Source organism: Lissotriton vulgaris, chromosome 5 (assembly GCF_964263255.1).
Source record: "Lissotriton vulgaris chromosome 5, aLisVul1.2, whole genome shotgun sequence".
Lineage (NCBI taxonomy): Eukaryota > Metazoa > Chordata > Amphibia > Caudata > Salamandridae > Lissotriton > Lissotriton vulgaris.
The window spans coordinates 1381587172-1381659260 of NC_141693.1; positions in this window are offsets into that span (position 1 = coordinate 1381587172).

Below are 72089 nucleotides of genomic sequence, written 5' to 3' on the forward strand. Positions count from 1 at the left end.
GGCATGAATACCACTCCTTTGATGACCCCTCACCCCGTGTCCAACTGTCCACACAGGTCCGAGGCCATCGCCTAAGCCGGGAGATATCATTTACTGCCCCTTATTGTATGAGGTCGCTCTCCTTCAAAGGACCCTCTATTGATCCAAGGCCTCCCCACCCCCTGTGATATGATCAGGCGCACACATCCTAAGACTCGGCAGAACACTCAGCTGCGTGATGACCCCCCCTCCTCTTATCAGTAGGTTGAGGGCTTCTATTGTGAAGGTATATGGGGGTGGGATTGACACGAGGATTGCGGGGATGTCTTTTTCCGGGCCTCACAATGTTCTGATTATAATAAAGAAAGGTCACATGCCATAAACCAGTGTATAAGAGGCCAGGCCTCCGAGAGGCTGTTAGAGCACCTCGAGATGATACCTTGTTGTCTGATCTGATGTGTTTTGCTCCGTCGGAATAAAACTTCTGTTTCCTGCCTTCTGGTCTCCGGCGCCTGCCTCATTGCTTGGTAAATTTGAATGGTACAAGGGCGGTTAGCGCCGGGCAAATCTTGAGAAAGGTCCAAGCCCTACCTACCTTTTTCTACATGGGACCCACGTCTGAGTATCCCCAGCGCACTTATGGCGGTATTGCAAACAAAACAGGTGATGGACCGAATGTGTCCAAGCCCTACCTTTTTCTACAATTGGCGTCCCAAAGCGTGGGGCCCATCAGCGACACGTGGATCCAGTGGGAGAGGTCCCGATGACAGAGTGAACGACTGCAACGATCGGGAAGAGCTCGTGTCCGATAGACCCTCGTCTGACAGCCGATCATCCGACCTTCACTAGTTCTGAACAGACCTCTCTCGAGTGATCTACGGTCCTGACTGGGAACCATCAGGAGTGCCACGGGCATCACGAAGGAGAGAGGACGATTGGGCGCTGGATCCAGAAGACAGGAAACCGTCCATGCGGTCCGGGTAAGGTCGTGTAAACACGACAAATTGAAAAAAAAAATATTGTTTTGTTTGGATAATACTAGTATTACGCTTTGTTGAAACCCTCTGGAGATTCACTGTCTGCAAACGGGGAAAAACAAACAGGCTCTCTCTTTGCAAGCAGTGAAGGATAGGTAACGCAGACTTTTGTCCCCGTTGTAATCCGTCGTGCCTATCTTCCTCCCCCACTGTTTCCCGAACTATCGTTCGTGGATTATTGTCTGGAGATTCTTTGTCTGCAAACAGGGAAGAACAAGGTCTCTCTTTGCAGGTAGAGAAAGAGTGGGTAACGATAACTTTTCGTGCCCACTTATTCTCCCCACTGGATTGTTTGATTGACCGATTATTCGGTATTGGTTCTTTTTGAGGTATTCACGGCCTCCAAACAACGTAGAATAGAAATATTCTGTCTAGTCTTTGTCCGCCGTGATAAGATAGGTAGTGCAGACTTTTGTCCCCGTTGTAATCCGTCATGCCTGTCTTCTCCCCACTGGTTGGTAGCCTGTTTAGCCCGGACCGCTTATTAGAGATGAACCATCCAGCTCCACTGGAGGGCACCCCTAATAAGGACATGTTCACTAAGTATGGACTAGTCGCTATAGCTTACACTAAACTATTATAAGAAGGAAGAAGACCCGGTCACTCGTTTGCTGGTTCTGCTCAATTTTTATTTAGGGCAGAATCTTGCACTCAGGTATTTAATCCTTCTGTGCAATCTATATGTTTTTTTTGCATATTCAAGAAAAGTAAATGCAGTGATTTTTACAAATACTGTGACTGTCCGAAGAGTTACTTGCGGTCCTGCACAAAGACACATATATTTACATGTATTTACAAGCACAATTTACACATCACTTAGAAAAACACAAAAAAGAATTTGTACATTTAAATAATATATACAAGACAAACATTTGAAAGAATATGACTCATTGAAATTGACAGTACCCTGTCCATATACTTTCTGTCAGGCCACTAAAAGCTGAATATTTTTTCCTTTTTCTAATGGCCTGATAGCGCAAGAGGCTGTTAGTGCAATCAATGTTCTATGTATTTATCAAAACACAAAAAGAGCCTTATGCGCCAAAACACATTCGGACTTAAGACGAATGAAGGTCAAGAGCCTGTAAGCCGACGCGTTTCTGAGCCTGTCTGTGTACTTGGCAGGCTCGTCTTCAGGGCTTTGGGGCTGGGTACCTATGTGAGTACAAATATAGGGCATAATGAGTTTTTGACCCTCTTTTGTGCATCATCAAAAACTGTTCAACTGATGTTATTGTTACCTTTTTGTTGTACAGTTTCTATTATCTGATCTTCTGATCGATTTCTTTTAGGGGACTCCTTAACTTCTGTAATGGAAACAATAACATGGTATGTTTCCCAAGGTCTTATTTTTCTACTAGTGATTTATACTCAACCTTTTTTAGCACTCACGTGTTTAACAGCCAGGACGTTTTCAAGCAGGTTGTTGGTCTCCGATATGAGCAGTAATTAACGCTGGCGCTACAAAGTCAACAGGGACGTTTTTAGTAATAAATCACTATTCTGTTTATCGCTACAAGCATTTTAGCGCTGTGACACTGACAGCCGATCATTGGGCACTTACTTTTAGCGGGCGCGAGGCGCCGTATTTCTTTGTGTGGGGACGCCACCTCTTGTTGCTCTTTAACACTCGGCGCTGTAAGTTTAAGCGAATGCAGTGTTTTAGTACTGGATTTTCACTGTTATGGGCATTTAATTTCCACGATACAAAAATAAAACACCTACTTGCGCGATGTGGACGTCGAGTCTATATTGGAGGGGGCGTTGCTCAACTTCTAGTTAGTTTACGGTGGATACAGTTAGCGCTGTAAACAATTGATAAAGCGGAGATTTAGGATTGCGTTTTAACGAGTGTTAATCCATTTAATATTTAGCGCGTATGCTCGTTTACCTGTGGATGAGTCGCTAGGCACTGCTGTTTACTCCATAGTTCCTCAGATGGGAGAAAGGCTGAAAAAAACGCGAGGGTTTGGAGTTTTTTATATCACCCAGTGCTTCTGGGACATGTAGTCCTGAAGTTTCAAGATTGATTGTTTGAGGGGTGGTCTGTACCGCCTGCGGCCCAGTTATTGATTTTGGCTTTCTGTGTGTTCATTCAGTCTATCATTCACGTAGTCGTATTTCAGAATCAGATATGCCTCCCTTTTTGCTAACATTGCTTCTACACTACCTCCTCTTGCAGGGACTTGGATCTTTGATAATACTGACCACTTTAATTCTTTCTCAGTGTGGCCTGAATCGATACAATGTTGGACCATTGGGGCATTTAGAACTTTTTGTTTAATCCTAGACCTGTGTTGGGTCAGTCTTTGTGACACTGTTTGTGTAGTTTTCCCTATGTAGAGTTTGTCGCAAGGACAGATGATTACATAAACCACATTTTTGCTCTTGTAGTTTGTGAATTCCACGTGGGTCCATTTCACATTGTGATGTTCAAATGTGGTGCCTTCAATGGTATTTGTGCACGAGATGCAGTTACCACACTTGTGGTGTCCTTTGACCGGATCCAATTTCCACAATGTGGGTAAATCGCTTTTTGGTCTCTGGGTACCCAAATCTGCTCGAATTATTTGTTCCCCTATGCTTTTACTCTTTTTCAGGGCAAATAAGGGTTTTGGAAATGGTATGTTCAGGTTTGATAACAAGTGCCAATTTTTCAGTACTATGGCCTTGAATTTGTTGGTTAGTGGTCCATACGTGGTTACACAAACTAGCTGTTCGGCTTTTAGTGGCCTGACAGAAAGTATATGGACAGGGTACTGTCAATTTCAATGAGTCATATTCTTTCAAATGTTTGTCTTGTATATATTATTTAAATGTACAAATTCTTTTTTGTGTTTTTCTAAGTGATGTGTAAATTGTGCTTGTAAATACATGTAAATATATGTGTCTTTGTGCAGGACCGCAAGTAACTCTTCGGACAGTCACAGTATTTGTAAAAATCACTGCATTTACTTTTCTTGAATATCCAAAAAAAACATATAGATTGCACAGAAGGATTAAATACCTGAGTGCAAGATTCTGCCCTAAATAAAAATTGAGCAGAACCAGCAAACGAGTGACCGGGTCTTCTTCCTTCTTATAATTATAATTGTCCTACCCGGCCACACCCTTTGGACAGAACCCCCCTTGATTACACTAAACTATGGCATAAATATACGAAAAAGAACCCTGAAAGTCAGTGGCCACTGATAGGTTCCTTTGACGAAAATAAAATAAAAACATTAGAAATAGCGCTCCAGAAGAATAAGACCACGCCCACTATGCTCGACAGTATCGGCATGTGGCGCAAAGAAACGGAACAACGAAAGAAAAGAGAAGAAGCAAAAATAGGGAAAGAATTACGAAAGGCAGCCCACCTAGCCGCAAAGCAACTAGAAGAAGAAATAAAAGAAAGAAAAGATACTATGCGAAACCAAGAATCAGGGTCGACAGGCCAATGTCCTGTTAGGACCCCCTCTGCGCTCTACCCTGAATTGCCCTCCAAACAACGGGCGAACGATGAGTTACTGCTAGGTCCCCCAATTATCTACATGCCCCCTCCATATGCCCCCTGCCGACAAAGCTTTCACGCTCCGAGTGTGAGCGAAAGCGATCTCAGTGCTAGTGCACCAGCCCTCACGGCCTTTGCACCAGCCACATTAACAACCTCATCAGACGACCCCGAGTCTAGCAAACAATCACCAGCCAGACTAAATAGGTTGAGCAAAGATGAGCGGGATGGGATCGACAAAATAGCAAAGACATTAGTAGAACGAAGGGAGAGCGAAGATTATACAATGAGCGTATATAATTCACATGCCGACAGCCACAGACGGCATTTCATCTTGCGATTCAGCTACTACACCCTGAACGCGTATGAAGATAGGTATCAAAGTAAGGGTCCCGCTAAACTAACAACACTGTATAGGAAAATTGATGTTGGAGATGGGACTGAACGTGAGGCGACGGAGCTCTTCATGCAGATGCTTGAGGTCTTCCGCCACCTCACGGAACAGAAACCAGAAGCCAAGGCTACAGTCCCTGAAACGACCTCGGTAGAAGTAGCCAATACTATGATGCCTATCAGAGAAGCGGCCCCTTACTGGATCCCGCCACGGGGCCAGGGAACGAGCGATGATATTAATAATGAAAATGCAAAGGGAAGGGTTGTGTACAATTGGGTTTACCAACCATGGGACCGACAAGATATCCTAACCTTTAAGCAAACCCTGCCCGATTTAAGAAAGAACCCGACAGCATTTTATACCGAATTAGGCACAGCCTTGGGTTCGACGATAATGACTTTAGCAGACATTGACTTGTTCTTCGGGTTATGCCTGCCAGCTGACGTGTGGAAGCAAATCCGGAAGGCTGACCACGCGGATCTGTTTGGGCATACCTGGGACCAACTCGGTAAATTAGATAGACAACGAGAACCTGGAAGGAAACCAGTGAAAGACATACTAGAACTCCCAGACAAAATAGTTCAAAAATTAAAGACACTGATCCCAGAAAGAAAGGTAGACTGGTCGATAGTCACGGCCTGTCAACAGAAACCGCAGGAAGATGTGTCAGAATACTTCTCCCGATTCGAGACAGTGTTCTCCGACTACAGTGGCCAAGACATGACCACCGCAACCGGACAGCACCTGTTTGTACAAAATTACGTAAAGGGTCTAACGCAAGAGGTCTCCCAAAAGCTGCAGACAAGTGAGAGTAGTTGGGGGGCCTCCAAACCTGCAGCTATCCTTCAGATGGCTCAGTATTACGAGCACCAAAAGAATGAGAATGATAGGGCGTCCGAGAAAAAGAAGAACGATTTAAAGGAAAGGGTAATGATAGCCCAGATACAAGGTATAACGATAGGACGGGAACATCAAAGAGGGAACTACCAACCAGCCGCCCCTAGAGATCCACCTCCTAAAGATCACACTCCCACACCCCACCCTGGACGTAGAGACATTAGCAACGACCAATGTGCCTTCTGCAAAGGGTTCGGCCATTGGAAATACCAGTGTCCGGTTATGCTAGAGATGAATAGAAATAGGGATTCCAGGGATATGGCAAGTGGTCCAAGAAATGGGGTACAAGGACGAGGGCACGCCAACGGCACCAACAATGACAGATCAGGGAAACTGAACACATTTGGCCGTCCCCGGCAGAACCAATATCAGCTGTCCGAAGGTGAACATGCCCCCGACTTTGCATAGGACTGCCAGGGGCAAGGGAGGGATCCAGTCGAGCTCTGTGTTGACCAGCAAGGTCCTTATGTCACCGCTAAGGTCCTGGGTACAGAGTCTCCATTCTTGGTAGACACTGGGGCGACACGTAGTGTGTTATCAAAATGACTGATTCCAAGGGCACCCTTGTCTGGCTCACACATAACGTCGATAGGTTTCGATGGAACGCCCTCCACTAACCCCCTGTCCGTACCTATTTTCTTTGATCTAGAAAACAACACCACTGACGCGACATTCCTGCTTTCCTCCAACTCCCCTGACGCCATTATGGGCATTGACTTACTGAAACATTTTCGAGCTACCATTAGGTGTTCCCCAGATGGAATACGAGTCATCCTATACGACAACCCAGACATGCCCAGATCCCGTCCCCCACGACACATGTGCCCCATAACTGACGCTGACATGTCCTTGCTTGACACCCTGCCCCCGTACCTGTGGGCCAAAAACGACTCTGATGTGGGGCGAATGATGATTGATCCTATCCACATAACTGTACGACAGGACGCTATGCTCCCGAAACTCCCGCAATATCGGATATCCCCAGAGGGTGAGAAGGCACTGGTAGCGATCATTCAGTCTCTGGTAGATGCAGGAGTGGTTGAAGAGGTGGTTAGCAACGTCTGCAACAGCCCAATCCTACCTATTGTTAAGAAGCAAGGTGAAGGAGATGAGAAAGCGTACCGCTTCATCATCGACTTACGAGAGATTAACAAAGTGGTTGTACCCCAATATCCCGTAGTCTCTGATATCACCACCATTTTGACCCTCATCCCGTCCACCGCCACCACCTTCACTGTTATCGACCTTAAGAACGCGTTTTTCTCTATCCCCATCCATCCAGACAGCCGTTATCTCTTCGGCTTCACTTTAAAATCCCGCTCGTACCGATTTTGTAGAGCTCCCCAGGGGTACACTGAAAGTCCCAGCATTTACAGCCAGGCCCTCAAAAGACAGCTGGATGCCTTCCAGCTACCAGAGGGAGTGGTGTTGATCCAATATGTCGATGATATCCTTTTGGCGGCCGACACCACTCCGCTTGCAACAACAGCCACCGTTCAACTCCTACACTTTCTTGCAGAAAATGGCCATAAAGTCTCCAAAAAGAAGTTACAGTTCTGCCAGCCACAAGTGACTTACCTAGGCCATCTTCTGTCCAAAGAAGGGAGGAAACTTACCCCTGACCGAATCCAAACCATCCTAGACACCCCCATCCCAAAAACACAAAAACAGGTCCGCTCTTTGGTTGGCCTAACCTCTTTTTGCAGACAGTGGTTGCCTAATTACAAGCCTCATTGTGAAACCATTACTTGCCCTGCTGACCAAAGATGTCCCCTCCCCGCTTCCTTGGACCACTGAGTGTCAAGCCTCCTTTAAGGAATTACGGGATGCACTCTGCTCAGCACCCGTCCTCGGAACGCCGGATTACTCCAAACCCTTCTCCCTCTTCACCCACGAAAGGGAGGGATGCGCATTGTCTGTCCTGACTCAATCGATTGGTCCTAAGCAGCGCCCTTGTGCCTACTTCTCCGCCACTCTTGATCCTGTAGCCAGAGCTTTACCTGCCTGCCTTCGAGCAGTAGCTGCCGCTGCTGTCTCTATCCGTCAGAGCGAGGGAATCGTACTTTCCAACTCCCTCACTGTATTAGTGCCCCATGCAGTTGACACCCTTTTGAACCAGACAAAGACCCAACACCTGATTAGCGCACGACTGACAGGGTACGAGTTGACTCTGCTTGCACCCCACATCACACTAAAGAGATGCACGACTTTGAATCCTGCCACATTGTTACCCCTGCCTGAAAACGACCCCGACGTTCCTCCCCTACATGACTGTGTGACCCTCACAGACGAACAGACTAGGAGTAGGGTTGACCTCCGAGACACTGCTTTTCCTGACCCCGATGGAGAGCTATGGGTAGACGGCTCATGCATCAAACTCCCAGATGGCACCACTTCAGCTGCCTATGCAGTAACGACAGCCCGAACAGTAGTTGAGACAGCCTGCATCACACAACGATCTGCCCAGGCAGCAGAGCTGATAGCCCTCACCCGAGCATGCATCATAGCCGCAGGGACCACCGCGAACGTATATACGGACAGCCAGTATGCCTTCGGAGTGGTCCACCATTTTGGGCTCCTGTGGAGGGAGAGGGGATTCCTGACGTCCCACGGCACCCCAATCCTCCACGGAGATTTAGTGTCCGCTCTGATTGAGGCAGTTCTCCTCCCCAAACGATTAGCGGTGATCAAATGTCAGGCACACAAAAGGGTGACAGACTTAGTCGGACAAGGGAATGCATTAGCCGACATCACTGCACGAACCACAGCTGAGAATAGGACGGTGACACGCATATATGTGACCAGGTCACAAGCAGAAAAATGGAGTGACACAAGGGAAATGATCAGAGACATACAGTCGGCCAGCACCCCTCACGAACTGACTAAGTGGGCAAGGGTGGGTTTGAAGGACGAAGAGGGTTGCTGGCGAACGAAGGATGCAAACAAGTGGTTGCTGCCCGACTCATATCTGATCCCCATACTGACAATGGCACATTCCCCCGCACACATAGGATCTGCACCCATGATCGAACTCATTTCCAAAGTCTGGCACAATGACAAAATCCCCGACTCAGCCAGACGCCTAGTTCAGCAGTGCCTTATCTGTCTGCAATACAACCCCGGGAAAGGAACTGTAGTACCCCGGGGAGGGTTTGGGACCCCCAATCACCCCTTTGAGGTCCTTCAGATGGACTACATCCAACTAGAGAGATGCCAAAACCTGAAGTATGTACTAGTCATCGTATGTGCCTTCAGCAAATGGGTGGAGGCCTATCCAACCCGTGACAACACTGCCATGACTACTGCCAAAGTACTACTGAAGGAATTCTTCCCTCGCTATGGCCTTTGTCGAATTTTATGGAGCGACAATGGCCCCCACTTCATAGCTGAGGTTATCCAACTAATCCTAAAGGGGTTTTGGGTGAAGCAACGGTTTCATGCGGTCTTCCACCCTCAATCCGCCGGTCTAGTGGAACGCCATAATGCCACACTGAAGCTGAAACTGGCAAAAATAGTGGCCACCACTGGACTTAACTGGCCGGATGCCCTCCCACTGGCTTTGTTATCGATGCGCTCCACTCCCACCAAGCACCATTTGACCCCCTACGAGGTCGTGTTTGGGCGACCGATGAATCTCTGGACTGCTCCCAAACCGACCTCCATTCATGACGTCCCAGACGTCCTGCTATCTGATTATTTGTGCAAGTTAACCAAAACGTTGTCTGTCATTCATCAACAGGTGCAGCAAGCCATCCCCGATGCTTCCAGGGGCCCCGGCCATGACATCCAACCGGGAGATTTCGTGTTGATACGAAATTTCCAGCGAACCAAGAGTCTGGAACCTCGGTGGACGGGCCCCTGGCAAGTGCTGATCACCACCCGAACGGCGCTCCGAGTGGAGGGGAAGAAGCACTGGCTGCACGCGCATCATTGCCGGAAGGTCTCTGCGAACCTGGCCACGACAGAAAAGGTCAGCACCCAAGAAGAGCTCCTGAGCAAAGACAGACCGATATTGGATTGTTATCCCGATACTGAGGCACTCGAACTTGCAAAATTCTCTGATCCCACTGTGCCATCCAGAGAAGGGTATTTCCTGCGTCGAAAGGAGGGAGTTTCGGCTAAGTAGGCCACGGACTAAGTTAAAATCTCAGAACGGTGACCTAAACACAATCGAGGGTTACCGGGAGAGAAGCTAAACGAAGTCTGTGGTTCTGCCCACTACCGAGCCCCTTGAAGGTGATGGAAGCGCCAGATAAGAAGATGATGGAAGTAACAGGAAATACCCAGTATAGAAATCCAAAGACTGACAACTTGCACAAATCAAAGACAATTGCACTCTTCATTGTCTTCCTCTTCTGCCTCCTCCTCATGACCTCCTTCTGGATTCTGGAGGAAAGTACACCGGCTCATGAGGCATTGCTCCCTACTGCACAGCCAACACCCCTGAAAGAGCATCACCTAATCTCTCTGTCGCCTCAGCTCCGAGAAAGGCGCAGGGAATTTTGGAACAATTCCTTCGTGCAACTGTTGCACCAACACAACCTTGCTGCAAATGCTACGAACTGCTGGATCTGCGGGTTGCTCCCGCATGCTACAGGACACTCCATCCCCTTCATCCCTTCTCCTTTCTCAGTTCACGGCTCCTGCCTCGCCTGGCTGATCCTCATGCAAGAGAGCCACAAGGACAACACCACCTCCAGCCGGACAGTGTCGCACTTCTACTCTGGGTTCTGGCTAAACAAAACCGAAAAGACCTCTGTTGCTCTGTGTCCTGCGCTCACGGGCGCCACCTTCCTTAAAGACATTCCTGCCAAAGAACGAGTCGAAGTACAGGTGCTCCACAATCCAGCCAGGACCACCTTCTCTCATCTGCAAAAACAAACTACCGCTACTCTGACTGTGGCCCTGTCTGTTATCAATGTCACAGGTCTTGTGTGTCTCGAAGGCCATGGAACGCAGCTGGTGGGTCACAGTGCCTGCCGAATCACCAGAACATTGGACTCAGTTGACCCACCTTCCTTTGTTGCTTCTCCGAATATGTACTTTGTGTGTGGCACCAAAGCTTACACCTGGCTCCCGAGAGGTTGGAAGGGCGCATGTTACATTGCCTTCGTTTTTCCACCCACATATGTAGCCCCTGCCAACCATCACCGACAGAGGCGTGCAGATGACGTTGGACAAGCCAACTCCACCGGAGCACAGTTCCTAGATGCAGCAAAGGGACTTGTTCCTCTGTGGGGCCCAATGGCAAACAGCCGCGCTATCCGACACCTGACCCAGGCAGTAGAAACAACGATCAACATCACGGCTGGCATCCTCGCCAACAACACTGGGGAGCTTCAGGCGGTCCGCCTTGTGACCCTTCAAAATCGCCTTGTCCTGGATGTGGTCCTAGCCGACCGAGGAGGAGCATGCCGCATCATCGGATCTAGCTGCTGCACCTACGTGCCAGACAACTCGCCTTCAGTCTACAAAGCCATTGAACACCTCCACAGACTCTCCTCGGAGGTTCACCAGGAGCAGGAAGGATGGTCGCTTGGGAGCTGGTTTTGGGACACTTTGAGGAACTGGGGTTGGAGGTTGTTTTCCTTCGTGCTGATACCTGTTGTGATCTTATGTGGGTGTTGCTTAGGTATCCAATGTCTACCATCTTTGTGCGGCCTTGTTTCCAACTGTATGTGCCCAAAGACTTTGGACTTCCGAAATGAGCACATGAGTCCCCTCTATGAAGTAGAAATACATGGCCTTATGGGGATAAATCCAAACTGACAAGTTGGCGAGATATGTTAAAAGGGAGGACTGTGGAATTCTAGTTTGTGAGCTAAACATTATCTGCGCCAGCTTGTCACCCACGTACAACGTGCACAATCACCATTTTAGGCATCATGGTCTCCCTGTCCACGATCGATCGCCAGCGCGCCCCTCTGACCCAGCAAGCATCCTCCGCGCACCCTGGCTCCCCCTCCCTCCCCTCATGAACATAACCCTTCTGCATGACCCTGTCCTTGGGAGTCACGCCAGCGCCTGACCAACACCTCCTCTCCTCCGATGAATGCCCCTCTGTTGATCAACCTTCCCTCCGCACTGGATTGTCCACGAGGCATGAATACCACTCCTTTGATGACCCCTCACCCCGTGTCCAACTGTCCACACAGGTCCGAGGCCATCGCCTAAGCCGGGAGATATCATTTACTGCCCCTTATTGTATGAGGTCGCTCTCCTTCAAAGGACCCTCTATTGATCCAAGGCCTCCCCACCCCCTGTGATATGATCAGGCGCACACATCCTAAGACTCGGCAGAACACTCAGCTGCGTGATGACCCCCCCCTCCTCTTATCAGTAGGTTGAGGGCTTCTATTGTGAAGGTATATGGGGGTGGGATTGACACGAGGATTGCGGGGATGTCTTTTTCCGGGCCTCACAATGTTCTGATTATAATAAAGAAAGGTCACATGCCATAAACCAGTGTATAAGAGGCCAGGCCTCCGAGAGGCTGTTAGAGCACCTCGAGATGATACCTTGTTGTCTGATCTGATGTGTTCTGCTCCGTCGGAATAAAACTTCTGTTTCCTGCCTTCTGGTCTCCGGCGCCTGCCTCATTGCTTGGTAAATTTGAATGGTACAAGGGCGGTTAGCGCCGGGCAAATCTTGAGAAAGGTCCAAGCCCTACCTTTTTCTACATGGGACCCACGTCTGAGTATCCCCAGCGCACTTATGGCGGTATTGCAAACAAAACAGGTGATGGACCGAATGTGGATCAATGTCACACATTCATCCCAGTCAAAAGATCTGGGCCCAAATCCATCGTTTTTTTGCACTCCACACCACCCTGGGTTAGACAATGGCGATATGCAAATCAGCTCTGACCCTGTGCCCCATGGGAACAGTCCAGTCCGAACTACAAAAGCCATGTCCTTCCCAGAACGGAATCAAGCATCCGAGGACCGGACCGGTTTCGAGGTAACACCTCTCATCAGCCCGGCTAGCTTGACTCCAGTGGTGTGGAGTGCCTGGGACCCACGTCTGAGTATCCCCAGCGCACTTATGGCGGTATTGCAAACAAAACAGGTGATGGACCGAATGTGGATCAATGTCACACATTCATCCCAGTCAAAAGATCTGGGCCCAAATCCATCGTTTTTTTGCACTCCACACCACCCTGGGTTAGACAATGGCGATATGCAAATCAGCTCTGACCCTGTGCCCCATGGGAACAGTCCAGTCCGAACTACAAAAGCCATGTCCTTCCCAGAACGGAATCAAGCATCCGAGGACCGGACCGGTTTCGAGGTAACACCTCTCATCAGCCCGGCTAGCTTGACTCCAGTGGTGTGGAGTGCCTGGGACCCACGTCTGAGTATCCCCAGCGCACTTATGGCGGTATTGCAAACAAAACAGGTGATGGACCGAATGTGGATCAATGTCACACATTCATCCCAGTCAAAAGATCTGGGCCCAAATCCATCGTTTTTTTGCACTCCACACCACCCTGGGTTAGACAATGGCGATATGCAAATCAGCTCTGACCCTGTGCCCCATGGGAACAGTCCAGTCCGAACTACAAAAGCCATGTCCTTCCCAGAACGGAATCAAGCATCCGAGGACCGGACCGGTTTCGAGGTAACACCTCTCATCAGCCCGGCTAGCTTGACTCCAGTGGTGTGGAGTGCCTGGGACCCACGTCTGAGTATCCCCAGCGCACTTATGGCGGTATTGCAAACAAAACAGGTGATGGACCGAATGTGGATCAATGTCACACATTCATCCCAGTCAAAAGATCTGGGCCCAAATCCATCGTTTTTTAAGCTCGGCTTTTGTAGTTCGGACTGGACTGTTCCCATGGGGCACAGGGTCAGAGCTGATTTGCATATCACCATTGTCTAACCCAGGGTGGTGTGGAGTGCAAAAAAACGATGGATTTGGGCCCAGATCTTTGGACTGGGGTGAATGTGTGACATTGATCCACATTCGGTCCATCACCTGTTGTTTTTGCATATTCCGCCCTAAGTGCGCTGGGGATGCCCAGACGTGGGTCCCAGGCACTCCACACCACTGGAGTCAAGCTAGCCGGGCTGATGAGAGGTGTTACCTCGAAACCGGTCCGGTCCTCGGATGCTTGATTCCGTTCTGGGAAGGACATGGCTTTTGTAGTTCGGACTGGACTGTTCCCATGGGGCACAGGGTCAGAGCTGATTTGCATATCGCCATTGTCTAACCCAGGGTGGTGTGGAGTGCAAAAAAACGATGGATTTGGGCCCAGATCTTTGGACTGGGGTGAATGTGTGACATTGATCCACATTCGGTCCATCACCTGTTGTTTTTGCATATTCCGCCCTAAGTGCGCTGGGGATGCCCAGACGTGGGTCCCAGGCACTCCACACCACTGGAGTCAAGCTAGCCGGGCTGATGAGAGGTGTTACCTCGAAACCGGTCCGGTCCTCGGATGCTTGATTCCGTTCTGGGAAGGACATGGCTTTTGTAGTTCGGACTGGACTGTTCCCATGGGGCACAGGGTCAGAGCTGATTTGCATATCGCCATTGTCTAACCCAGGGTGGTGTGGAGTGCAAAAAAACGATGGATTTGGGCCCAGATCTTTGGACTGGGGTGAATGTGTGACATTGATCCACATTCGGTCCATCACCTGTTGTTTTTGCATATTCCGCCCTAAGTGCGCTGGGGATGCCCAGACGTGGGTCCCAGGCACTCCACACCACTGGAGTCAAGCTAGCCGGGCTGATGAGAGGTGTTACCTCGAAACCGGTCCGGTCCTCGGATGCTTGATTCCGTTCTGGGAAGGACATGGCTTTTGTAGTTCGGACTGGACTGTTCCCATGGGGCATAGGGTCAGAGCTGATTTGCATATCGCCATTGTCTAACCCAGGGTGGTGTGGAGTGCAAAAAAACGATGGATTTGGGCCCAGATCTTTGGACTGGGGTGAATGTGTGACATTGATCCACATTCGGTCCATCACCTGTTGTTTTTGCATATTCCGCCCTAAGTGCGCTGGGGATGCCCAGACGTGGGTCCCAGGCACTCCACACCACTGGAGTCAAGCTAGCCGGGCTGATGAGAGGTGTTACCCCGAAACCGGTCCGGTCCTCGGATGCTTGATTCCGTTCTGGGAAGGACATGGCTTTTGTAGTTCGGACTGGACTGTTCCCATGGGGCACAGGGTCAGAGCTGATTTGCATATCGCCATTGTCTAACCCAGGGTGGTGTGGAGTGCAAAAAAACGATGGATTTGGGCCCAGATCTTTGGACTGGGGTGAATGTGTGACATTGATCCACATTCGGTCCATCACCTGTTGTTTTTGCATATTCCGCCCTAAGTGCGCTGGGGATGCCCAGACGTGGGTCCCAGGCACTCCACACCACTGGAGTCAAGCTAGCCGGGCTGATGCGAGGTGTTACCTCGAAACCGGTCCGGTCCTCGGATGCTTGATTCCGTTCTGGGAAGGACATGGCTTTTGTAGTTCGGACTGGACTGTTCCCATGGGGCACAGGGTCAGAGCTGATTTGCATATCGCCATTGTCTAACCCAGGGTGGTGTGGAGTGCAAAAAAACGATGGATTTGGGCCCAGATCTTTGGACTGGGGTGAATGTGTGACATTGATCCACATTCGGTCCATCACCTGTTGTTTTTGCATATTCCGCCCTAAGTGCGCTGGGGATGCCCAGACGTGGGTCCCAGGCACTCCACACCACTGGAGTCAAGCTAGCCGGGCTGATGAGAGGTGTTACCTCGAAACCGGTCCGGTCCTCGGATGCTTGATTCCGTTCTGGGAAGGACATGGCTTTTGTAGTTCGGACTGGACTGTTCCCATGGGGCACAGGGTCAGAGCTGATTTGCATATCGCCATTGTCTAACCCAGGGTGGTGTGGAGTGCAAAAAAACGATGGATTTGGGCCCAGATCTTTGGACTGGGGTGAATGTGTGACATTGATCCACATTCGGTCCATCACCTGTTGTTTTTGCATATTCCGCCCTAAGTGCGCTGGGGATGCCCAGACGTGGGTCCCAGGCACTCCACACCACTGGAGTCAAGCTAGCCGGGCTGATGAGAGGTGTTACCTCGAAACCGGTCCGGTCCTCGGATGCTTGATTCCGTTCTGGGAAGGACATGGCTTTTGTAGTTCGGACTGGACTGTTCCCATGGGGCACAGGGTCAGAGCTGATTTGCATATCGCCATTGTCTAACCCAGGGTGGTGTGGAGTGCAAAAAAACGATGGATTTGGGCCCAGATCTTTGGACTGGGGTGAATGTGTGACATTGATCCACATTCGGTCCATCACCTGTTGTTTTTGCATATTCCGCCCTAAGTGCGCTGGGGATGCCCAGACGTGGGTCCCAGGCACTCCACACCACTGGAGTCAAGCTAGCCGGGCTGATGAGAGGTGTTACCTCGAAACCGGTCCGGTCCTCGGATGCTTGATTCCGTTCTGGGAAGGACATGGCTTTTGTAGTTCGGACTGGACTGTTCCCATGGGGCACAGGGTCAGAGCTGATTTGCATATCGCCATTGTCTAACCCAGGGTGGTGTGGAGTGCAAAAAAACGATGGATTTGGGCCCAGATCTTTGGACTGGGGTGAATGTGTGACATTGATCCACATTCGGTCCATCACCTGTTGTTTTTGCATATTCCGCCCTAAGTGCGCTGGGGATGCCCAGACGTGGGTCCCAGGCACTCCACACCACTGGAGTCAAGCTAGCCGGGCTGATGAGAGGTGTTACCTCGAAACCGGTCCGGTCCTCGGATGCTTGATTCCGTTCTGGGAAGGACATGGCTTTTGTAGTTCGGACTGGACTGTTCCCATGGGGCATAGGGTCAGAGCTGATTTGCATATCGCCATTGTCTAACCCAGGGTGGTGTGGAGTGCAAAAAAACGATGGATTTGGGCCCAGATCTTTGGACTGGGGTGAATGTGTGACATTGATCCACATTCGGTCCATCACCTGTTGTTTTTGCATATTCCGCCCTAAGTGCGCTGGGGATGCCCAGACGTGGGTCCCAGGCACTCCACACCACTGGAGTCAAGCTAGCCGGGCTGATGAGAGGTGTTACCCCGAAACCGGTCCGGTCCTCGGATGCTTGATTCCGTTCTGGGAAGGACATGGCTTTTGTAGTTCGGACTGGACTGTTCCCATGGGGCACAGGGTCAGAGCTGATTTGCATATCGCCATTGTCTAACCCAGGGTGGTGTGGAGTGCAAAAAAACGATGGATTTGGGCCCAGATCTTTGGACTGGGGTGAATGTGTGACATTGATCCACATTCGGTCCATCACCTGTTGTTTTTGCATATTCCGCCCTAAGTGCGCTGGGGATGCCCAGACGTGGGTCCCAGGCACTCCACACCACTGGAGTCAAGCTAGCCGGGCTGATGCGAGGTGTTACCTCGAAACCGGTCCGGTCCTCGGATGCTTGATTCCGTTCTGGGAAGGACATGGCTTTTGTAGTTCGGACTGGACTGTTCCCATGGGGCACAGGGTCAGAGCTGATTTGCATATCGCCATTGTCTAACCCAGGGTGGTGTGGAGTGCAAAAAAACGATGGATTTGGGCCCAGATCTTTGGACTGGGGTGAATGTGTGACATTGATCCACATTCGGTCCATCACCTGTTGTTTTTGCATATTCCGCCCTAAGTGCGCTGGGGATGCCCAGACGTGGGTCCCAGGCACTCCACACCACTGGAGTCAAGCTAGCCGGGCTGATGAGAGGTGTTACCTCGAAACCGGTCCGGTCCTCGGATGCTTGATTCCGTTCTGGGAAGGACATGGCTTTTGTAGTTCGGACTGGACTGTTCCCATGGGGCACAGGGTCAGAGCTGATTTGCATATCGCCATTGTCTAACCCAGGGTGGTGTGGAGTGCAAAAAAACGATGGATTTGGGCCCAGATCTTTGGACTGGGGTGAATGTGTGACATTGATCCACATTCGGTCCATCACCTGTTGTTTTTGCATATTCCGCCCTAAGTGCGCTGGGGATGCCCAGACGTGGGTCCCAGGCACTCCACACCACTGGAGTCAAGCTAGCCGGGCTGATGAGAGGTGTTACCTCGAAACCGGTCCGGTCCTCGGATGCTTGATTCCGTTCTGGGAAGGACATGGCTTTTGTAGTTCGGACTGGACTGTTCCCATGGGGCACAGGGTCAGAGCTGATTTGCATATCGCCATTGTCTAACCCAGGGTGGTGTGGAGTGCAAAAAAACGATGGATTTGGGCCCAGATCTTTGGACTGGGGTGAATGTGTGACATTGATCCACATTCGGTCCATCACCTGTTGTTTTTGCATATTCCGCCCTAAGTGCGCTGGGGATGCCCAGACGTGGGTCCCAGGCACTCCACACCACTGGAGTCAAGCTAGCCGGGCTGATGAGAGGTGTTACCTCGAAACCGGTCCGGTCCTCGGATGCTTGATTCCGTTCTGGGAAGGACATGGCTTTTGTAGTTCGGACTGGACTGTTCCCATGGGGCACAGGGTCAGAGCTGATTTGCATATCGCCATTGTCTAACCCAGGGTGGTGTGGAGTGCAAAAAAACGATGGATTTGGGCCCAGATCTTTGGACTGGGGTGAATGTGTGACATTGATCCACATTCGGTCCATCACCTGTTGTTTTTGCATATTCCGCCCTAAGTGCGCTGGGGATGCCCAGACGTGGGTCCCAGGCACTCCACACCACTGGAGTCAAGCTAGCCGGGCTGATGAGAGGTGTTACCTCGAAACCGGTCCGGTCCTCGGATGCTTGATTCCGTTCTGGGAAGGACATGGCTTTTGTAGTTCGGACTGGACTGTTCCCATGGGGCACAGGGTCAGAGCTGATTTGCATATCGCCATTGTCTAACCCAGGGTGGTGTGGAGTGCAAAAAAACGATGGATTTGGGCCCAGATCTTTGGACTGGGGTGAATGTGTGACATTGATCCACATTCGGTCCATCACCTGTTGTTTTTGCATATTCCGCCCTAAGTGCGCTGGGGATGCCCAGACGTGGGTCCCAGGCACTCCACACCACTGGAGTCAAGCTAGCCGGGCTGATGAGAGGTGTTACCTCGAAACCGGTCCGGTCCTCGGATGCTTGATTCCGTTCTGGGAAGGACATGGCTTTTGTAGTTCGGACTGGACTGTTCCCATGGGGCACAGGGTCAGAGCTGATTTGCATATCGCCATTGTCTAACCCAGGGTGGTGTGGAGAGCAAAAAAACGATGGATTTGGGCCCAGATCTTTGGACTGGGGTGAATGTGTGACATTGATCCACATTCGGTCCATCACCTGTTGTTTTTGTCATTCACTATGTGGCACTCTCGGCCACCCAAACCAGACAGCTCTGTCACAGCTGACCTGGGGTAGTCGTCTCCAATGAAGCTACCCCGTCTCGTAGGGTCTGGGATTCCCCAGTATCTGCAACCGCCACCACGTTCCCTCTCAGGCGGCGCGGGTCTGCACTCGGGCCTCGTTCCTCCCGTGCCCCTGTCATCAGTGTCTTCCTCTATTTGGTGGCAGGTTCGATCTTTTGTCCACCTTTGCTCCGGGCTCCGTGTGTTCCCTGCCCTACCAGAGCATGTATTCTCCTCTGGTCTCTACTGCTCTCGTAGCGCTAGGCGCGCTCGTCTCCGCACCCCCTGGAAGCAGGCTGCTCGCAGCTGTCGGGCCTCCTAAGTTGCAGGGTTGCACTCCGGCTGTTAGTTGCTGGGTCGTTCGTTCCGCCTTGCTTTTGGATGGATCCTCAACCCCGCCAGCGGGCTCCGTGCAGCAATATCGCAGCCCTTCCGCTCTGCGGGCTCTTCAGGCATCGACTCTCGGGGCCGCCGCCATCTTGTGTGTGCTCCGGGGGGAGCTCGTCAGCCGCCGAACAATGCCTTCTCGCGGTCGTCAGGGGATGCCAGTAGCAACCTCCGCCATCTCTGCCACTCAGCAGAGCCTCCGATGGCGTCCCACAGGTTGTCGGTGCTTCTGGAGAACGATCGCTGGTCTCTCACAGCGCCGGCTCGGTGCACCATACGCCATCTTGTGTTGCAGTGTCTCGCTTCTCGAGCAGTCCGCCGAGTCGGTTTTCCGAGCTTGAAAGCGGCAATTAGCGCACACCCTGTGGTCTCGTTACCCCACCGATGCTTTCTTCTGCCAGGACATGCTTCGTCCGTCGGATTCCGTGCCTTTTAACAGGATTTTAGCCGGGATCGGGCGCGGAGCTCCGGGCTCGCGCGGCCTATCGCCTCGGCATCCAAGCCACGCCCCCTTGAACTGGTCATCATCATGACAGACAACATTTGACTGAGCATCCAGCCCAGAATTTTATCTCAGGTCAACCTCCAATGTAAAGGCAACTCAGCGAATAGTCCATCAACAAAAGAAAAATAATGGCTTGGGAAGAATCACAAGTCCAGTATATAAAGTACTGGACCCAAGCGCAAGCAGGCTCAGCAAAGCAATTCTAGGTCTCCCAGTCATCAGCCGGAGCACACTCAATGGCCAGCTTACAAAGCAATAATTGACTTTCTAACCGAAATTCCAGAGCGGCTTTTCTTTAGGATGCCAGGCAAATGTTACGTGCAAGATGTGAGCATGGGTGGTGGCTCCATGGGCTTGCCACTTCATGTTTGTTACCTTTGGTCATCTCCAGCTTCTTCTGCGTGGAGTGTCCTTTTTGTTGGGTTGGGTGCCTTATGGGCGGTGTGCTCCTGCCTGTGTTTTTCCTGTTGTTCTTCCATTTGCACGCCTTAGGATACTGAGGTTGGTTTGGTGTCTTGAGAATTCTTTGGTGGTTCAGAAGGCCGGTTTCATTGCTTTGGTATTCTCCACAAGTTAGGAATGGTACGAGGACAGAAAGGACCTGGGGTATTGCCATTCTAATTTTGGGTAATCTTTATTACTACTGGTCCCGTTGTCCTTTTCTCATTCATTATACCCCTCCCTTCCTCCCGGCCTTCCTGTTGGAGGCTAGGGTATGTTCAGGCAGAATGCTGGGTAAGTATGGATTCTACATTCCCTGTGGGAGGGGGGCTAGGGTCCCAGCATTCCTCTGCCCCTTTTTTTCTGTTAGGCAATGGTTATCTCCACAGGTTGTGAACGGGACGAAGATAACAGGACCAGGAGTAATAAAGATTACAGATAAGGGATAGGGCATTCAGTCGTCTTTCACAGACAACAAATATTCATCGTCTTGACTGACAGCGAGATTGCAATGTTGTTGGTTGTGATAGGGGTGGTGGTTGTGGTGGCACTGGTGTGGGGAACGGGAGCTGAGGAGGCTCCTCTCTGCCTTCTCCAATCTTGACCAGCTCAAAGATTTTCCCTATTTGAGGAAAGCCTTATGCCACAGACTGAATGAACCCTTTGACACCTATCTTTTTAGATGGAAGTTCCTGTTCTGGGATTGCCATCCATATCTGATTAGCATGTGAAACATTGAAACATTCATTGTTAATTCTAAGCATTATAAAGCAATGCTATTTAACAACATTCATTAAATAATTTTCTATTGGAACTTAAAAATATTGCATTTTACATGTTGTATTTATACTTTTATGTTTAAAAAACATGATATAAACGTACTTCAGATGTCTTAGTTTGTCATCAACACATATTTAGCAAGCTTCATGAAACTCCAACAATTTGGCCCATGCGGTCATTATCAAGAAGGCAGGAAGAGAAAATGCTTTAAGGGAGGCTCGGACTTGGAATAATGAAGATTACAGTCAAGTAATTTTGGAAATAAAATCTGTGTTTGTCTTATTTCCCTACATAAATATATTTTTATTGGTAATACTTGAGACATTACCCAGATCAAAAATATATTTAAGTGTGAATTTTTAGCTCATGCATATAAAAAATATTGACACCTATGCTCCAGTTTTCCCGTATTATCGACATGGACAAGACTCTGATGATACCATGGCCCGGCGAACTCAAAGGGCCAGACTCAAATAATGTTGACGTGTGTGGCAATAAAAGGTAATAGTAATTCTAAATTAGAACACAGAAAGAAAGAAAATAATGTATTTATTTAGGATAAAATATAAAGTACATGCAGAATAGTGCACAAAAAAGTAATAATATGAGAGAAAATAGATAAGAATAATTAAAAAAAACGGAGACAAAATAGGAGAGAACAACATTCAAAAGTAAACTGTATTATTTGAGCGCTATCCAAAAAATCTTCTTAACATAAGAAGGTGAGGTCAAGTGGTTATCAAATGTTAGTAATACAAATTAAAAAAGGTAGCAGGAGGCAAATGTAGAAGTCCTTTGACTAGTCTCTCAGGGATGTTTTTAAGGCTTCGGTATTGGCTGGGTTCTAATTAAAGTGGAGTGGTACGTGTTTTGTCACAGGGAATATGTATTTCTTAACACTACAGCAAGGAATAACTTCCTCTGAAGAATGGAGATAAAGAGACGTCTTTGATTGTTGTTAAAATTGTTAAAAGTCAAATGCTTCTCTCATTTGTTTCTGTTACGCTTGACTTTTGTAACAGAGTCGAGTAACCTTTCAAAAGACGGAAATCAGGAACAAAATGCATTATTCCGAGCCTTGCTTCGTGAGGAGCCGGTAGAATCTTTTAGCTGAAATCGAGGTTTGTGATAAGATCAGCCCTCAGGAACATCACAGTGGTCACACTTCAAGTCAAGACCTTTAGCTAAATTGCTATTTTCAGCATTCTGAGCCAGGCATTCAAACTCGAAAGTGCTTGATTTGCAAGTTAATGACGCTGCAGCAAGTGGCAAAGAATGCAATTTCTTGTTTTTGGGTTTTTCAAAAAACACACCTCCAAAATAGTAGGTTCCTAATTTATGAAAAGTGATGCATCGCTGCAAGAAAACAACGATGAGCCACTTTTTATGGCAACCTCCTTGCAACACTAATTGTGCTTCATATTTTCAGCATGACGCATCATGGTGCAAGGAGTTACAGATACATCAGTATTTCTGACATATCTGTGGGTGCAAAAATGATGCATTGCTGGAGTGTGTCGCAAAAGTGACGCAACTCCAGCAACGGGTCAATACACAAGGGCAAGTCCCATGTTAAATGTTCCTGCATCCGTATTAAGCTTGCCATGAGGCAGGTGTAAGATATTGATGCATTTGTAAATTGTGTTCTAGAAGTGGTGCAGTGAAATCCTATAGATTCCAATGCGCCACTTCTACTACCCCTTCTTGTGTCGGAATGCCCCCCTCCATACATTATACCTGGCGCAGGTATAATGTGGTGCAGAGGTTTTCAAAGTGACACATCTACCTAGATGCATTACTTTGTAAATATGGTGCAACAGGGCACATTTTTTATGGCGCTGGTGCATCACCAAAAGTAACGGACAGGCAGCACAAAAGTGATGCAAGGGCCCATCAGTAAGCCCCAAGATCCTTAGATACTGGGGGGCAGATTTACAAGACCCTTGTCCTTCCTTGTGCCGCCATTGCGTCACTTTATGTGACGCAACAGTGGCGCAAACAATGCGGCCAATTTACAATGTGACTCATCTAGGGAGATGTGTCACGTCGTAAAGCCTTGCGTCACATTATACCTCTGCAAAGTATAATATATCCTGCGTGAGTATTCCCATGCAAAATTCCATGTAGAATGACGCAGTGAAATATACAACATTTCACTGGTTCACTGTATGCCTACACTGCGTCAAAATCGCTTTTCCTGTTTATCCCAGGCATAAGGAATGATGCAGGGCTTTTTGTATGGGACACACCGGTCTGTTGTGGTGGATTGTGGGAGTTGCGTCACTTTCATGAGCAACTCCAGCAATTAGTCATTTTTTTGCCAACAGATGTGTCAGTATTACTGATGCATCTGTTCATCCTTCCGCCATAGAGCACTGTATTGTAAATACAGCGCATCCATGGTAGTGCAAGGACATTTGGCACTGGAGTATACACTTTAACTATCACCCACTGCTGTACAACTCAGGAAAACACAGATGCATCGAACATGGCTAGAGGACTGTGCTGGTAAAACATATGCACTGTACATGAGCAACCATGACTGCAATCAAGTAGAAGAAAATACCACATAACAAATTGTGAAACTGTCCTGAGTGGCACATTAGTCCTGCACACAAATCATCCTCCCACAGTATAGTGTCAAACTAAGTAGTGGTGGGGATGGTCACACACTGGCATGGGGTGGAAGACATTAGACTGAAGTAGTGTGTACATTAGTACTGGACAGGTGTCAAGCGTACAGTACAGAAACACATAGAGGAGTAACTCACAACGTGTAGGCATCCAAAGCCCCTATTGGAGATGGTGTGACTCTTCATACCACATACTTGTCTCAAAAATGTGTCAAGTATGAGAAAAGTCACATATAGGGGTCGATTCCGATTCGGGTAAAACTGCTCCGAATAGCCGTACGGAGTTTTTTTCCCATACGAATTGTACCCTGCAGCGTCCCCCGCACGTACAACGAAGTACGATTCGTACCAGGAGCTGGACTCCGTACGAATCGTACAGAGACCATACGAATCAAATCCCCGTACGAATTTCCCTCGGAACCCACTGTACACGACATCCATGCGGTTTGCGGCTGCTTTTTCTGACCTGGCAAGTACGATTTGTGTGGGGTACGCACCGTCAATGCTTTTTCTACAGGAGCCAAAATGATACGGAGAAGCAGAGTTCTCCTTGAAACAGGTACGGAACGCCCCCGGGTACGATGCGTACACCCCATGATCGCAGGGGTACGGTGTGTACCCCTTCGATCATGGGGTGTACACACCGTACCCCGCGATCATGGGGTGTATGCACCGTACCCCATGTTCGCTGGGTGTACGGTGCGTAAACCCTGCGATCATGGGGTACGGTGCTTACACCCCATGATCGCAGGGGTACGCACCGTACCCCTGCGATCATGGGGTGTACGCACCATATGGTGTGTATGTGATTGTGTTCTTTTTGCGTATGAATCGCCCTTACCTGACGTGGACCGTACGAATCGCATCCTCATACCCTGGTCCGGATCGTACTCGTCGGGTCGTACGGCATGTGTACGAGTTGTACGGTTCACGGTTTCAGCCTTGCAATACGAACGGATCGGGACGATTCAGATGGTTTGACGAAATACGGATTGTACTCTGCGACTCGGACGGACGGGTATGATTTGTACGGAGATGGCTCCGGATACAAATCGTACGGACGTTTTTTTTCTGGGATCGGAATCGGCCCCAATATGTCAGTTTGCTTGAGCAGGTCAGCACAGGGAGCACAAACGTAAACAAGAGCCATAGCTGATCAACAAACCACAACACAGATATTGCAGAGACACACTGCATACTCGCAACTGACAAAAACAACAAGTAGGTTTACCCCAGGATCGCATGGTCACACCAATACACTGCACAGTTCTCAACCACAACTCCTACATATGCCCACAATCTGAAGCACATATCTGATAATGTAAACAAACAGGCACTCATTAACTGGATCACACATGTGTGTAGGTGTCACATACACCTCAACACTTCTGACAATGACAAGCCAATCACACTGTACGACCACTCAAGTGCACACATTCAAATGCACCCATGTGACTATGAAGCCAGGTCTACACAAGATGACTACATATCTAGACTGCTGTTCACACATCAAGACAGATCCAACAGATATGACGGACCCTGTCCGCCACACGAGTTATCCTGTGGATGGAATTCACTTCTGTTGTGGTACAGCATCCGAATATGACATGTGTACAAAATTGGAAACCCAACAATAGAATGACACAGACAACCATCATTGGACCCTCAAGCCTCTGAATCAAGAAGCACAAAAGTGCCTTTAACCTCTGGCAAACTCTCAAAAAGAAAATCAAGTAATTGCCAATGTGAATGTGGCATACAGAGCATGCATCACATGAACATATACACATACATTGCCTTTTTGCATTAGCAAGGGCAGTGACAAAGAGCAACAGCCTTTATTACACAATCTCTGGATAGGCATCAAACGTGCAAAACATCAAGGCCATTGGCCAGTCCAAATTTCTAGTCTGCACATGTGTGCATGAGAAGTGTCACATTAAATGGATAACACAGTCCACTGCCATGGGAATCATCTCAGGTCAGGAGCTTCGAATGGGCAGTCCAGGCACTGCTGTGGGAGAAATGCTGTGGGGAGGGGAACTTTTGCTTTAAGTTGAACTGGGAGGGGGCTGATTGTCGGGCCAGGTGGATCACAGGACCTGGGAGTGAGAGAACTGGCTGAGGTAGGGGGATACGTGGATGTGGGAGCCTGAGGGCTGCTTGGACCGGCTGGAATGATGGTACGGGGGCTGGAGACCTGATGTCAGGAGGCTCAGTGGCTGAGGGTGAATGTTGAAGGCTGAGTCTCAACTGTTTGGGGGATCCGATATCCCACAAGTGTCTTGGCCGGAGTGAGAAGTGAGGTGGGCACAACAGCCTCACTGTTCTTTAAAGGTGTAGCAGCTGCAGGTGGCTCTCCCCGTGGGGATTTGCAGGACCTGGTGGTAAAACATGTTTTTGAAAAATACATTTTTGTAGTTAATATAGTAATTTATTATTGTTTATCATCTAGCATTTTCCCTGAGTTTAGTTGGTTTTGGAGTTGAATTACTAACTTATTTTTGATTATTAGCCAGCACTTTCCCTGGGTTTAGTTCGTTTTGGAGTTAGAATAGTTATTTATTATGATGTATTATCCAGCACTTTCACTGAGTTTTTTTGGTTTTGAAGTTGGAATAGTAATTAAAGTTAGTTTATTATCCAGCACTTTCCTTGAGTTTTTTTGGTTTAGGAGTTGGAATAGTAATTTATTAAATTTTATTATCCAGCACTTTCGCTGATTTTAGTTGGATTTGAAGTTGGAATAGTTATTTATTATAGTTTATTATCCAGCATTTTCCCTGAGTTTCGTTGGTTTTGGAGTTGGATTAGTGATTTATTAAGTTTTATTATCCAGCTCTTTCTCTAAGTTTAGTTGGATTTGGAATAGTTATTTATTTTGGTTTATTATCCAGCACTTTCCCTTAGTTTTTGGTTTTATATGTTGAAATAGTAATATTATTTGTTTTATTATCCAGCACTTTCCCTGACTTTTTTTTTTGGTTTTAGAGTTAGAATAGTAATTTTATTTGGTTTATTATCCAGCACATTTCCTGATTTTATTTAGTTTTGAAGTTGTAATTGTAATTTAATTTGGTTTATTATCCAGTACGTTCGCACAGTTATTTTTTGATTTTGCAGTAAGAATAGTAATTTAGGGGCTCATTAGGATGGCGGGTGGACCTGAGTCCACCTGCCATCTCTGCAGTGTTGGGATCGGCTGCCAGACATGCAGCGGTCTTGCACCGCAAATTAGGATTCGACCACCAATTTAACATTGCCATGGGTGCTGCTGACAGCAGCACCACCGCAATGGTAAAATACCATGCCAGGTATTTCACTGCACCACTTGGTAGGCACCACATGGTGCCTGCCACTTGGTGCAGCGAAATGCAACAATACCCCCAAGTGCAGCCCACCTTCCCCAGACACAAGGGGGGCCAGCCACCATACTACTTGCACCACCCGGCAGGCAATCATGACGATTGCTACCGGCAGAAAAGCAGCAGACGGACTTTTCGTCTGCGAAGATATCCACAGTTATCATAATGTGGTGGGGGTAAATCTCATGGTGAACGGTGGTGATCGTTATACCATCATAATGAGCACCTTAATCTGGTTTATTATCCAGCACTTTCTCTGAGTTTATTTGGTTATAGAGTTGGAATGGTAATTTAATTTTTTTTATTATCCAGCACTTACCCTGAGTTGAGTTGGTTTTGGAGTTGGAATACTAATTTATTATGTTTTATTATCCAGCACTTTCTCTGAGTTTGGTTGGTGTTGGAATAGTAATTTTTTATGGTTTATTATTCAGCATATATATTGAGTTTAGTTGGTTTGGGAGTTAAGAAAAGTACATTTTTATTGTTAATTAGGTATTTTATTTTTGTAGTTTGTATGTACATTTAAATAAGAATGGAAATGTATGTTAGGTATTATTGTAAATAGTTTTATTGGTTAATACATCTTCGTTTTTGTTTTATATTTTATTTGTTACTATTTGGTTTTGTTATACATATTTTAACAATATTTGAAATATGATTCAGGTATTTTGATGTTGTTTAAAATGTATTATAAAGTATAATATATTCTGAACATACATTTTCTTGTAGAGTTGGAAAATTATATTTTATGTATTTTACACTTTTTTGTATCTTTTATTATTTACTATATTGAATATTATTTTCTTGAAATAATATTTATTATATCAAATAATTTACAAATTGTATAACAAATATATAAGTTCACATATATTTTTTATTTATAAATGTTTATTTTTTTTGGTACATTTACAGTACATTAAATAAACAGATTTGAATATATATAAATATATTTTTTTGTTTACACATTTTTGAATATTATTGTGACATGTAATTTTTTTGACACTACATAAAAAGATAAATTTTTTTTGCATTTGATAAATATTTCTCCATTCTGTTCTATGGGGAGAAAGTCTATTTTTCATTTTTTTTACACAGCCATTTTTTCACATTTCCTCACTTTTCTATCATTTTCAAAGACAGAAACTCATGGTTGGGAGCTGCATTTCGTTGCTTAAGGTAAGTTTGATATAATTTGCTTTTAAGATACTTTTAGGGTAGGGGCAAGGTAGTAGTAGTGTAATTAGATTTGTTGGACTTTTTTTCTGTGTTTGACGTAGTGTTCGATAGGAGTAGAGTGCTATGTAATGTTAGTTATGTGTTGTTTAATTCTATTATGTTGTGTTTATTGATAACGTTTGTGGTTTGTACGGGTTTCTGTGGGTGGATGTTCATTTATTTTCTTTAGAGGTTTTCCTAATCGTGAACGGATGGTGGTGTCAACTCGTTTTTTTAAATAAAAAAAATGAAAATGTATCTATTTTATTGAAAACAAGTTGTTTTAAATTTCCTTTTATTTTCCGGGTTTGTTGGAGCGTTTTCTTTAGGTATTTTTCATTTGTTATTGAGAGGATTGTGTCATTGGAGCCTTTTTGTCTGCAGTTATATTTTTGCATTGTTTGTCAACAAATTTTTAGGTTTTTGAGAGTTTCGTGTTTTATGAGGATTGTGTCGGTGGAGCCTTTTTTCTAGAGTTGTATTGTTGTATTTTTTGGGGAGTTCTCTTTCCAAATGGATTTGTATTTTGATTTATCTTCTATGGATTTATTGGATTTCCAGGATTGTCTACTGCCACATAACTGTAAGTAATTGTTTATTATTATGGTGGGAAATGTTTTTCAGTAACATTGATTTGTTTGTTTATTTTTTATTTTAATAATTATATATTGTCACATATATATTTGTGCCATGTTTTAAATTTTACATGACATACTTATATATATATATTTTTTAAATAGTCGAATTATGTTGTTTAAATATTTGGAAATTTGAAAATGGTTATGGTGTTTAGCACTTTTTTTTACAGTATAGATTTAGCTATCATGTCTAGGTATTCTAGACCTTTGGTGTTTCCAAATAGTGTAGTTTTGTGTTGTTGATATTCATGCATTTTTTAGTTTGTTTAATTAGTTTACGGACGATTTTAGTTAGGGATTGTTCTAGCCTTTGCTCTTGATAACTTTGTTCTTTTTGATAACTTCTATACGTTTATGTAGGGTTGGTTGTCCTCTTCCAATTGTGGCTTTAAAGGCATTGTGCCATCCTTCCAATGCTTTGTTGGTGTAACCTTTTTGAGCTAGAGTACTGTGGTAGACTTTCCACCAGGTTATTTGGATCTTAGGTTGTCTACAGTGCCATGATCTATGTAGCCTTCCCACCCAAGTGTCTTCAAAGTAGTCTAGGAAGGGAGTTGGTTTGGTTTAATTTGCTTGAGAGAAGGGCTTTCAAGAAGTAGGTTATAATGGTTTGCTATTTCAGTTATTGGTACATAGGCAAGGGCAATTTTCTTTTTATTTGGTAGGCAAAGTTGCTATTGGTGGCGTAATCTATACTTAAAGTAGATTATTGTAGATGTCTCCAGATACTTTGGTCAAAGTAGTAATAGCAACCTTTTATTGCAGTGTGTGGGTATATTTTTTAAAATGATTGAATCATTGCTTATTCAAAATCAATTATGTTTTTTTGCTGAAAGTAGTTGTTGTTGTATTGTTTTAATATTGTTAGGAGCTCTATGTATGTTGTGTTTTGTTTGTTAGGTGCAGCCAATCTCGAAAAGCAGTAGTAAGGTCCCATGACTATATTTCCAATGGAGATGGACACCGCAAAGGCACTGGCCGAGGAAACGGCGGTGTCATGGAACCTTACTACTGCTTGTTGAGATTGGCTGCACCGGACACACGGACTGGAGTGTCAGCAGCATGAAGACGTTACAGTGAGTCCTTCTCCCTGATAACTTGACATTTTTTAATTCACAATTAAGGTGTCTCCGAGTGGAGAAAAGAAAAAATAAGTTACCATCATGAACGGAGACAAGTAGGAGAAGTGGATAATAATATATGGAATGATAATGCTGGAAAGAATTCTGCCTACATTGGCTTTTAAAAGAACATTATTGGAATGGCATCTTTAAATCCAAGGACTTGTAATAATCCAGTCCGGGCTTTGCAAGTGATTTAGAAATGCATGATGGGATCTAATGAACTGAAAGACTCAAGCCTCAGTAGCGCAGGTGGTCAAAGAACAGTGAAGTAATGTTATCTATAAGCTTTACCCTGTTTGCGACCTTGTCTGAGTTTTGACAGATGTGTATTTCGCTTTGGTATAATTAATTTCCCACATACAAATGTGTACCCAATCAGTGTGAAGGAACGTGCATCTTCTATTTTTACTATTTTTTAACTTTACAAGAAGCACCAATATGGCACATGACAGGTCGAAAAAGGCAGCTAGACTGCCGAAACGCGTCCCTGTGATGTTCGTGTCTGTGATGCAGATTATGCAATAAACAGGAGAACACCCATGACTGCGAGTGCCGGTTCCTGAATCATAGAAGGTTGGGGACAATACTTTTTGTATATGTACATATATATATATATATATTCACAGAAAAAAACATAGGTTATAGTGGATATATAGTTAGGAATTTGCATTTACAAAACCTTGAAAATTCAATGAAAAAACCATTGGTTTTAGGCCATATATAGTTAGGGATTTGCATTTACAAAACCTTATTTTACTCGCATAAAACCATTGAAATTCCATATATAGTTATAAGCGCTAACTATATATCGCGCACCCGCAATCCACTGCTGATGATGTCACATATTACATCATTCATGACATGGTTAGTGACATCACTGATGACATCACTGATGACATCTCAAATGACATCACTGATGACATCACTGATGACAACATCCAGTGACTGTATGTTTCTGTAAAGTTAAAATATGTTTTACATATTGAAGAATGAGTGGATATATAAGTGTCTGGATGAAGGATTTACTAGGTGCATGACTGACTGATTGAGTGAGTGATTAAATGTGTCTCACTGAGTGCATGGGTTAGTGACTAAACTGTTTTAATTTGTGCATCATTATATCTGTTGTTCTACAAACTGCTGCATATGTTGATCAGTAGCTATATGAGTAACTGTATGGGTTATTGATTGGTTGTCCAAGTATTTGTATGGGAAACTGAGTGTGTGTGTATGGGTGGCTGGGAGGTGTGTGACTCTGTACATAGATGTGTGAGTAGTTGATTCACTATATGTATAGATTCAAAAGTGCATGTGCAAACAGCTGTATGGGCGGTTGACTGTGCATGAGTGTATTAGTGAGTGAATGGATATCTCAGTGCTACATGTCAAATTAAGTACATATGTAAAACACAGTACATGTGAGAGTTGACATCTATAAATAACTGTGCATAAGAGCCAGTAAATGTGTGAGTGGCTGTATGGATCACTGTGAACATGTATCAGAGATTGTATAAGAGAGTAAAGTAAATATGTGTTAGTATATGTTTGAATAAGTAAGGTGTGTATAACTGTATAGTTGAGAAAATGGAGGTGTGATTGATTTTTGGCATAACTGACTAGGTGTGTGAGTAACTCCATGGATGAGTGACAGTCTGTGACTGTCTGTTTACACTGATTGTATCTAAGGTTATATTAGAGTCTGAAGAGGTTCATGGTATTATCACATGAATGATATCATCAGTGATGTTATCAGTCATGTCAAATGAGATGTTTTCAGTGATGTCATCATTGATGTCATTTGAGATGTCATCAGTGATGTCATCAGTGATGTCACTACCCATGTCATGAATGATGTAATATGTGACATCATCAGCAGTGGATTGCGGGTGCGCGATATATAGTTAGCGCTTATAACTATATATGGAATTTCAATGGTTTTATGCGAGTAAAATAAGGTTTTGTAAATGCAAATCCCTAACTATATATGGCCTAAAACCAATGGTTTTTTCATTGAATTTTCAAGGTTTTGTAAATGCAAATTCCTAACTATATATCCACTATAACCTATGGTTTTTTCTGTGAATTTCATTGGTTTTTTAATAGCAAATATGAAAAGCTTTAAAATGTCAAGTACGTGATAGATAAAAACATTTTCGTATTTATGCACGCTGATGTGCTTTGAACGCTGCCCCCCCCTCCCCTCTTTTCTCTTAGTAGTACTCTCTCTTTGCAGATAGTGAACGGTAGTTAACGCAGGCCTTTGCCCCCGTTGTAATCCGTCGTGCCTGCTTGTCTCTCCATTTGATTGATTATTATCCAAGCATTTACTGTTTTACAATTGATTCTCTTTGGTTCATTCTCTATTTACAAACAAGCACAAAGTCGCAATACTCTGTTTAGTCTTTGCAGATCGGGAAAAATCGTGTAAAAAAATAAAAGTAATCGAGCAAAATCAGTACGCCACTAATTGGATCTTTTTTTGACCTTGCTAAAATAGAAATATTATAAACAACCCTTCATGAGAAATACAAAAATAGTGAGATGAACTGAGCTCCACACCATGAGGGCTGCAAGACAGCTCGGCTCCATCACCCATCCCGCACAAAATAACGACAAACCCTATGCAAATATTAAAAATATAGACAACACACCAGCAAAGAAACAGGGTAAAACATTTTATTAAAAAACTATTTACATAACGTTGGTTTATAAGATGATGTCAGTAGTGGACCGATGTGTGAATAGGTCGAAAGCAGCACAAGGCTCCAAGATCCGGATGGCAAGCTCCTGGATGTTGGGTGCCATAGTTCAGAGTTCTGAGTTTGAGCCTTTTTCAATGCCTGTGCTTTGTTGTTTCCCCTCCATCAAAAACAAAAAAAATATATAAAACTGTGCAAAAATACAAAAAAAACAAAAAATGTTTACAAAAGCAGTGCTTGTAAGACTGTCTGAAGCTTATTTCCACCTACTGCAGCTTCACTATTCTCAAAGTAAGTGAGGGTCGTTTGTGGACCTGACTGCATTTGAAAACAATGTTATATGGTACCTCCCTAAACCGCTTGACGGAGGCCCCCGAGGGACGGTGTGATGGCACGGACTCGGAGAAGACGCTTGGCTCCGACACCCTCCCCAAGTCTTATAGCACTGGTATAGCCTGAGATCGCCCCCGACATAGGCGGCCGGCTCCCGGGGTCCAGCGGAACTTTTTGCCTTTTGATGACTCTTCAATTCTGGACCTTGTCCCACAATCCGTTTGACCTGAAGACAAGCTGTAGTGGGGCGCCCCTTTACCGTTTCAGTTGCCATTCCGCCCGCTTTTGCTACACTGTGCCTCTTCCGCCATTCAGCTGTTTACCGCCCGCTCTTGCGACTACAGCGTCTCGCTCATCATGTAGTTGAGTTGCTCCCACTCTTGCGGTGCAGCGATAGGCGGCTGCCACAGGACTCTCAAAATGGCGGCCGGCTCTTCGGTTTTGGGCCTGGTCCACTGAAATGGCCCTGGGACACCTTTGAACTCGGACGCTTGTCTGCTAGGGCTTGGGTCCCATTCTCGAAAGCGTCCCCTCAGCCGTGAAGATTCTACAAAAGTCTTGGGGGCCTCCGACTCCCGCAGGCTTCTGGTGGGGAGCGGCTGCCATGTCTGCTCATGGAATGGCCACGACGGAGCTACGAGATGGAAGTGCTCTCATGCTGACGCCAGCTTCAGTCTGAATGATCCAGAAACAAGGTGGGGCTTTCATCGTTTGGGAAAAAAAATGTTCTAAACCAATGAAAAGTGTTATTTTTAGGTCATATGACCAAGCCTTCCATCTTTAGGAAACCAAAAGTAAAATGAACCAATGAAAAGTTTTATAAACAAGTCACATGACCTGTTCTGCGGCATAGGGCTACAAAAAGCGTAGAAAATCCGTTGGCACGTGAGGCGGCGTCAGTAGCGGACCGATGTGCGAATAGGCCGAAGGCAGCAAATTGCCGCACCAAGGTGTCCCAGGGCCATTTCAGTGGACCAGGCCCAAAACCGAAGAGCCGTCCGCCATTTTAAGAGTCATGTGGCAGCCGCCTATCGCTGCACTGCAAGAGTGGGAGCAACTCAACAACATGGTGAGCGAGACGCTGTAGCCGCAAGAGCGGGCGCAACTCAGCTGGATGGCCGCCACCTGGGGAGGCCCGTTCACGCCGCCTCCCCCACGCCCCCCCCCCCCGGGCCGCCGCACGCCAATTTTCGGAGCAGCATTGTAGGATACCAAAACCAGTGCGGCAGTTTACTGGACATCACCTGGGTGCCATCAACATCTCAGCGCGTTCTGCTGCCTTGGGACTATTCGCACAACAGACCGCTACTGACGAGGCCTCCCCCCGCACCACCCGGGACGCCCCACGCCAATTTTCGGAGCAGCATTGTAGGATCCCAAAACCAGTGCGGCACCCAGGCGACATCACCTGGGTGCCGTCCAGAACTCTGCACGTTGTGCTGCCTTGGGACTATTCGCACAAAAGACAGCTTCTGACCATTGTTGCTTTTTTGGGTGAAAAATGTTTAAATGTTTTTACAGTTTTTGTTCCGTTCATTATAGTTAAATGTTAATAAAGTTTTAAAATCTAACTTTGTTGGAGTGCTATATATGTTTAAAAAATCGGGTGAATGGGGCCTTGAATCGGGTTATTGTCATGTGTGGGCTTTGCAAGTGTACTGCTACAAGATCGGACATTTCAAACTCAAATGCACGTTCTTTTTCTTACCTTTCCGAAGCATGGAGCGCAATAGCAGGCAGAGAAAGGGTGATGCACGTGTTGAACACTGCCTGGCCTGGCAAGTTGCTGGCAGTGCCCCCCCCGCCCGCTCCTGAAAGAGGGCACACACACACCGCCGCCCCGAGTACTTCACAAATCTTTAAAAGACCATGCGCTTGTTCATGAGGCTTAAATGGTTTATCACCCCTTCTAGAACCCCTGCATCGACCCTCTGACGTTTCCTGGAAAAATTAGCACGTAACACAATACCAAGCCCTGTCAGCTGAAACCCCCGAGAAATCATGGGGCATATTATCAAGGGGGTTTATTTCCGCTTTTTGGGCTTTAAAAGCCAAAAAAAAGAGAGATAAAATTATCTCCCTATTACCAAGCTGTCGCTAACACCAGTTAGTGACAGCTAAAAGGAGATAGCGACCATATTGGGCCCCGCTTTGCATATCAGCGATATTTATCACTAATGACATGCAAAGTGGGCGTGCCAAGATTTTAGCGACTGGAAACAGTCCCTAACCATCGCTATCTCCTATTACCAACTTTTGGAGATATTCGCGCTAAGCGCGAATATCTCCAAAACCTAACACCTGCCCTAAGCAGTTTTAGCCATGTTATCCAATGGGAAGTGGATAACATGGCTAAGAGCATTTGCTGGATAATGCATGAATATCGCTGACTTTTCAACGATATTCATGCATTGCGGCCGTTTTTTATCGCATTTGCGATAAACCTTGCTAATAGCAAGGTTTATGTGCGATAAAATTCGCCGATGTGCGGCGATAATTTTTGTCTCTAAACAAGTTAGAGACAAAAATTATCTCTAGTTGTTGGTAATATGCCCCCGGGTTTTTGCTTGCAGGAATCGGGAGGCGGGAGACTAGCACTGAAATCAGTAGTCTCACGCCTGAATCGGGAGGGTTGTCATGTCTGGATACTCTACAGCTGGGGCCATAAACTACATCCGCAGGGCTAGGTGATAGCCTAGGTCCGGCCTGGACAATCGGACACAGAGGAAGAGGAGTGTCAGAGGGTGCGGTAGTGAATAGGGTGAAAGGGAGGTGTCGGGCGGGCACAGGGTGTGATTCTCAGAGAAGAGCAGCGCAGATGGGGGGAAGTATATGGCCCATGCATGAGAGAAAGAGCGGGGGTGACCAGTGCGTGGGGGAGATGCTTGCGAGGGTGGGGAGCCATGCTGAGGATCGGCGGCGTGCAGAGAGTGGCCCTGGTCAAGGCATCTAAAATGGCTGCCGTGCACGACAAAATTGTGGCATTGGACAAAAACGCAAGATGGCGCAGACAATGTTTATCAATAAGGATTCATTTATAACAAAATATTTACTCGCAGTGACAAAATGGTGGTCAACACTTCCTGATTTCCATCGAATCGAACGTTAACACACGTCACGCAGCAAAAAAAAAAAAAAAAAAGCTCACGCACAGAGCAGTTTTTAGCCATGTTATCCAATGGAAGGTGGATAACATGGCTAAGAGCATTTGCTGGATAATGCATGAATATCGCTGACTTTTCAGCGATATTCATGCATTGTGGCCGATGTGCGGCGATAATTTTTGTCTCTAAACAATTAAAACAAAGCACAAAATGGCGAATTCTCGTTTCGCTACCAGTTTGCGACCCAGTTCGCGGCCCGTGAAGCGCTTCTACCGTGAAAAATCATTTTTTTTTTATTTTCCCCACGGGACCCTTTAATAACCCCAACAACATTCCTAGGGGGTCAAGAGGGGTATACCTTGCCCCCTTTCAATAAATTCCCCCTTCGTTTTTCACCTCTTCTTCTCTCTCGATCCTACCGAGAGATAAGATGGCGGCCGCTCCGGACTGTTTAGAATGTTGACAGACACTGGAGAGCCAATCAGCTTTCTGCGCGCAAAGTTCCGTTTCGCGAAAAGTAAGCGGACCGGATCGCTGCCCGGAGCGCTGTTACAGATATATATCTTGTTTTGAACGTTAATTTCTCAAAAACTACTGGAGCACATATATTGAGACCTAGCAAAGGCACATCGGGCTAACAGTCCCTACAATTTTGCCAAGTTTCGTGCAAATCCATTCAGCCGTTCGAGCTAAAAGTGAGTCCAACCGCCCTATGGAAAAATGAATGGGAAAAACGCGTTTTGGGACCCCCCTTTTTTCTCGGCCCCCCCTTGACGAAACCCCACCAAATTTTCAGGGGCTGCTCAGAAACAAACTGTGCCATTTTCCTGGAAATTTCAGCCGATTCCGTCCACAAACGCCAAAGTTATTAGACATAGAATTTTCAAAAATCCCATAGGGAAAAAATCCTAACTATATATACCTACTGGCGAACGCCAGTAGGTAATATATATATATATATATATATATATATATATATATATATATATATATATATATATATATATATATATATATATCCACCTCACTTCGGCATAAAAGCTATGATGGCCACTAGCAGCGGCGGGCCGGGACGGGATCGCCACTCCCCCGTATCCACTCGACAGTCGTTCTTCCTTTCACACAAGAACGATATCCAGGCCACGGTTCCGTTCGAAAGTGTTTTAATTCAGAAACGCACTCGACGCGTTTTGGGAAACAAGTTCCCTTGTTCACGAGTGTTAGTGCAAAGTGACAGTACATTTAAATGTAAATCATGTGACCTGTGAGTTACATAAACATAAACAACAGACTACTCAGTCACGAAGTATCTGGAGCTATGAGCACATTCTTATGTTGCAGCAGGCTACACCGAAATTCAAAATTATATTAAATAAATAAAGTTCATTTCACTTTAAGCATTTTAAACTTTTTAAACTGTAAACACATAATACAGTATTTAGTGTCTATATAGAAAAAAGCAATTTGGCCGGAGGCGAGTTTCGAACCTCCGACTTCCGGCCAGGCAAACGTTTGGTGCACTAGCAGACTGTGCAACTTTCCAATTTTAACTTTGCATGCCCGAAGGGCTTACAAGCCTGACCGTGCGGTCTTGCACTGACTATAAAGTCGGTTGTCTAGCCCTAGTGGGCGTGCTTTTATCCGAGTACCACACTCTTCAATCATTTTAAGTGTTCTAATTCATACCACATCCATGGTGCTTCGTCCTTGTGCCGCTTTTTTTGCTTTCAATTAAGCAAAAACCCTTGAGTCACTCATGCATACTGTAACAGTGTTATTCGGTGCAACTTTCAGCCTCTCTGCATTTCATGTGTTGTGTCTCAAACTCTCCCAAATTAGGTCGACAGGTACCTGTGGTGAAAGTAAACGGGAAAACGTGAATATAATTTCAACATTCAACTGTGTTTTGTGCACATACATACATTTAAAACAAAGTTGGACATTTTAGCTGCTGTATATAAAAGGCAGCAAATAACAATAACAATTTCATCCTAGGTGAACCCCCAGTGCCTCATCGCAGTTATGCCCTAGGGGTTGCATGGTTTGGTACTTGATGATAAACCTAGATTCAAGGCGTCTCAGTTCCTGTACTCTGTTACCTCCACTTTCTCTCACTGGGATCTGATCCAGGACGGTGAAGGATAACAGGCTGTTGTTACTTTGGTGGTGAGTTGCAAAATGCCTGGCAACAGGGTACTGTTTGTCCAGGTTTTTTATGGCTCTGAGGTGTTGTAAAACTCTCTCTTTTGCAGGTTTAATCGTGCTGCCCACGTAAAATTTATTGCATGGGCATCTAAGTGCATAGACAGCGAACTCTGTATGGCATGAGACATGTTTGAGAATCTTGTGCGGCGCACAGTGTTCAGACAGTTTCAGACAGTTTCACTTCTTTTGTGTTATGGCTGTATTTACAAGCCTTACATCGGCCACAGACATAGAATCCCTGAACTGGGTTGTTTTTCTTTCTATTAGCCACTAAGGTCTGGCATACTTTATCCTTAAGTGACATGGGTCTTCTATAGGTTATCTGTGGGAACTCAAGAACACTAGATTTGATGTCCTTGTCAGTTTGCAAGGCGTTCCAAAATTTGTTAATTGCGCCTCTTACTCCTTTATATTGTGAATTATAGTGTAGATCTGAATGGGTATCCCGCTTTTTATACGATACAAGGTGAGTGTTAAAATCCCCAGAAATTATCATCTGTGCATCTCTATGATCATAATATAGCACTTTCACCATTTCCCATAACTGGATAAGTTGAGATGATCTAACCTTTTTATCAAACTCAAATAAACATTTAAAATGATCAACGATTGACTGGCTACTAATTTGACGCACTGAATCCATTTGTCTTGAAGGTCTATCTCGTAATGTTCAACATTAAGACGCAAAGAAACATATATTGAAAGTCCCCCACTTGGTCGACCATAAGCGGCGTCCCTACATGCCGTGTTCAAATATTCGTAACAGCCGATCAGTGGTGTACTGCCCAAATTCCATGTTTCTTGCAAAATGAACATATCAAACAATTTTTAAAAATCTACTTCATTTACATCTTCTATAAGTGTGTTAATACCATTTGTATTCCAAGAGCAGAATTTAAACGCTGTTGGTGCATTATATGAGGTACCCCAACATCAATCAGTCTTTACTGAATTTTTTCTAGATAGAATAGACGGAAGCCAAGTCCAATCATCTGCCGCTTGGAGACCCCTTTTAATTCCTCACACACACGTGATCCGGGCTGACAGCTTTTGATTTTAATGCCTCCTAACCTATTTAAGGCTGAGGATGGACCTGAAGCGCCTTTCAATACTCTGAATTAGTTAACCTCAATTAATCTTGGAGCCTCCTTCTTCACTATAGGTATTAATGGGGTCGGGTATTGTAGACCATGGAGTCTCCATACTTTGATCCCCCAACTTTCAAAATTATTAGAATTCGTTAATATTTTCTTTACAATATCATCCTTTAGCCAGGTCGTGATGGTTGTCTCCCTGTTACCACTGTCTATCTTAAATTCTACTGAATCCAGGTCTTCAGTTGAAACATCCTTAAGATCAGGAATTGCTTTTAGTAGTTTCAAAATGTTCCCCCTATTCAAAATATCGTGTGAACCACGAGTAGAGTATTGGGGTCAGAAAACTACTTTTCTATTTTCAACCTGCAGTTTGGAAGATTCCATTTTACTCCTAAGCCCTGATTCGGATAGATCCCTATTCCCAGCTTTCACCAACAGGGGATTGTCCAGAAAAAGTAATCGATCAGACTGCTCTGGCTTTGATTGAGCCGGAGTACAAGGACGTTCAGCCTGTTCATTCTTATTAGATTGCAGAAGGGTGGGATTTACTAATTTTCCATAAAGCAGCTTCTGATCTTGAACACAAGGCTGTACTCCCTGACTAATCTGGCCATTATGCGTATGGGAAGGGTTTACAGTTGTATCATTAGCCGTATATGCTCTCCTTTTGAGACTACTCTGTCATTTCCAGGCCAAACTGACCCTATTTTCCTTGGATAGTTTTATGTATTATTGTTGGGCCCTGCTAATTCTTGGATTGGAGTAATCTCGTTCTGATTAATAACGTTTTGAATACCCGGATAGGAGTATAAATCTTGGATAGGCTTGTCTTGTCCTCCTCGACTTTCTCGAATTGCTAGTATCTGGGTTTTGGTCCCCACATTTAGATTAGGCTCTTCTTTTGACTCTTCACTCCCAACTTTACTGGGTTGTTTAACACCTTTGATGCTGATGACGAGCTCAGCTCGTCATCAGCTACGGCGCTCGTATGCTGATGACGAGCTGAGCTCGTCATGTAACGCGGGTTTTTGAAAAACGCCGCACACAGCGGGAAAAGCAGCCGCAGCGATGCGGTTAACCTTTTTATTGACTTGAGGGGCAGAGATTTTATCAATCAATTGAGCACAAGTGCAAGATATTAACTGGTTCTCTTTATCAGCTTGACCTTTAGAGATCAACTTAGTTGAAAAAGTTTTGCGTCAATTCCTACAACGTGTTGCTAAAGTATTTAAAGTGTCCATCTGAATGTCTAACTTGTCAGAGTGGAAATTAAGGGCATTTGTTATAGAATCCATAGTGTTAAGCAAACAATCCCATACTCCACGCTCAGGGTTACCAACAATATTTTCCAAGGCATCAGGTTTTGCCTGAAAGTTTCTGTGACATTTTGTTAAAAAAGATAAATCTGCGGAATTAAAAGTTTTACATTGTTCCTTAATATAACACTTAACATTATAGCACCTACTGGCCATACCTGGAATCAAAACAGACTTATTAATACAGAAAGTATTCTCCAAGATTATACTGGATTGATCCAAATTAAAAGGACGAGCGTCCCTGATTAAGGAAGGATGATCAATCGGGCTTAATACTAAAACATCTCCACCACCTTTATTGAGCGACTTAGCAGCATTATGATCAGCCACTACGGCCACATCACTCACACTATGATTTGAGCCAGAAGAGATATCAATTATTGGACATACAACATTTCCACTCTCTATAGATCTTTTGTTCGACTCTTGCATTCCTGAATTTTGTAAGTCCTCTCTCAAAATTAGCCCAATTGACTGGTCCCCCATATTTTGGCGGTGGATTTGTGCTTGCGTCTGCAGCGTTCAAGGATACACCAATAGGTACTCCGGCGGGATAAGCACTTGGTCTTGTGTGTCTTTGAATGGCTTTGGAGACTTCTCCTTGAGGCTACTCACATCAAACGCCTTAAGTTGACCCCGGATAAATTTGGGATCCTTCAATGGAGAAGACTGGCCAGAAATTAAGTTCCTATCCGGGGAGTCCGTCTTAACACTAGGCCTTGCTAAAGCCGAGTCAATTTTATTCTCCGGATCTTCACAAAGCTGATCACTAGTCAAACACGGTGACGATAACGGAGAAGAAGATAATGATCTGCAATTAACACTGGAATTGCCATTCTTCATTTGATTTGTATTTTGCTTTTGAGTGTGATGGTACTTAAAAAAGAAACTCTTAATGGACGGTTGAGCGTCGATATTGAATCTTTCCGGGGACTATAGGGGATAAAGGTGACAAACTCAACTCAACTGGCTCCATCGAGCAGTCCCTTAATAAAGTGACCCCCTCATTTTTTCCCTCTGACTTTAACTGTGACCCCGCTTTGGGTAATGCAACATGCCTCCGGCGTTGTTTTAATTTCGGCAGAGCGCCTCGTTGACGGCCGGATCTCATCATCAACTAGCACCTAAAATAGGGCAGCAAGATTGGGGGTAAGTACGGCCTACGTGCCCTCAATGTGCTTAATTCTAACTGTAGCCTCACTATTCAGCCGGAACAACCCCGCTTATTGATGTTATGAGGCTCTCACAGTGAGGCCTGTGAAGGCTGTGAAGGCCAAACCACCTGCAATAGCCGCAGGTATCTCTAAACGAGACACTAGATACTGAATATTATTTTCAGCAATTCCCTCTCTTCAAGCACTCCCCACACCTTCAGCAGCTTCAGCGTTAGAAAAGGCGGGACTTCAGTGGGGGGGTGGGTAGCAGTGTCCGCCTGCTCCCTAACTAAGCTTACTATTTCGCCAAAGAAGAAGTTACCTCAATGCAGCTTCAGTAGGCTTCAATAAAACAATAAAACAATAAGTAGTCAATAAGCTGCTCCAGCGACAGTTCCCTTCCAGGTACTACAGCCGCTTCTACACAGCTTCTACACAGCAATCTAGGCAGAATGGCAGATATGGAAGAATGCTGCAAAAGAGGCTTTCACTCAGCCTCAGCCTCCTTTACCGTGGCACCTTCTATTGCTCACAGCGGCCCAGGCTCAGACTCCGGCTCGGGTTCGGGCCCCTGGTTTTGGTCCGGTCCGGTCTGGTCCGCCTAGACTTGGCTACAGGCTCCCCACCCAGACCTCAGCAGCGGCTGCGGCTTTCGGCTTTTCTGCTTTTCAGCTTCTCGCTTCTCGCTTCATCAGCGTAGCGTAGCTTAGCTTAGCTTTGATTTTGATTTTGGCTGGGCCGAAATACGGGCAGAGCAGGGCAGAAATGGGCTTCTTGCGGACTTCTTGCGGTCTTCTTACACGCCACTCCGACTGCGACCCGCGACACACAACCCGAGACCATTACTCCGTTACTCTGCTCCTCCTCCCCTTCTCCACTCCTCCGCTCCTCCGCTCCTCCGCTCGTATTGTGACTGTGTCACAGGTCTGCATGACTCCACCTCCACGTGCCACTATACCACCTGGTCCAAACAGCCCTCCTGCTTGCCAAACAACTGATAGCCCTACATCACCTGGGTCTCTGTCTCCCAGTCAAGTGTTCCTGCTGTCCCCGACACACAGCCAGCTCCAAGTCCGCCTGACAGCCAGATGTGAGTGGCAGTCCCCCTCATACACCTGTCTCTCATACAGGTGTGCTAGTGCTGCCCATTGTTTGCCACCTAGGTGTGTTGCTGGTCATGGAAGGGTACGGTCAAACACACTCACTCTACTTACTGTGCCCCCTGCCATGGACACTGGCCCTGTTGCTCTGCTGTGTTGTACTCTCCCCTGTGCCATGGATACTGGCCTTGTTGCTCTGCTGTGTTGGACTCTCCCCTTTGCCATGGACACTGGCCCTGTTGCTCTGCTGGGTTGTACTCTCCACTGTGCTCTTGTCTACTGTTGTTATACTGTCACATCTGTGCAATATTTGAATAAAGACAGTTACTCTGTTGTGTGTTTTGTCAGTGTCCTTGCTGATTAAAGTTCTTTTGGTGTGTGCATTTGGTTGCCTGTGCCCCATGCTCTATGTGTCACTCCAACATTGCCAAGCTCTTTGCCGACATCACATTTTTAAACAGGGGTGACAGTGTCTTCAGTCCATTCAGACACTGATACTTGTGCTATCTGTGTTGGCTCTTTCACCTGTCATGCAGTCCTCTTTTTAGTTGTTTGCTATTGTTGGCTATGTTATTGCTATGTCAGGTTGGGGTACACTGCCAGCACAGGGTGTGATGCTGTGCACATGTTTGCATGCAGGCTGGACAATGTCATGATGTATGTGTGTTATTCCTGTATATGTGCCCAGCTGTGTATCTGTGTGGTGATTTTGTGTTGGCCCTTAGTCCTGGTCCCTTGGCCTACATGAGATGTGTGCTCTTGGATGGTGAGGAGGTGTGCAGTGTGAAGGGTGAGACTTTTGTAGTGGGTGTGGATGTGTGTGTGCCCCTGGATTGTGATAGACACACATGTGTCACCCAGGAGTTGTGTGCCTGTTGTTTTGATTGTCCTGCCCTGTGTAAATGATTGTATGCACTTGTGTGAGTTGTCTGTTGTGCACTGTGCAGTGTGTTGGTGTGTCCATACAGTTTTGTGTGACTCATCCTTATTCTTTCTTTTGGTCACTTATGAGTGTGCAAAGTGTGTGACTTGCACATCAGTTTTGTGCTTGTTTGATCATCAATGTGTCTTGAGCGTGTTTGTGTAGACTGTGTGGCCCTGCTGCTCCTCACTGGCATTGTGTTTGTGTTTTTCATGCATTGCAGGTACATGGTGCCTTTTCTCCTCCTGTATGGCATGGTGTGTGTGGTGTAATGCCATCACCTTTGTGTGCCACTTGTGCCTAGTCATTGTGGGTCTGCACTCCCTCTATTTGTGTATGGCACACCCCTTACATGTCTACTACTGACATGCAAGTCAGTTGACTTTGATGTCAGCTGTGCCCTTTGTTTACATGTGTATGTGCCTCCCCATCACTTCATTTGTGAAACTGTGCCTTGTGGTGCAGTTCTTGGGCCAAGAGTGACGTTCCACTCTGAACATTGCCCGAATGGTTTATGTGTGATGTTCTTCAACTATTTATCAATGAGGATTGCCCATGTGCACTTCAGCTGAGTTTGCTGCCAAGTGCTCTGGTTTAGATGGTTCTGCTCTTGTATCCCAGAGTGTTGCATCCTGTTGTTGTTGTGTTGGATGTATGTGTGTTGGCGGTGATATTCCTTTACTTCCTGGGTGTGCTGTTGTTTTTGTGCTGTGCTGATTTGTGGTGTGTGTGTTGAGGTTGTGTCAGTCATGTCTGTGTGTAGCTGTTGTGCTTGTTGTGCACACACTGCTTGTTGTGCATACAGTGTTGTGTGTATCTGGGCTTGGCATTGCCTGATGTGCATCCCCTGATGTCCTGTGGTGTTTGTTGATTTCTGCTTTCTTGTGCATCTGTGGTTGGTTTGATGTGGCAGTGTAGTTCTGTGCATGTGCACTTCTAGTGTGATTTGTGGTATGTTGTGTGTGTGTGTTTTGTTCTTTAGTGATGATGTTGTGCACTCATGTTGTGTTTGTGCTCCCATTGCCTTTCCACAGTGTGGCTGTCTGTTTCTGTTGGGGTTCTGTGTGTGTTCATGTGGTGCTTGTATGTAGTTTTTGGGCAGGCATCTGTTCAGGCTTCCCTGTGTGTGTTCTGTTTGTGGCTACACCCAGGGTGTGTGTTTGTTTGTGTGTGTATGTGCTGGGAAGTATTGTCAGCCTTCAGTGCGTGAGGACGTGGTGTTGTGTGTTCCTTGTCAGCCACTCCTGCAGTGGCTGCCTCCCTGGTTTTTTGTTGTGTAGTGCTGGGTGTGCATTGCGCTTGCTTGTTGCTGTGCTTGTTGCTGTGCATGGAGGTGCACAGAATGGGCACCTGGCCTGTGACTTGATGGGGTGGGTTGATGTGTGGTTGGGGGTGGTGTCTCCCTGTGGTCTCTGTGACCTGCCCATGTCTTAGAGTGGCCCTGCCTTCTGCATTGTGCGCATGTGTTGACCGCAGCAGTGACATGACCGGGAACGGGACATTGCTTCTAGTTCGCAGATGATGTGTGTCCTGGATGTAGAGGGGAGACTTGGTGGCAGGGGGTAATGTGTGGGTGCCCTTGTGGATGTGTTGTATCCCTCAGCAGGGTGTCTGTGGTGAAATTGGACCCTGTGTCATCCTGTGTGTTGAGTGTTGTATTTGTGTAGTTGCGTACCTGCGGCAGCATCTGCGGCGGCCTATTTGATGATAGTGCTGTAGCAGGTACATCACGGGATGCATATGTAGAGCTGGGTCCATGGTGTTCATGACCGGGTGGAGGTGACCGTGTCTCTGCTATCGTGCTCCGCTGTCGAGTTACCGCCGTCTCTGGTTAGGCGGTGTCTCCGCTGCGGTGCGTCTGCCAGTTTGGGCCATCCTAATTTGTGAAGTGGGGCGGATTTCATTCTGCACGGCGGTGAGTCTCAATTGGCTCCCACCGCCGTGGTGGCAGGTGCACTTTGAAGGCCATGTTCGGCGCTCCTTGGCGGACAGAAAATGATCTATGTTTTGCTATACTAATGTGGCGGACGTGAGTACTGCTGCTCGCGGGCGCCAAAATAAGTTTTTCTGCCCCCCTCAGCACCATGGTGGTGCCACCGCCTGACATCATAATGAACCCCATAGGGTGGCGTGGTGTAGAGTGAAGTAGTGTCATAGAGGGGAGTGGTGTAGAGTAGAGTAGAGTCATGGAGTCATAGGGTGGAGTCATGGAGTGGAGTAGTGTAGAGTGGAATGGCTTAGAGTAGAGAAGAGTGGCCTAAAGTGAATTGGCATAGAGTGGAATGGCATTTTGTAGAATAGAGTGGAGGGTAGTAGAGTGGAGTAGAGTGTTGTGGAGTAGAGAGGCATACAGTGTCCTGGAGTGGGGTGCTGTACAGTGTCATGGAATGGAGTAAAGTAGAGTGTCAGAGTGGAGGGGTGTAGAATGGAGGGGCATCAAGTTCAGGGGCTTAGAGTGGAGTAAGGTGCCATAGCGTGGAGTGGCATACAGTGCAGTAGTGTAGAGTGGTGTAGCATAGAGTGGAGTAAAGTGTCAGAGTGTAGTGGCATAGCATGGAGTGGCATACAGGGGAGGAAAGTAATATGAAGTGTCATAGAGTGAAGTAGACATTCATAGACTGGGATCTCGTAAAGTGGAGTGTTGTAGAGTGTCATAGAGTGGAGTGGTTTAGGGTGTCATAAAATGGAATAAAGTAGAGTGTCTGGGTAGAGTGCAGAGATGAGGGGCATAGCATTGAGGGGTGTAGAGTGGAGTAAACTGTCTTAGAGTGGAGTGGCATACAGTGGAGTGGTGTAGAGTGGCTTGGCATGCCGTAGAGGATTGTGAAGTAAAGTCAGAGTGGAATAGCATAGCATGGAGTGGTGTAAAATGGAGTAAAGTGACATAGAGTGCCATAGAGGGGAGTAGAATGTCATTTTATTCAGCGCCAAGATACCCCGTTCGGAGTGAACGTGCTCTTTACAAATACACATGCTATGCTATGCAGTTGACTGGAATCTTGTAAAGTGGAGTGGAGTAGAGTGGAGTGAAGTATGGTGAAGTGTCGTGTCATAGAGTTTTGTGTCGTAGAGGTGAGTAGAGTGCCGTAGAGAGTCATAGAGGAGAGTAGAGTAATGTTGAGAATCGTAAAGTGTCATAGAGTAGTACCATAGAGTGGAGTAGAGTGTAGTTGCTTAGATTGGAGTATGCATGGTGTGTTATCACACTTCCATTACAGACAATATATTTTCAATTGAAACAACCATTACATTTGTGCATACAGTCTTACTGATAAAACATTCAGTACACAAATTATATTGTGTGGAAATGGCACCACCTAGTGTACTGATTTGTTTTGATCTTATCAAATATTTATTTCCCCACACTTCTGAATTACAATGACAAAGTGTTTCATTTGTGTTTCCCTAATTCTGATACATTCTGAAATATTTGCACAGTTCATTTACAGATAATTACATGTTGTTGTGTGAAAGAATTTTTTTTTCTTTCCCAGTGCCCAACAAGATTGTTACATAAATCATTTCACTTTCAAGTCAGAGCAGGAAACGTAAACACCAGGCTCCCTTGGAAGACAGAGCCGGACTTTTGACCTCTGTCTTTGAATACACAGCAAATGTGCCACTTGACGACACACACAAAACAACTCCTCCTTGAACCAGGAAAAACCTGGATACAAAAGAAACATACGAACTTCAACTCCACGAACGTTGTCTATCTCATTACCTGCACCTGCGGGAAAAGATACGTTGGAATGACCACCCACAAAATTAAACAATGTATCTGCGAACACCGTAGTATCATCAGATGCCGCAAAATAACCATAAAGTTGAGTGAACATTTCCTCCAACAGAATCACACCCCTAACGACCTTGAGTGGACTATCATTGAGCAAATTGACTCAGAGAGAAACATCACCAGTGTTTTGTACGAAAAAGAACAACGCTGGGTGTACAGACTTGGCACTCATCTGCATGGTCTTAATGACCAGATTCCCTGGTCTACAGTAATGAAACGCTGACCATTCATATCCCCCCCTTTTCCAACGTATGCCATCAACCATCGCAGTCATTCCAGTCAAGTACTGCACGGTATATGCTCCCTTGAGAACACCGACCTATAGCCTAAGTCCGTGATCTGTAGAAATTCATATTCCCCCTGGGCTGATCATCCATTCAACTCTTCCCAGCCCTTTGGCAGTATTCTGTGGAGGTGTGGTACAGATGGTCTGCACACTCCAGATTAACCATCTAATACTGGCCCATGTAGACTTTGGCGACAGGCTCTTTAGCCACTTATTGTCTCCTTAGCCTGCTCCTCTAAATCCGCCTTTTTACCGAGTGCATCATCAAAGAAAATGGTATTTATCTCTCTTAGCTACCTCTATCTTACACACAACTCCTATTCAACATTTAGGAGCTGCCTGACACCGGCCCTAGCTACTCGGGCATTTCGGTGTCTGCTCATTGAAATTCCCCAGAATAAAGCTCTGTGGTTTTCAATCCGCCTTGAGTTTCAAGCCTCTCTTTCGAACGGGCCAAATGATTGGTTGCTGACCAGGCTTGCATTCCAAGCCTCTATCCAAGAGCGGCTCTCCGATTGGCTGCCGCACCCTGCGCGTCACCCGCCCCCCACCGGCACTCCTCATTAGCTTTCTCTGTGGCCCCGGCTCACAACCACAAGGTCCGGTTACAGGAGAAGCCAGGTGCTGAGCGGGTGCCAGGCGTTGCGGGCGTAAGACTCCTTCTCTCCACTATCACAGAGCTAAGTAACTTACATTTTCGCTACCATTTTGGCGCGTAATTCTTACCTGGCTTTCCTCTATCTGATGTCCCCCTACAGGGTGTGCCATTGTCGCCTCCACCCCCTCCCGAGACGTATGGGGCGTGGATCTTTTAACCTACAAGTGAGATTAACATGCCGTATACAATTGTTTTCAGCGTGTTACTTTAGAGTCAATGATAGCACTTTTGGCCGTACATTTATGGCCCATTGATCGCTATTCACAAGTGATGTATAACTAGCCACTCTGTCTTGTGGCCCCATTTCCTTTTTGCCATAGTGCATGCCCATACGCCTGTAATACCCCCCTGGGCAATTATACAGCGTTTTCTCGCACTAACATATAACTTATGGCACATGGGTCACCTTCCAGACTAGCATATAACACTTTGATGCAGAGACTGGCCTAGCAGAAAACATTTTTAGACCAAGAGCATTAAGTATATGTCTGTCTTATATGTATGTATGTCTCTCTTTGTTTTTCCAGACTATACAGGTTCCTCATATCAGAGGTAAATCCCACCACTTGTTCGTTTGTTTTCTTGCACTGAATTTTTACACTAGAATCTAAATTTTAACTTTCACGTCCTCTGGTTAGGGTGGGCCTTAGCGTGCCCATGCCGCCGAGGTACACTTAACACGGTCCTGAAGAATGCCCAGTAAATTATACACATAAACGGGCAGAAACATGTCGACCCCACTATAAGTGGAAACTTCCATAAAAATGTTTGGGTAGATTTCCCACACATATCTTTTGACCATGTCTGACTGACCAGTGAATAAAAATGTTTGTTTGGTACAGTTTTAGACATCTTTAAACCACATTTCCTTTTTCACATCACTGTCACGAGAAACCAGCTCCGCAGTATTCTGGCGTTGTAGCACTTCAGGGAGGCATTCGGCTTCTCCTGGTGGGCCCGATGATGAAGCATGTCACCAACCAGGTTGGTGAGTGAGGGCTTCTAAAAAATCCCTAAAAGATTTCCAGTGTGTTCTTACAAGGGAATTTTTTCTGTCTCTGTCTTAGTGCTCAAACACAGACCTTTTTGCGCATGACACTCTTTTGTTGTTTGATATAAAATTAATTTGGGGGACTGAGAGTCTCTCTTGCTCCCTCTCTCTCTAATTGTTATCATGCACAGCAAATGTGACAAGATAAGAATACTTAAAGGCCTGTTTACAAAAAGTGAAGACTTGTGCAAGAATAAAATTAGCTATGTTGAACAAGCTTTGCTGCATGGGTGGGATGAAGACACACTTGACTACCTAATGCAAACAAAACCAGCAAATAAAAAGCCAGAAAATGTGAATTACTCACTACAAAGCCAATTTTAAATAATGGGTGGAATGGATTCCCAAAGAAGCGTTTAAGTTAGGCCCAGATTAACTGAGAGCTTGCATTGCTGTTGGGTCACGCAAGGAAATGCAAGCCCTTAATTCTGATTTACTAATCAGAGCGTGGCTCTTTGTGACTTAGTAAATCTTTGTAAATCTGAAGTAACACAAGGCAGTGCAAGGTAATGAAGAGAAAAATATGTATTTCTCCTTGTTATTTCCTCCTTCTACGGACGCTGCATTATGAAGCACACATAGATAGAGGAAATACTTCAGAGGATTATTTTTGTGCAGGAAGGTGTTTGATCTTGCACAAAAACTATCCAGTCTGTAATGCAGGCACCTTTTCACTATGGCACAAGGGTGACTGTATTTGTGCTAGGCTGCACTCTGTGCCCAGTGCAGGGAGAGAGCAAGAATGTGTCATACCTTATTAAATATTGTGCATTACTGATCACTTTGTGTCATGCAGTGCAGCAAGTTGTCTTGCTGCGTTGCATGACTTGTTAGTGAATCTGGCCATTTGTGTTTAAAATTAAAATGGACTCCACCTGTCCCTTATGCTCAATATATACTTTCTTGGCTGCATTTCCGCCTTCCCGACAACATGTTGCCATTTATCAACTTTCTTGCTGCCTTAACATTTTGGGCTACCGCAGAATAGCCCTCAGGCATATCTATTCAAAGAGCATAAACTCAAATGCTGTTGTCAAGAATGCAATAATCCACGGGATCCTAAATAATGCCCAGATTAATTATTGCTCTAATGAATGTGCCTGGTCTGATTTCCTACTTATGCCCGTGATGCTAAGAAGACAGTGAATTCACAAATGACAGCTCTTTTAACTGATTATCCATCTGCTGTGCTCCTCTTTAGATGTAATGAACGAAATGAAAAATAATCTGCACATGCCACAATTATTCCAAAATGTATTTTTCCTAATAAAATGCGTGGAAGCGAATTGATCTAATAAATGTTTTAGGCCTTGTAAGTCTCCCAGCCCTACCGACGTGATTAGATTTGGTGTATTACTATTACGCTAATGAAGTGTTCCTAGTCTTTTAAATATATTTCTGCGGTGGTACACTTGCAGCAAGTAAATCTAATGCTTCCATTATTTTTTCTGTTTGCCAAATTTTTGTGACACTTTTTTGTTTTTGAGGAATAAGACTCGTTCAAGGAAAATGTGTCAAACATGAGGCTTGTGACAGGGCTTAACTTAGTGACAACTTCTCGCCAGCTCCTCATGGTGCCTTATTATGTCAGTAAGAAAAGTTTAAGTTACTTAGGAGCATATTTACCAGGGTATTGAGCCACCGGAACATCACTTTTTATGATGTTCCTGTAGCGCAATGCCCTGCACCATAATTACAAAGTGATATTAAGCCACTTTGCATGGGTTAACGCTGCTTTATACATATAGTACCCTTCATCACTGTTTTCTGCATAAAAAGGGCATGCAATGGGTGTTGCTGTGGCTGTTCCACAGCAGCACCCATTGCTTTTTGATGTTACACCAGATTTTCAAGAATTTGTAAATCTGAGGCAGTGCCAAAAACTAGTGCCATGCAAAAGCAGGCGTTAGATTGGTGCAATGAGGTGAAATGCCTTTATTTCTCCTCATTTTTGTTTTTTCTATGTGTGCTGCTTTAGGCAGCACAAATAGAAAGAGCAAAACGCCTTTAACAATTGTTAAGTGCAGGAAGCAATACCTTCCTGCACATAAATACTCATTAAATAATGGTGATTCCATGTAACTTCCAGAATCCAGCACACACAAAAGTAGTAAATTGCCATTATTGCTTGTTTATGTGCAGGAAGGGACACCTTCCTGCACAGGATGTATGACATCACAAGGCATGCTTTTACCACGCATGCTTTTACATTGCAAGTTTTACAATGCATGCCTTTACAACGCATAGTGTTGAGGGGTGCTGGATAGTGAATAGTTTAATTTACTATTCCAACTCCAGTCCCCGTGGATAGTTTGGAAGGTGTTGGATAGTAAATTAAATCTATTCCCTATCCTAGAGCGCCCCCCCAGCGCAATGCGTTGTAATAGTTTGCGTTGTAAAAGTTGCGATGTAAAAGCACTGCGTGGTAAAAGTTGCGTTGTAAAGGATGTTTCCCTCCTGCACATAAACAAACATTGCCTGCAATGCAGGGACCCTTGCTCTATGGTGTAAATGTGTCTGTGTTAGTGATAGTCACCTATTTTTAGCACCAGCACCGTATTTTGAAAATATGGCGCATCCCTGTGTTTTTTAAATGACCCAGCACGGTGCTACAAAATTTGCCATCAAGCTATTTCCGTTTAGATATGTCCCTTTGTTTCTTTGGCCTCATAAATCTGTCTTAAGCATATCGTTTTGTGCTTCTACCCCTGTAGTTACAAGAATTACAATTCTACGCAATTAAATGCTTATGGGATTGCAGTAGAAGGTAAGGAATGCAAGCTTGTGGGCCCTCAGGTATTTGTAGTTATCAATTTAGAGAAAGTTTGCAGGCACAGGTCGAAGTTCAGACACCATCAGAGAGGGATGAGATGAGAGGGAATCCACCTATGCACTCTTTTGCTCATGCACTTATCATAACGTAAGTGATTTACAAAAAGGAGGCTTAGACTCTCAGTGCCGCACCCAACATAACATGATGTTGAATCTTATACAGTGGTGCTTACATCAGGGGAAAACAGCCTCCTGGGTCCCCGTTAAGCAGATACAATCCACAAACGTAAATACTTGAGTGATGATCAGCACCCTTAAAATATCCATATCTTTCAGCACAATGTAGTTTCTCGAACAATAACCAGTTCAATTCTGCACTAATTTTAAATCTCATTCAGTTTCTGAGAATATCCTTCAAGTGAAATGCTATATTTTAATGTTTCTCATGTGTATGGGATTTTATTAAGTTTATATGTAATTTGTGTTTTTTAATTTTAGCCCTGAAGAAGTCTTATGAAAGGAGACAAAACGTGTTGGCTACACTGGTTTGAATATCTGTTATAAATCATCAATAAAGAAAAAAAAATTAAACACATGACATGTTTGAAGTGATCCTAGTATTCCTAAAAAAAACTTTTCACTTGAGGATATTCTTAGAAACTGAATGCGATTTAAAATTGGGGCTGAATTGAATTGGTTATTGTTTGAAAAAATACATTGTGCTGAGAGATATGGATATTTAGTGGCTGCTGATCACTTATCATAAAGTGCATATGTAGAACACAATATTCTCCCACAAGTAGGTCAGTTTATGACATTGCGAAATAGAAGATATCACTCTCAGCCACTTATACACATACAAACACCTACCTGCCCCATGACCCAGACACCTATGATTTGCCTTGCAATCGACTACGGCTGTGCTAAAAACATCACCCAAATCCACGACTCACCTCACTACTGGTGTACAGTACACAGACCTCACATCACAAGTTTAACTCACTTTCAGTATGTCATAATCAGCTACTATAAAGCACCTTCCACCCAACAATATTTATTTCATGCCACCCAATCCACTCATAATTTACCACAGGAGACAAATTCACTGCACTCAGACGTGTACAACAAAATACACGATTAGCATCCACATGTTCTCAAGATATAGTTGCCACAGTGCTGCCACGTCAACTGCATGCCGTCGGAATCACACTAATGTACATCTTAGGACCATTCAGATAAAGTTATGGAAAGTATTACATACCCTCAAGCAAAACATCACCCTGCAGTTATTTATCTGACTTGCACTGCCTTCTAGAAACCAGACTGAAGAGGATAGGCTATGAACAATTAACCATCCTGCTCATCAGCAGTCCATTGGCACACACATTCAACAACATAAAAACTGCACACATCTTTAGCATGATCAAACTAATTGTATACCTATATTAAGCAAATAGAATAAATACTAGACTCTTAAAAAATAGCTGCTGCCTATGCACATCTATCACAACCAAATAAGGTAAATCCCAGAACCAAGTATAACAACGCACTACCCGACCGATACTAAATTTAGAAAACACAATACAAATGCTGACAATATAGCAAAGATAAACATTTATTTATTTATTATTTATTATTTATTTTATGATTTATAGAGCGCCTGGTGACCCGAGGGCATCCCCGCGCTGTATGGTTGTGAGATCCAGGAGAGGGAGACCAGGGAACTATTTGGGGAAGAGGAAGGTTTTAAGTTTTTTACGGAAGAGGGCGTGACAGGGTTCAAGACGCAGATTACGAGGAAGTGCGTTCCATTTTGAAGAGGCATTGACCGAGAAGCGGCGGCCACCGGTGCGCGACTTCTTAAATTTTGGAACTATGGCCAGATGTTCGCTGTCAGAGCAAAGGTTTCTGGGGGCTTTGTAGGGGATGACCATGTCTTTAAGAGCGGCAGGGCCAGCCCCGTTGATGAGTTTATGCGTGGTGCACAGGGCCTTGAACTCTACTCGCTGGCGCACAGGAAGCCAGTGCAGAGCTTTGAGGGCCGGTTTGGTTGAGGCTCTGGGAGGGAGGTTCAAAATGAGCCTCGCCGCAGCGTTTTGTGCACGTTGGAGCTTGGCCAAGGTGAATTCAGGAGCGCCGAGGTACGCGGCGTTACCATAGTCAAGCCGAGCTAGTATAAGCCCTTGAACCAGTAGTTTCCTGGATAGGGGGGGAAGGAGAGGGAGAATCTTGCGAATTGATCGCAGGAGGCCAAAGCATGTACCAGCGGTCTTGGCTGCCTGGGTCTTCATGGAGAGGTCCTGCTCCAGCCAGAATCCTAGTGTTTTGATTTCTTTATTAGGCGTGGGGATATCACCAAAGGCGTCCGGCCAAACTGATGGAGGGATGGAGGACCATTTATTACCCAGAAACATGATTTCGGTTTTTGCACCGTTCAGCTTCAGGGAAGATTCGCACATCCAGGTGTGAATATCTTGCAGACAAGCACATAGCACAATATAGCATAATGTATTGCAATAAGTTGATAGAGAATGAATAGGTAAGTATAGTTTAGGGCGTATGACCTGCACTCCAAAATTTCATCTCTAAGCACTTTGCTCTTCGTGGGTTCAAGGCTGGAACCTGCACTGGCCGCGGCTAATTAGGAGGCTCAAAGATATGCAATGCTGTATAATCCAGAGCCATAATAAAAGTGTACTTATGGATTACAAAGAGCAACTGAATTCTTGCTTTCGACTGCTTACATTGTAGTCCACGGCAACCATCTCATATGACACCCAGTGCATTTGCATTTTATGGATTTAATTCTCTGACAAATCCACACAAAGAATAGACGCATAATCCTTGTCTCAGTTCATCAACAAGACGAACACCCAGTGGTGTCTTCTCCATACCCTCTACCGCCTCAAATCGGTATTGTCTTTGAGTTAGTAAGCAATAAGATACGCCCACCTGAATTACTAGAAACCCATTCGTGTAGTAGTTAATTAAAACACAAATAACTAAGGTAGCAGTTTAGGAAAAATGAATAGCACCTTAACTGAGGAAATAGGACATTTATATCCCGGCATTGTGACATGGTTGTTCCTTGTCCAGCTTTAATATATAGGGCTAATTACCTACAAGATGTCTGCCATGCTGCTCGTGTACAACAGTATCAGAGCAGGTTATCTACCTGCCATCTAGTTTGGTTCAGAGCATTTACGCCTCCTTTTACTCAGGCATTTACTCAGGCGTTGAGTGTACTTTTTCAGGCAGGTGCTACTCAAAGTCTCTTCACTGCAGCTGCTCACCCTCATACCACCCCCTGCTTCCTTCTGACGGAAGTGAAAGTCAGTCGCACAGTATGATAGCATGCCAAGAATACTGACTGAGGCGTTCCCTTTCCTTCTTGAGGTAATAGGACAGATGTGTCACAGACGATGCAACATGCCTAAAGGGCAGAACAGTTTAAAAAAAGACAGGGCCATATTATCAAGAACGGTGATAACATTATAGCGCCAAGATGCTCCATGGAGTGTAAGTCGCGCTTTATAAAAGCCTATTCATATCATATCATATCATAGACGATTTAGCGGCAGGAAACTGCAGATAAAGCAGCGATAAGGGGCTTGATGATATGACCTTGTGAATTCCCATAGAAGCCCGGTTCTGGTGTGAACCTGGGCTTCTATGGGAATTCACAAGGGCATATTATCAAGCCCATTATCGCTGCTTTAGCTGCAGTTTTCCGCTGTTAAATCGGCAACAATGTTATCGCGTTCTTGATAATATGGCCCAGACAAGCATGAGCTTTGGTATCCAGCTTCCTGCATCCAGTCTTGCTCCATTGCAGGGCATGCCACCCTAGCTTACCTTGCCCACCGACTGCAAAGCTTTATTTTCACTTTGAATAAGGGTGAATTCTCCGATAGAGTCTGAACCGCAATGTCTGCATAGAAGAATAACGACAGATGACAGTACAACTATCAAGGGGCCCGATTCACAAAAGAAAACTGAGCCGAAAGTATAACTTTACGACTTTGGGTATTCACAAGGGGCATTTACGAGTAGTAAATACCCTTTATGAATACCGAAAGTCGTAAAGTTAGACTTTCATCACAGTTTACCTTTGTGAATCGGGCCCAAGGAGAGTAAGTCATTATAAAGCACTCTGGACCTACAGAAATACATACTAAGCAGACTGCACTGTACGGTGCATTGTTTTTCTTCACAGAAAGGAAGGGCAGTCACGTTTTGAACAAATCATCTGATAATGGAAAGCAACCTCTCATTTCTTTAAGGTTCCAGCCCTTCAGGGGAAAACATAAATGGCTTTTTCCCAATGCTTTATCTTGGCTAGACCTGGGAGCTGCTCATTATCAACTCCAAAGGAAGCTGGACAAAAAGAATGTCCTGAGATCACTATGAGAAAATACATACATAATTGAAAATACCTTTGCAAGCTTTAAAAAGCGTCTTGTATCTAAATTGCTGCGAATCCCCTTGATGCCTATGCCTACATTCTAGTGCACGTTTTTTTTCAAACGTAACCAGTTGAAACTTTATTCATGGTTTTGTACTAAGCAAGCGTAAAAGGCAAGGTTGATTAATAAAGAATTTTCCTGTCTATGCCATTTAATTTCAAATAAAATATTTTAAATCAAATATTTCGAACCCATTATATTTAAAAGTATAGAGCTTTTCTACCGGAAAAATTATGTTAGGTATGTGGTGCTTACCTCACTCTTAATCAGCTTTTGATACGAGGGTTCTCGTGGGGCGAGTTGAGAAATATTTACATCTAAAGGGAAAAGAGTTGTGTGAATTATATATAATTTAATTGCAATCGAATTCTAAGCAAAATGTATTCACGGATCTACTGAATTCCCCCAAAAGTGAATTATGTGATTATTAGTTGCAAATTAGCTTAGCACAACTTTAAACATCGCAGTCTATTGTGGGAAAATAACGCTGTGTTAACAAGGGGTCCACTATGATGGCGGCCAAACTCACCATAGGGGAGCCAGGGACCAACTACCGAAGTCATAGCAGTCCTGCCATGTAAATTAGGATGCGCCCGCCACACTGGCGGGCGCATCCTGGCCACTTTACATTGCGGGTGGATTTGCTAGCTGCAGACCCACTCACAGTGTAAATGGACTGTGCCCGGCATTCCCATGCACTACACCGCAGGCACCACGTGGTGCCTGCCACATAGTGCATGGCAATGAGCATGTGCACCTCCCACCCCCAAACACCATGGGGGCCCGCTACGGGCCCCAAACTGCAATGACCGCAAGGCTCATTACCGCACTCATCATAATATGGATGGGGGTGTCTCACATACACCGCCACCATATTGTGATCTTTTTCCGAGTAAAAAAACAGTAAGATGACAACATACAAGCTTAACGCCAAAGCTATAACGTAGAACAAATGACCATTGTCCCACATCAGATAGACATTTCCTCAGAAACAGCCACAATGTACGTTGACATGCATTCAGTATGTAACCTGCACCGATGCGGAAACATACATGGAACACACTGTAAAACCACATCTCCTCTTCAAATTGCAGAGGGACAAGCAACACCCCCTGTACACCAACGTGCCATGTCCATGATCATACAAAAATTAAAGCATGGACTAATGTAGGGGCATTGACCGCCCCTTACGTACATGTTGCCATGTCGTGGGACTTGAGTCCCAGGCTGCATCTCTGCATCATGGCAGCACATATCAGAGCCCAAAAGAAGCCCTGTTGTCACTTGTAGGCCACAAATGACAGCCAAAATGGAATGAATTGGGACACATGTGAAATGCCGAATAGTGGGACACCATAACACCTGTGGCACACAGAGCTGGCAGCTCAAATACGTGACACCCTAAACAGCCTCACTGCACAGAGGTGACACACCCACCATCCATTAACAAATTCCAAAATTGTCAGCACTACATGCTGCACCCGTACAGATGCGTGACATGCACGCAGGGAATGTGTTTTGAATGCATTTTTTTGCACATGCTCTGTCTGTGGTCATTAATCGTACTGTCCCATTATTGCTAAGGAATGTCACAATGTGATGTCAACCAGAGAAGAAATTGTCAATGATGTAATCCCTACGGGCTATTCTTGCAATGGCTGCAGTGGGGTGTGGTTCACCTGCCTCATCTTCGTCATCATCGTCCGGTGCATCTGGCTCTCGTATCCATGGGGCTTTGCTGCGTACACATATGTTGTGCAATGTACACATATGTTGTGCAAAGCACAACATGCAACAATCATCTTGCACACAATGTCTGGGCTGTACAGGAGCTTTCCACCTGTGATGTCCAGGCACCTGAAATGTGACAAATGTGCGCTCCAGGATGCTATTGGTGCTTTTGTGGGCCAAGTTGTACTGCCTCTGGGCCTGTGTGTTCGGGGCTCAGAGGTGTGTCATCATCCAAGCGCAGAATGCATGTTCTTGTCACCTGTGACAGTACAGAGAGACATGGGTCAAGACTACATACTGCATGATGTGTTTGCAGTGTTAGAACTGGCACCTTGCCGTGAGGCTCCCTTCCACTTTTTGCTGATGTGCCTCAGATGTTTGGCTGGTGTTAGCTGCTTAGGGCACTCAGCCACTGCCAATCAGTGCCACACTGCAAGTGCTCCCGATGTAAAGTGTACACATGTAATTGATTTCGATGATTGGCTGATTGGATTTACTATCAGTCCCCAGTAACGTGCACCCGGAGTGCCAGGGCTTGTGAATACCGATACAGCTAGTGGGCCTGCAGCGCTGGTTGCACCACCCACAGAAGCCGCCTTGAAAAATAGGTCTAAGGTCTGCCTCTGCAGAACCTGTGTGCAGTCTGGGACTGTAATGCTGGCTGGGTAAGTGCACACACTTGCCAGCCTCTAACCCTTCCCTTTGTTTCATATGAGTCACCCCTATGGTAGGCCCGTGGGCAGGGTGCATTGTAAGTCTAAGGTAGGACAGACCCTGATGTGTGTGGCATGTCCTAATAGTGAATTACAGCCATTCTCGTTTTTCACTATTGCAAGGCTACCTGTTCTCGTAGGCCAGAATGGGCTGCTGGTTATTACACTCTATAATCCCAGTGGACTCGGGGAACATGGTAATAAAGTCACGTTTATTATGCCTGAACTTAGAATAATAAAATACTTATTTTAGTAAAGTTTATTTTAATATCCTGTGTTTGCAAATGCTACTTTCAGAAAGCTAGCATTTGCTTGCCTAACCATCTCAGCCCGCCTCTGCTCTTATGTGTATCTGTTGTCTGTTTTTTGTGAGTGACAGGGGTTGGGGGAAGACAGGTGGTGAATAAAAAGATTACACCAGGATGGGTGGGGGAGTGCCCCTTGACTCTGAATAGGATGGTGCTCTGCCACCTCAATGCTGGCTCCGGCCCCAGGGGAGCGGCTGACGACTCTGCCCTGCACCTTGTAAGAAGAGAGGGGAAGACCGTCAACAGAGTACTCCTGGACTGTACTTGGCATCACAATGCTGGTTCCACCTCCTGTGGAGCGTCCGCAGGGCCACCTCCTGTGTGAGCGTCTGCTCACTGAAAGGAAAAACCAGACTTTGCAAAAGAAAGTGCTCAAGAGCTGAGATGGACTATGCACAGGCCCCCCTTGCCTGAACGAACAAAAAAAACTGGGTATAAAAGAGGAGCGCCGCACCTACCAAATCAGATCCTGTTTTGACCACAAAGAACCTCTGCCCGACTTGAAGGACCAGGAATATCTAAAGGAGGAAAGACTGTCTCTGATCCGGGAGACTGGCCTGAAGTTGGTGCCTTGCTGAAAAAGGAGAGGAAAAGACCAAAAAGGACATTAAAGACTTGTGCCTGAAACGATCTCCAAGGGCTTGATCTTGAGCTTGCCCCCTGAACTGGGCCCCAGGACCATTGGGCTCACTCTATCTTCGCTTATTGACTGCTGACTCTCTGAGAGTTCCCCTCTGCCGGAACTGTGCCAACAATTGTGCTTTGCCTCCCCCGAGCCGTCAACGACTCGTGCTTAAACGCCCTTGCCTACTGAGAGCCACGCTCAACCCGAGTCACTCTCTCTTCGCTGTCCAGGGCCGCCTGCATCTCGTTTACCTCACTCGCTCGGAGTGCGCTGGGTGCATCGCACTCCTCCCGCCGGAGCTCCCTGCGAGAGCTACACCGAGCCTCGGACGGCGCATACTGTGAAGACGTACGCCGCTGTCCCACTTTGAAGCCTTAACCATTGCCGAGCCGTGCCGCACGCTCAAAGGCCTCTCGGGACGCTGAGTACTGAGCCTTGTGCCGCACTTGCCCCGCTTGATCAAGTCAGCCCCGTCGACCCAAAGATACACCCGCATCCATCAGCGAACGGAAGAAGTACGCCTCGTTGGCCTGACGGACGCCTCGCCCAGTGAGCTGCACACCGCCCTCACTTGGTCCACCCTGAACGCCGTGAACAAGCACTACAACAAGGTACTGTGACACGCCAACTCCACCGAGAGTTCGCATCGGATCCAGGGTCCACAACGTTTGTTTTCCCTGCCGGTCTACACGTAGAACCAGGCCGCATCTCCTTGAAACCAAAAACTAAAGAACTTTTGCCTTAACCAATCTAAGTGGCCTAATTGTAACAATGTTATATGGTCTTGTGAATAAGCCTGCATAAGAAATCTATTTTTATATAAAGCCTACGTATTTTTGATACAAAACTTACGATTGGTGTCCATTTGTGGTGGGTCTGTGATTTTACTGTATGTGGTCATACATGCTTAACTCAACTATCGCCCTGAAGATTAGCCTTGGCTGCTCGCGCCACACTACCTAGAGATTGAGCAGGCGTTATTTCTAAGGAGTAGTTCTCTTACCCTGACTAGAGGAGAGGGTCCCTGTTTGTCACAAGTGCATACCTGTGCCAACCAGAGACCCCCGATTCTAACAGGCAGGCTTACTGGTTCATTGGTGTGTGGTATGTGTGACTTAGTGATTCCTGTATGAGAGGAACTGTTTGTTGCAAATGAGCGGCATCAATGTGTCTTAAGTAGTCTCACTGCTGCTCCTCCCTCCCCGTAAGCATAGTAACTAGTGTGCACAGCGCGGATGCATCACTTGCACCCCTGCGGCACACCATTGTCATGGCTCTCTGCGAATGTCCTCAACTCTGACTACAGCACAGTGATGATGTGTGCCGAATGTGGCCAGACCCATGTACCCCTTTGGTGGAGCAGGCACAGCGGGGGCATGCTATATAGCATCATTGTCCATTGCAGGACAGGTGGCGCAGACACTACAACAGAGACACTAGCATCAGTTACATCCTTTGCTGTGCCTAAACTTAACCACACCCAGATGGAGCCACACCCTACGCTATACTGTTACATGCCTGTCCACTCCGCTTACGCTCACAGGGAGGTATAACACAGTTACATGTCCCAGGTCTACACCACTGCCTGCGGTGACATGGTTGCACCCGCTGTACACAGCTTAATGTGGTATGGCCCTGATCCCTCATGCATACATAATGACCACACGAACACACTGAGTGAGTTTGTGGAACTGGCTACGGGCAGGTGCGCCCAGCCCCTTTTATTGCCAAGCAGCCACGGCCCATGTAGGGCGTGCCACCGGGCGGTGATGTGGGGTGGAAGAAGGGATTGTAAAATGAGGGAAACGGACGATTTCAGGTAAATAACTAATAAAACAAATTTTGTGGTGTGCGCTGCATCGCATGTGGTGCTATTTACACAGGCCTCCGGTGTGCGGGATCCTCCAGTGAGCAGAGCACACTGCCTCAGACTGCATCTCTCAAGTCCCCTCACAACAGGAGGAGGGGGGCTTTATTTGATGTGCCATGCAGGCACTATTTACATGAGTGAACATAAGAATGCTGGAGGGGTCACCCTCTTTGCTGGCAGGAGCACGTTTGAAATAACAATGCAATTGTTATCATAATTTTAAAAGCTTTCACCGAAATTCATTAAAATGCCATCTTTCTTATTCACAATTTATCAGGCTGAAAAGCATCATATCTCACCCAGAAGAAGCCCATATACCAATTGAGAATTTTTCTGATAATTACCAAAAACATTGTTGTCCCAGAGAAATAGTTGCAAAAGCCATCGAAAGAGTCTAACCCTCAGTAGAGAGTCCCTGTTGGTACACACTGAAACGAAACAATCCAACCCTATCATTTCCACTGTGAAGTATTCAACTCAAGCTAATACAATTAAATCTATCATTATGAAACATTGGTCAACCATACAAACAGAATCCTATTTTAAGCAGCTATTTCCACAACAGCCCACTTTTGCAATGCAGCGGCTGAATAATTTGAAAGAACTGTTATCCAAGAGACAAGAGACAAAATCGCAAATTCACAAAAGAATGCAAAAATGAATGAACTATGTTTATTGCAATAATGTAATTGTTGGTAATCTGTTTGTACATCCCACTAAAGGCAACAAGATCAATCTCATGCATTCGAGCACGTGTGATATTTCCAACATAATCTACGCCTTGAAATGCCCTTGCGGCAAAGTCTACGTAGGAAAGACAGAAAGAAAATATAAAGTGTGTATAGGGGAGCATAACAGCAACATACGTAATCAAAACATGAAATCCACTGTGGCAACCCATTGGATTAACCCCTTCGAAGCTAATGACGAGCTGGGCTCCTCATGGCGCTTACCTGCCGTGCGTGGATGACAAGGCCAGCTCGTCATGAATGATGGTGATTTTGGTTCTTCAGCGCAGGACGGGAAAACGCCTAGCAGCCATGTGGTTAAAGCACGTCATGAATTGCACAATTACCTTTCACCATACTTGAGGCACTTAGACCAAAACCAGGGATTAATCTACAAAGAATGTTGGAAAGATCTGAGTTTTTTTTTTACAAAGAAACTGCAAACTTTGCAACCTTACAGAATGAATGATAGGATCGAATATAATTGTTTTTTATATCTGTTTTCTGTAATCGTAATGCATGGAATTTCTGTTATATGAACTAATCAGCTATGCAGCATTTACAAGGTTTAGCTGGTTTAATAAGTGTGGTGTGGCTGGCAACGCCCCACCATAAGGATGAGCAGACACAGGCAGGTAGAATATTCAAGGATGCTTTATTCTAGTAACAATGAGGAGAGCCGGCCTGCTCGCCTCTGCGCCCGGATCTGAATCTCGCCAGCGTCACGTCACTCCAGCAATCCCTCGCGGCGAGTCATGTGGCCTCCGGGAGACTAGACTTCTTCCCCCTTAACAACATCAATAAGCTGTAACTGAGGAGAAGGACAGCGGGGCAGGAAAGAGAGATGCGGTGGAAGGAAGAGAAGGAGGGAGAGAGAGATAGGGAGAGAGGGATTCACAACTGAAAGTCACTGAAATGTTTCAGAAGCTTCACAGCACGGCCCATGCAGGTGTGAGTTCCGATCCCTTGCTCTCTTCCTCCGTGGGATTCAGCTGACCTCGTACTCTCCTCCTGGTCTCTACAACGGGTGTCGGAAGTCCCGTTTGGGATACAAGCTTCGTCTTGGCTGAACAGACACAGTGTGTGCCACTTTGCTGACTGTCCTTCTGCATTTGCCGAGGTACTGGCCTCGCTCTGTTGCGTGCTTATCTAGGTTCCTGATCGATACTGTGACCTTATGCCCCTATTCGGCTATAAATCCATTTATTCCCTATATTGGCATAACCGTTCAAGTGCGATTTTCTGAAAAGTCATCTCTGGCCTCACACGAACAGAGCCACATTCCAGCATGACTCTCTGCTACTTCCTTTGCGACCAATTAGTGCAATGACAGAGCAGCAGTCACTATCTGATATTCCTAGATAACACTCCGAGTTCTTCAACAAGATAAAAACTTAGCAAACCTGGAAATCCCCGCTTGCTATGTTTTGATTAGTAATGGAACTCTAATGAGCAACTGATAACTGTCACTTCCTAGTGACATCTTTAATTGACGTCTTATGTCCAGCAAACTTGCGTCAAACCCGGCACCTGTCAGGTATAAATATTACCAACGTTGCCTTAAGCAATGTAAGCTGTGAGCTGTAAGCTGTGAGCAGTGAGCTGCAAGACCCGTGTTGGTAAATCTAGCACTCTGTCGCTGCAGCCTGCTATCCTGTGGTGGTGAAGCTGCTGATTACCATTATCGCCGCTACAGCGCGAACTATGGTGCAGTACGCTTAAGGAGCTGAACAGCCGTCCTCTGCGAAGACATCCAGCAGATTCCAGCTGCCCGCGGACGCTGTCCCCCCTCCTTCCTCGACGCGCTGAAGAGAGCCGCTGCCTTTCTCGTGCAGAGAAATCCAGTCCCGGCGCTTCCGGTTTACCCTCGCGGGTGACTGGGATATCGAGAGAGACCCCTGAAGGAGATACCAATCCTCCATCATTCTATTCAGAGGTATGGTGTTGACTAAACCCTTAGACGAGAATTCTTGAAACAAACCTTGGCAAAACCAACTTAACTTAAGCTACTTACTTACTCCCCTTTTCACGTGTTAGGCTTAGGTCAGGCACACTGGGGTAGGCTTAGTTAGAAGCACCAGTTGAGTATGTTAGCCTAATGTATATATGACTGTATATATGTTTTATTACTTTTAAACCATTGTATGGCTAAGAAACCATACCAATGCTTTTACAGTTCTATTTCGCAATACTTATCTTACTGTACGTACTTTTTATAATAACAGTTATTGCAATTGTGGCAATACATTTCTCTTGTACGAGAAGAAAGACTGTTCAATAAATGTTAACCTTTATTGATACACGCCCGTCTCTCTATTCTCTACATCTCGTGAAAGTAAACTGCACTAGACTGACTGAGTGAAATACATGTCTATTGTTTCACACGACCCTAGAGATTGACTCTTGATCTGAGGAGCAAAGTTGTCATGTTGCACGGTTGTTGGAAAACTGAATCCCTTCTTGTCTGTGCCAAGGAAGCTGATCACTTCCTATGCAGAGAAGAAAGTTTCCAGTGACCTCTGAGCTAGTTGGTAACACAACCCAATTAAGTTTAGCATAGTCAGTGGAGGCCTGGAATATCTGCAGTTCCACGTCGATACTACTGTTTATGTTATTCCAATGCGCAGGGCCTAGTGGGAAACTAGGAACTACACTACATGGCGCCCAACGTTTGGTAAGGCGATAAACTAACGTAAGACTTATAGAGTAACTCAGTCGTGCATATTTCACAGACCCCTTTCTCCCGTAAATACTCCAATAGACGTCTGGAGTGGGTGAAAGGTTAAAATCCGCCCGACCTTAGTAGGAAGAGATTCCTATGTAAAGCTCCGGTTTATTCAACGTTGAAGGATACAGTGTTCCAAAATATTGTGCACCTAATCTTTGTCTCCTTGGAGAGCTACTCTGCAAACCTGCATTTTTAAAATGTCAGTGGAAACCAACGGAACCTCTGGGGCCGCAGTAGATGCGACTCAGCAAGGTCTCCTACAAGCAGACCCGGATGCTATTATCATCCCGGTTCACTTAAGAAGATCTATAACTTTAAAACTTATAGAAAACGGACTGACACCTCAAGGTGGTACAGTAATTTTCGTGATAGAGGCTCACGAGTATCGGCAGACAGAGGTATTCTATTCATGGATAAACTTTCCAGCGGCAAACGCTGCAACACAAGAGTTTCACTATTACAAAATAGAGGAACCTCCGGGAGAGTACGCTCCTTTCGAGGAGATTGAAATCCCACTTAAATTTCAAGAGCACCTGCTCTGGTTTAATGGCGCCCTAAAACACAATAATCACATAACCAGGCTCGGTCCACTAGGTAGACCAGGAGCAACGTGGCCGGTTCTAGCCAGCTACACACCACATCCTGACATTGCAAGAATGTCAAGAGATGTCTCCCCAGAGGGAGCCCTCTGAGAAAAGATATAACCTTAGAAATAGGGATAATCTGAAAAAACCTGATAGATATCAAAGTATTGATACACGTCCCTCTCGATCTTTTCCACAGAATTCGGAAAGAAGAGGACGGTCAGACCCAGGAGAGCACACCAAGTCCAAAGACAAGGAACCTGCTCAGAGTAAAAAATCTCAATTTCCTAAAAAGAAGGTAGCCAGTATTAGAGTAATCAACCATGCCGAGAATACTGAGGACACAGTTGAAAAACGGGGAGTGGGCATTGACAATGTTGGACAGTGCAGCAGAAATCAGTATAGCGCGCAAGAACTTGATGAGTCATCTGGAGACAGTGGACACGAATGAGTACATTCAGGTTGAAACTGCCGACACCAGACTTAGCGAGCCCCATAAAATATACAAAATAACATTGCGTATGGAGGGTGATAAGACTAGGAAAATTAAGGGTCTATTTTGGGATAAGCTCTCAAAAGGCTATGATATTCTGTTAGCTGAAAAAGATTGGCCCCCGGAGTTTGTCAGGGAGTGCCCTCGTGGCGAAGAAGTAATTATGCCTGCCTTCTCGAATCACATACCGATTCATAAAAAATATACATATGCACGGAAATGGGCAGTAGCCCAGGCACCTGCATTATATAAAAATCATGTAGGATGGGATGAGGACTCTCCTCCTCACAAAATCCAACTAAAAAGTGAACCAACTGCCCAACGGCAGTATCCCATAAAGCAAGAAGCTAAAAAACAGGTCAGGGAGATCTTAGATCAACTTGAGTACCAGGGGGTGATTGAAACATGCACCTCTCAAATGAACAATCCTTTGTTTCCTGTCTCCAAGCCAGACAATTCATATCGTCTAGTTTTGGACTACAGACATCTTAATACATGTTGCAAAACTTTTGCAGTACAAAACTCGCATAGTGCAGCCCTAATGAATAACATAGTTAGGAAAAAATATAAAACGACATTAGACATATCTAATGGTTTCTTTTGTCAAAACATTGCACCAGAAAGCAGATATTTGACCGCTTTCTCCGCATTTGGGTCGCAGAAAAAATTCTGTCGACTTCCACAGGGGTTCAAGAACAGCCCAGGACTATTCTCAGCTAGGGTAACAGAGTTACTACAAATCTATGATGATGAAGCATTATCTTACGTAGATGATATTTATCTCACAGACGATGACTTGGATACTCACTTGAAAAGAGTGAACACCATCATACTTGGGTTCGCAGCAGAGGGTTACAAATTCAACTTTAAAAAGTCCCGAATTGCCCATCTGACAGTACTATTTTTAGGGTACGAATTATCAAGTGAAGGGAAAAGCCTAGCGGACAACTTCTTAGAGAAGTGCGCTGTACTCCAAGCTCCAAAAACGCTGAAGAATTTACAATCCATTCTAGGTTTTCTGAATTTCGGAAGAACTTACATCCTAAATTACGCAGAGAGGGTTAAACCTCTCTACGAACTAATTAAACCTGATTTTAAACAAATCAATTGGACTCAAAAACACACAGAAATTTTAAGATCACTGCAAACAGACATGTTAGCAAAAACAAAATTAGATACACGAGACAACACACGTGATCTTGTAATCCGAGTCATCCCAGGAAGATGCGGATTCACATACCTAACCTCTAATGAGGGAGAAAAGGTACCAATAGCTTACAAATCACATTTGTACACAAAGGCTGAAATAAAATTCAGTTCAACGGAGAAAATTCTAACTGCGGTTCAGACTGCTGTAGCGAAAGAAAGGCCCCTAGCACAAGGTAAACGAATAATAATCGTAACACCCATACCGGCTTTAGAAGCGGTAACTAAAGCAAGCATTCCTAATGCTAAAGCTTTGCATCCGAGATGGATTCAGTGGGTTAATTCTCTTGCCGCAACAGACGTAGTTTACGAATTTGATCCTAACTTAAAAACACAGGAATTTTTACAATATGAATACGAATGTCCTCTGCCAATTGAAATCCTGCCTCTCGAAGAATACGGAAGTATTATATATACTGACGGATCAGCACAACCCGCAGTTGGGGGTAAGCAAGCTTACAGTGTTGCGTGCGCGATTGTTAAAGGTCGCTGGCACAAAGGAAAATTTAGACCATTGGCCACTAAAACACAATCTCTAGGAGATTGCTCGGCTCAACGAGCTGAATTAGTAGCATTTAAGATGGCGCTAGAAAATACCGATCGCGAGTTCCCCACACTAATAGTGTGCGATTCTTTTTATTGCGTACAATCTTATAATGAATACTTGCAGAATTGGGTGGAAAATGGTTTCAAAGATGCAAAAGGTGGCACAATAAAGCATAAAATGCTTTGGGAACAGGTAGTTCTTTTACAGAAAGAACTACAAAAGACTCACGTGATACATACACTGAGTCATCAACGTGATGGCGTTCACGTTGCAGGGAATTCATTGGCTGATGAAGCCGCGAAAGCAACGGTGCAAACGGCTTCCGTCGCTGCGATAACTCGGTCACAAACAAAAATAGACAGCGATATTCTACAAGCTGTCACTACGTCAGTAAAAAATGATAAGAAAACACTCCCAAAAGGCTTTCCTATAAAGTACTTGTACTTAACGGATACAAATAATGTTCCTTTTGCTCGAATCCCTGGAGTGGGGGATAGAGTAATTCCAAACAGGGAACACAGACTAGGACTAATCAAAGCGGCACACGAAGGGCTTGCTATTGCACACGCTGGCGTTTCAGCAACAGTATCACTATTAAAACAGAGATATTGGTGGCCTCGCTTGAGAATACAAACTAAAAAGTATGTATTAAAATGCGACATATGCCAAATGATAAAAGTATCAACAGTGAAACGACCAGCGCAGACACCCCTTCTCATCTGGGATAAACCATTTGCATGCGTTTACCTGGACCACTGTGGTCCCCTACAAAGGGACGGCAACTATAGATATATCATGGTAGCAGTGGATTCCTGTACGAGGTTCATATGGATGTGGCCCCAGCGCTCGGCTGACGCTAGAACGGTTATAAAAGATTTGCGAGTCTTTATCGGCACATACGCAATTACCACGTTCCATTCTGACCAGGGTCCTGCTTTCAGCTCTCGAGCCTATAAGGAGGCCATGGCCAGCATGGGAATTGGGTTGCGGTATTCTTGTCCGTCGCATCCCGAAGGGAATAGTGTGGTAGAAAGAAAAAACCGTGACATAAAGCAATCTATAACAGCGAAGGTATTAGGTTCAGGCGCTGGGTGGGTCAAACATTTAATAAGTGTCCAGACTAGTCTTAACAACATGCCAAGAAATTCTCTAAAAGGTTTCAGCCCATACGAACTATTGTTCGGAATTAGAATGCGCGTTCAGGACCTCGATAGTCAGATGTCAGTGGTACAAGAAGAAACAAAGCACTTTGATGTAAAGGATAGTTTGGCTGTTTTACAGGAACTGAATGAAACAAGAAAATCATTAAGCAACATAAAGTTAAAGCAACAGCCAAGTACCACTGACGAGGCACCACACACAACAGCCCCAGCAAGGCCTGTCTGGATTCCAAAGATTGGGGATCTAGTCAGAGAAAAGATCGCGGTTAAGAAGGAATTTGGGCCTTCTTACAGAAAAGCAGTACCTGTCTTAGCAGTCACCGGAACAAGATCAGTTGTGCTACCGCCCCTTGCTGGTAAAAAGGAGAACAGAGTCGTGTCTATCGAACTGGTAAAACCACAAGCATGTGGCCTATAATCAACAGTAGGCCCAGTGGACTCCCAAGAAACAACAGAATACCCAAACTTGCAACAATCCAAGAGGTTCAAACTGAAAGACTAATCACATTCGATCAGCCTGCAGTGCACAATGAAGGACTATGCAATAATGCCATGGAACTCGTGCCTCTTGAAACACAGATTGAAACAGTTCGTCAAGAAACAACACCAGTCTACAATGATGTGGCATCAGAAAGTGCTACCGAGAGACAGATTGAAAGAACAATCCCATCAATTGACAGAACTGCCTCTGGTTATTTCATCAACTTCGACAACTTCTCTGAAGATCTGAACGACCCCGAAGTGATGCCAGAAACAAAAAAGTCCTTTAAAGAAAATACAACAGGACTCCTTCAACAAATCAAAGAATTATATCTGGATTCACCGTTGATTGAGCATTGGATAATTTCAGGGGTATTCATACTCCTACTCTGCCTAATTTTAGTTTTAATTTTAGGAAAGTTCATTACAATTGAATGGACACAGCAAGTCAGAACGTCAACTTAGTCCTGAAACCACACAGATCATCCCATGTGAAGAAAAGAGAACTGTCAACAGTAAATGTCACAGCAATTCCAATACCTGGTGGGGTAGTATGGGAGAAAACAGACTATGAGATCTATGGTCCGGTCGAAATCCTGAAGTATCCTCATCAACTAAAGGTGTCCTTAAGTGACTTTGTGACACCAAGTACATTCTCTGATGATTGGGACTTTAACAGTATTAATGACATGATGTCTGATTTAGTAATGTCAGCTAGATTCATAGATCATGATTATTTACAAGGTTCATCTAGTTATGAGCAATTATTCTGTTACACCCACTATGGGGATCATTACTTGCATAAATCTGCACAGCCTAGAAATGTTTTTATGTACAATCAATGGGAACATTGTTCTACACCACCTAAAAGCAGTTCTAAAGCATTATTTGAAAAATTCAAATACTTCTCAGGGTTTAACACCAGTGATGCAGAAACGTTTTATTATAAACTGTTAGAGAAAACAGGAATGAAAACAATGCTGACAAATTCTAAATTGATATATTCAGAAGCATTTTATGACAAAATGATGACGTTTGGTTTTGATTATTGGAAAAATAATATTGAAACGAAAACAATTTGGGGTACAAAAGATTGGCAGGTGCAAGGCATTGAAGCACTATTTAGAACCTGCATGATACCTGAACAAATGTTGTTTTTAAATGACACAATACACCAAACATCTTGTCTTGGCCTAGCTAAGAACAAAGACCTTAAAACACCGTCTATACCAAAGCCAATACCTGAAAATGTAACTGCAGATATTGAGTTAGGCGTGTCACAAATTTTACATTTCAACAGAACACATCCTGATTGGAAAAAGTGGTTAATCTGGCCTACAGACACAAACAGCTGTCAAGATAGATTCCTGAATAAAACACAGGGGTTAAAAATGACCAGATTAGACCCTAGATACTCCCAGAGACAACATCCAGGGATTAAAACAACATACAGTGTAGGGAAACTCTGCCTAGAATGGCTTACAACATCCACACTGGCTGAAATTAAGCAACACTTGTCTTTACTAAAAGATGGTGCTGATTTGCGCGATTTCATTCTTGGACCACGCAAACAGCGTCAAAAGCGTTTCATAGCGACCAGAATCTATGCTGCTTACAACGAGGCTTGGAAAGTAAAGCAAATTGAAACTGCTGAAAAAATACGAGAAATTGATCGTATTAATTTGGAGAAATCACTTTCTGTGGTAGACAATGGGTTAACGACTC